The sequence below is a fragment of the Suncus etruscus genome, chromosome 12, assembly GCF_024139225.1.
Source record: "Suncus etruscus isolate mSunEtr1 chromosome 12, mSunEtr1.pri.cur, whole genome shotgun sequence".
Classification (NCBI taxonomy): Eukaryota; Metazoa; Chordata; class Mammalia; order Eulipotyphla; family Soricidae; genus Suncus; species Suncus etruscus.
Genome location: NC_064859.1, coordinates 7,840,544 through 7,911,559, shown reverse-complemented (window position 1 = coordinate 7,911,559; position 71,016 = coordinate 7,840,544). Strand labels below are relative to the sequence as shown.

The following is a 71,016-nucleotide window of genomic DNA, read 5'->3' as shown; positions in this document are numbered from 1 at the left end:
GTGCCATCATGGTGACCATGTCAGACAAGACCTGAGTGATGGCGTCCATCAGTCTTTCTCTGAGTGCTACCTCATCCCTTCCTTTCCGGTGTTCTGTATTGACACACGCCTGCGTCGTGTCCCCCTATGTCGGTGTACCTCACTTTTTCGTTTCCCCGACTGTCCGAGCAGGGGAGGACTGACATTGGCCCTGTACGCTGACTGCTCTGCTCTGGCTCAGGTGCTGTCATGGAACAGGAGGTGCTGACCTCCTGTTAGAAAGTTGGGTGCCCTAGAAGGGCCCTACCTCTCCTTTCTCAGCTCTGGAGACCCTCCTGTGAGGGGGTTGGAGTCCTGTCTCTCTATCAGCTCTGGAGTCCCAAAGGCATCTCTGGGGCTGCAGTGATACTGAACAGAATCAGATGCCTTGTTCATATCTCTGCTTTCCCAACCCAGAGGCAGTGCATGGAAGGAGCATGGACATTAAACACCCATGCTTCCTTGCCCAGAAAATCTGGGTTGGCAACATATTTTATATATGTTAACATGGTTTCATATCTGTGTCTACCTTGTCAGCCAGCAAGAATCAACTTATTTCCTCCTGCTGCATTTGGGACCAAGTTCTTTCCCCCCAGCTGATGACCAGAGACACTTTGTTCTCTTCCAGAAATGCTTATATAGGACAAAAAGAACTGTGATGCATGCAGAGTGGCAATGCATAGCAGAAGCATAGCTTGGAGTAGGTGAGGCACCAGGGAGAAGAAGATCGTGAACATCAGGGCTTAGAAATGTTCCAGAGACAATTATTTTTCTTTTAACCAGGGTTTTCTGTGAGGGAGAATGGATGGCCTGGAATCGAGCCCCATCAGTAACCACTGATCATGGGGAGATGTCAACCCTCTCTGTGCTGTCCTTCCCCATCTCTGGAGCAGTGTTTCGGAAGCTTTTGTCTCAAGGACAATCCCTAGAACAGTAGTTTTATGGGGTCCCCCAGAACAGTTGCTCTATAAGGTCCTGTTTACCAGGAGGTTCTGGAACAGTGTCATGGGGGATCCAACAATATCAATATATTTTAATATATTTTTTATTTAAGTAACATGATCATAGTTGGGTTACAGTCATAACCAAAACACCCCCCTTCACCAGTGTAACATTACCCCCTCCCCCCTTCCCATCCCCTGCCTGTATTCGAGACAGGCATTCTACTACAGTTATTTGTTTTTAAGTTCAGTAAGTTGTATTTTTTTTCCTTAAAGGATAAGAGTAAAAAAATATAATAAAGGTGTGATAGTGGCAATTGCCTTTGTTTGCATAGGTCCAGAAAAAATGGGGAAATGGAAAAAAAATCCTTGACCTGCTTACAAAACGGCCTCACCCCAGAAGTTTATTGGCATAAGAATGACTCTAGGTTCCAGGCATACCAGTCCATCCAACTCGAGTCATTCTCCGTGGTCCCGGTGAAACTTTTTCACACTTTAGCTATTGTTGGTATCAGATTTTTATATTTAAAGACTCTGGATTCTGTGCATTTCTATCATCGATGTCAGGCTGATATGGAACATCCTCTAGTTTCAGCATATCATTAAATGCAGAGCGATCTGCCCTGCATGCAGACTGTTGCTGAGTCATCTGGGTGTTGGGAGCACTCTTTGGAATAAGTCACTGCCAAAGTGGTGGTAGGTCTTCCCTGGTAGAGGCTTGGATCCTGGTAATGTTATAGACAATTGTGGTTGTTTCCATAGATGGTATCCATTGTTCAGGTGTGTGTGGGCGATGCCCATTCTTCTGAGGCCTGAGCCAAATCATTATGCCAATGTTCAGGGTAAAAGACCTAATTACATTACCAAATTTGTGTTTCCATCTCTATTAGATATGAACTTGTTTGCATATGTATTATTTTCCCATTTTAATGTGCCTATGCAAAAGAGAAGCAATGCCACAAGATATTGTTGGTGCATCTGGGGGCCGACAAAGAAAGTCCAACATTCCCCGTAACTTGGTACATACATGAAATTTATACAGAAATACTCTTCTACCAGTATTGCTTATAAAACAGATCTCAAAGGGGGAAAATCAAACAATCAAATAACAAGTCCAGTAGGCAAAATTGTCACTATATGAGGATATTTGAAAAGAGTTATAGATGTTAAGGGAATACATCGGAGATATACAAAGGATACACGTGACCCTTTTATGTTTTAAAAATAGTCAAGAGGGAGGGGGGTGTTTCCGAGACACCACTTTGGTCTGTGATTTAGACAAGTGAAGAGAGCATGGAGCCATGTCCACCCCTTGTTGCCTGCTGAAGCTTCTGACTCCTCGAGAGGCGTTTGCTTCCTAATTGCTGGAAGTTGAAAGTTCAGCAGTCCCTTCCCAGCCCCTTGCAGGAAGAAGGAAGCCTGGGGTCTCTTTTAAATTGCACCTCACTGGAACCCACTTGCTGGGACACTGAGCAGTTGTCCAAGAATAACCCTGGGGACAAGGAGGAAGGATAGAGAATGCTGTGGGGGGCAGCCGAGGCTGCATCTTCACCTTATTTTGGCCAAAAAGCCTACAGCATGGAACCTTGCCGTGACGCGTTGCCTGCTGAAGCTTCAGACTCCACCAAAAAAATTACTGTGAAAGATATGTAATCCACCTTGGCCAAAACAAAAATCCTTAGTACAGAAAAATGGTTAAATGTGGGGTAACAGGAGCTGGGAGTGACGGAGTAAAGGAATAAAATGAGCGCCTGGACGGCGTTCAGATAATGACAAGCAGATGAAAAACAATAATATCAATATATTTCTCATAAAGTTCCGCGCAGGGGCACTAGCCCCCGCGCGGTTTCACAATGAACAGGTTTAATAAGAAAAATACCGTGGTAAGTCCTAATGCCAGTCCCGCACCCCTTCCTAGGCCTGGTTACAGAGGCCTTCGGCATGGCGGAGGGCTGCCAAACGCCATGCTGGCAGGACCTCCCGGCTCGGCTCCCAGGAAGGAAAGAGATCCTTCCCGAGCCAGAAGGCCAGAAGGTCAAAGCCCCACCCCAGACCCTCCCTTTGGAGCCAGAGGGAAATGGGGAAAGCCTAGGAAAACCAATTAACTCCTCCAAGGGACCCACCTCACTGCCTTGCCCAGCCATGTGGCCAGGCAAAGCCCTGGAGTACCGGAGGAAGGAGGTAGAGAGGTGCTGGGGTGACCCATGTCCCACACCCATTCCTAGGTCTGGTTACAGAGGCCTTTGGCATGGCGGAGGGCTGCCAAAAGCCATGCTGGCAGGACCTTCCGGCTCGGCTCCCAGGAAGGAAAGAGATCCTTCCGGAGACAGAAGGTCAGAGCCCCCACCCCAGACCCTCCCTCAATATCAATATTTTTAAATTTTATTCTCTTTTTGGTTAAGTTCAATTTATTGGTCATTTATCTCATAACTTTTGGTAACCTATCTAGGAATTTTAAAAAAAATCTCTATTTAAGCACCATGGTTGTAAACATGTTTGTAGTTGGGTTTTAGTCATAAAATATATGCCTCTTCACCAGTGCAACCTTCCCGCCAATGATGCCCCCAACTGCCTACTCCCCAATCCACACCTGTCTTCGAGACAGGTATTCTATTTCTCTCACTCACTATCATTGTCATGATAGTTGTTGGTGTAGTTACTTCTCTAATTGCACTCACCAATCTTTATGGTAAGCTTCATATCATGAGCCGGTCTTTCCAATCCTCATCTCTACTATCTCTGTGTATTGTTACAATACTGTCCTTTATTTGTCTTAAATCCCACAGATAAATGAAACTATTCTATCTCTCTCCCTCTGACTCATTTCACTCAGCATAACAGTTTCCATGTCCATCTATGTATAGAAAATTTTCAACATCAATATTTTTCAATCCAGTATTAAACACATTTGTCTTTGAAGTGGACCACTTCATGTTTATTGCTATTTCAATATATCAAACTTTGGACCTTATTTCTTTCTATTTACCTTATTTCTTATCTGTTACTATTTTCATGTGTCTTTTATTCATGTAAGCATTTGTGTGTGTGTGTGTGTGTGTGTATGTGTGTGTGTGTGTGTGTGTGTTTGGGCCACACCCGGTGATGCTCAGGGGTTACTCCTGGCTCTGTGCTCAGAAATTGCCCCTTGCTTGGGGGACCATATGGGACTCCAGGGGATAGAACCACAGTCCATCCTAGGTTAGCTCGTGCAAGGCAAATGCCTTACCGCCTGTGCCACTGCTCCGGCACCGCATGTAAGCATTTCTTCATGCAAATAACCAATGAGAAGAGAAAGAGACAAATATCAACCTGCTTTAAAGTGGTATCTCAGAGTACTTCAACAATAGGAGAGTGGGCAATACACCTGCCTTATATGCGGCCTACCCAGGTTTGGCCCCAAGCATCCCCTATGGTTTTCTGTGCCTGCCAGGAGTGACCCTTGACTGAAGTGTCAGGAGGAACCCCTGGACACTGCCAGGTGTAGCCCCAAACAACAATAATTAATTTCATTAGTACTCTCAAACTTCAAATATCCAGAAATGAAATTAACAAAGGGTGTTCAAAATTTAGACATCAAAAACTATAAGTCACTGATGCAAGAATAGAAGAGGACATCAAGAAACAGAAAAAACTCCATGTTCATGGACAGGAAAAATCAACGTGACCCAAATGAGCATCCTACCCAAAGTAGGCATCAGGTCCACTGTGAGTCCCATCAAAATTCCTATGATACTCTTCACAGCTTAGAAAAACTTGGTCTGATTTTTTAAAAGACATGCACACATTTTATTATGTTGATGGCTGCCTGTAAATATATCTGCTAATATATACCATCCAGTAAATTTTGCAGAGTCCAAAAACAAAAGCCCCTAGAAGACTTATATCATCTCTCTTCCAACTAACACGTTAAATTTAATGTATTAGCCATGTCTTGTTTTAAATCTATAAACCTTATTTATGTAATTTGCTTAAATTCATTCACATGTTTATCCTTTTCTTCTTTACTGTTATCATTTTATGTGTATCTCTCCCCCTTTACCTGAGTGGATTGCTTTAAAATATTTACACAGTTAATGGAAAAAACTCCCTTTTATTTATCCATAAATGCCTTGACATACGTAGAGCCTCGACCACATCTTAGAGGACATACGATCGTGTGTCAGTAGTTTCTTATTTCTAGTATGCCAAGTCTATTATCATTCTAGCTTATGGAGCATTCTGTTGCCACTGAGACATCTCTTTCTTAGAATAAAGATTTTTCTCTCTGAGGTATTTGACTTAAATTTTTCTGATGATGAATGGTGTTGATTGATGTTAATTTTAATGTCTGTTTTGCTCACTTTTAATTAGTCATCTTTAGTTTTTAAGTTACAACTTCTTCATATATCCTGAATCCAGTACCTTGTCTTATGTATTTTATTTTATTGTAAATATTTACTAATATTGAACTAATAATCTAAAACATTTTCTTTCATTTTAAGGCTGCTTTAATGGTCTTGACAGTGCTTTGCAAAGACAAACATGTTTTTACTTTAATGAAGCCCAATTTATCTATAGCTTGTTTGGCCACTTATAGTTTTAGTGTTATAGCTAAAAAAAATTGTTTAATCCAAACTTATGAAGGCCAGTTTTTCTGTGTTCCAGGAGATTTTAAGTTTCAACACTTAATTAGCCTTTGACCAATTCAGTCATTTTTGGTGCATGACGTGAGGTTAGTGCTAATTTTCCTGTTCCACACATTTTACATCTTTACATCCCAGCACATTTGTTAAAAAGATGATTATTTCCAACTGAATTTTCTTGGCATATAAGCCCAGGATCAGTTGACAGTAATATGAAGGTTAACCTCAAAGTTCCAATATTTTTCCCATCCATATAGACTCATGACAGGACTGGGGTTCATTTTGAAATGGAAAATATGACCCAACAATTTTGCCATTTTATTTGCAAGATTGTTTTGTCTATTTGAGATCTCCTGCATTGCTATCTGAGTTTTAGGATCATCTTTTTAATTTATAAGGAGAACAGATTAATAGCTGAAATATTGTTGAATTTGCCGATCAGTTTGGGGGACTAATTATATGAGTAATAAATGTCCTTGCAATGATTTAAAATTTCTCTAACAATTGTTTTCAACAATGTCCTTTGATCCCACTACCAGTGTCAACTGCCCTCCACCAGTGTCCCCAGGCTCCCTCCCACCCTAGATGCCATCTTAACAGGCACTTTTTCCAATCTGGTTGTTAAAGTTTGGATCTCATTATTTCAGTGCTGTTGACTCTTGGTTTGGATATTCAGCTCTGTCCTCCCTTGACATCACCAATGTAGAGTTGAGGCCCAGGCCCCCCTGCTTGCTGAGTGAGGATGGATTCAGCTCATTAGGGTCAAACAGGACATTATACCTAATTTGGAAGCATTTATGCTGTTGGCCTTGGCACCGGCTGATCGTAGAAGAAAAGGGAGATTATTCAACTGATGGATGTAGCTACTTCATATGAGGCAAATCACCATTTATGGATGACCATGCACAACCACAATTCACTCAGAACACAGAGCTCTTTTGACTTGGAAGTTTGGAAACCTTTAAAAACAGTGGTGACATGCCATAATAGAGCTCTAATTTGTGCTTATGATTTCATGACAACCTGTGTCTCAGCAGACATTGTTAAAAAAAAAAAAAGTCTATGGTGGACCAGTCAGCCCAGAGGTCAGAGGGTGGAAGGAGAGAAAGGCCAGGCATCCTGAATTTGGCAGGGGATGGTTATATCAAAGCTTAATAAACTGATGAGCTTAATGTATTTAAAGTATTTTGCAAATAAAATTGTCAAGGGAATACTTAAGCTGGAGAACTTGTGCATGGAAAGAAGGTTAATTTCATGGATCCACAATTATGCTCACAAATTATCTTTAATTTTGTTAAAGCTTCAGCCATGTCAGTAAGAATGTCTTGAATAATTTATTTCAAGCATTAGCTCCTCCGGGTGGGCACTGTAAGGACACGCTGCAGCTCTGCTGTTATCCAGACTCCCAAGCATCCCCAATATGACTGTGCCCCACCTCTATGGGAGTCTAGTGGAATGCCCTGGGATGAATTGAGATGGTTATGGAGTGAAGTACTTGGTCCCCTCCTGCTCTGACCCCCCCCTAGGAGGTGCTCTGTCTATGAGAGCCCCATTCCTGCTTGCCCCTACCCACTTTTTTCTGAGTCTATAAGTTTCTTCCTCCTCACCTACCTTCTCTGTCCTTCAGGATTTTGTTTCTCCTTGCTCCTTCCCACACGGTTCTGGGCCTATGAGGGGCTTTCCTCCTCACCCCTACCCACTCTGTCCTCTGGGCATATGACAGGCCCGTTCCCTCTCCCTACCTGCTCTGCTTTTCTGGATCTTTCCCTTTGGATGTTGAGTGAAGCTGAGGGTGGTCAGACTGTGATGCAGTGGGCAGAGGCATGGCCTCAGAGGCCTGCCAGCCTCCTAAACTCCCACATGGGGGTTTCTGGGAGGTAGGTGTTGTTGACCCCACAGCTGCCTGGAGAGCCTTGTCCCTGCTTGCTCCCTTGTAGGTAATGACAGTCACAGGTGGGTGACAGTGACCTTGGAACATGTTAGGCCTCAAGGAGAATGTGGAGGCCCTGACCACCACATGGCCATGGGTCACCTGAGCGAATCACACCAACTGGTGTAAACACAATGCTCAGTGGGTGATGAGGGTCCCCATGTGACTTTCAGAGGGTTCGCAGATGGGTTAGGCCAAAAGTACCTGCGGGCCTGTGAGGAAAGGAACAAAGAGCAACAGTTATGCTGCCTGTCATGGCTCAGCCCTGCCCCCCACGTCTCTAAGTCCACCAGGCCCTGCACAGACCTGCATTGAGACCCTCACGCACATGTGCTGTACCTGGAGTTGGCTGTGTAGGCAAATGTCTGCTGTGGAGCAGCTGTGAAGACCTAATGTGAATCCATTGCTGCTGGCTTGCCTGTTCATACTCCCTCTTGTTCCCTCTCTTGCCCCTTCCCCATAGCCCCCCCCCTCCCATTCTCTGTATCCCAGCTTCACCTTCGGCCTGTGGCAACTCTCTGACCTCTGCTTGTCTCTCTGCTCCCAGCCCCGTCGCGATTTCTGAGGCTTCCTAGATTTTAGGGTTTAACATGTCAGTCATATACTCCACAAAGTTGTCTGGATGGGTTCAAGTGTCTTTATTTCTTGTGTGGCAAAAGATTGATGGTAATGAACCAAGTGCAGCCATTTTCTATACCTGACTGTAATGGGCACTTTTCTCATTTCTGGAGGAGGTTGAAGGCTCTGGTACAGGAGCCTTGCAGATCATCCCAGCATTCCACGGACCTGCTCAGCCACTGCTGACAGTTTCCAGGCCAGAAAGTACAGGACTTAATGAAAATCAGATCAGGTACAACAAAAAAAGAGAAACCACACGACTGATTGGGTTTAATGAGGAACGACAATAACAACAATAACAAAAGGGGCCCAATTTTGTGCTTTGAACAGTGAAAGTCTCAGAACTGCCCGGGCTTTTCTGCCTCTGACGATATTGTCTTGGGCAGGAAACAGATGCAAATCACGGCTGGTCCACACCATGCAATTCTGAGGCTTGGAATGAATGAACCCAGAACGTCGATTTTTTTCTGAGATCCCATTTTAAACCAGTGCTCAAATGGAAAGTGGGGACAAAGCCGTCCTTAGTATTGACTTGTTTATGGAAACTGTTCATCAAGCTGACTTACACAGGACGAGTGACCTGTTTTTGGAAGTTTTCCTCGGGTCAAAATAACTAACCTTTGTGACACTTGTCAGTCAGAGCCAGGACACCACAAGAGGCCCATGCCTGCTCAGATAATTCATTGTCCACTGTTCACTGTTGAGAGGCTGCCCAGCCTGAGGCCACCTCTGCAGGTTCTGACTTTGATGCCAGGACATGTCCTCATTCTTTTTTTTTTTTAATTACTTTTATTTAAGAAAGAGGACAGGGTAAAGTTAAAGTGGAAGCCCAATCACCCATAAGCAGAATTCTCGGTAGACCCATCGATGATATCCCAGCCTTGATCTTTCAACAAAAGAAAATTAAGAAAAACAAAACTGAACCCATGTACAATACAATTACTTTGTCCCTCAAATCCCCAGTTGTATTACATACTATTTCTTAGCAGCACACAATATAATCCAAAGAGATTAGACTTATGTAACTCCTTAAACATTGAGGGCAAAGTACATTTATCTAGTTCCATGCACATGCTTACTAGTTTAAATTAACCTCAAAAGTTTTAGTGGGTTGTTTTTCTTAAGGATTGGAGTCAAGGGAAAATAGTAAAAAATGGTGTTAGAGTGGCATTTGTTTGCATAGGCCCACCAAAATATAAGGGACATGGAAAGAAAAATTATGGTCTAAATACAAGGAGACCCTACCCCTGAAGTTTCCTGGCACAGGACTGACTCTAGGCTCCAGGCAAACTAGTTTGTCCAATTCAAGTCATCGTCTGTAGTGGCAATACACCTCCATTCCTCACATAGTCTCTGTTGTTGGTATCATGCTTCTGTATTAAAGGTCCTGGAGTCTGCATATCCCATATTGCAGTCAGGATGGTGCAGAGCATCCTCTTGTTTCACCTCACACTTAAGGGGCACTAGAGAGAACCATGTCCTGTAGAGCAGGTCATTGTTGTTGTCAAGTCTTCTCAGTGTAAACGGAAGTCTCTTTTTAGGAGGTCGATGTCAGACCCTTGGTAGTGTCTTTCCTGGTAGAGGACTGCTTCCAGCTGTTGCTATAAAAGACCTTGGATGTTTCGTAGATAGCTTGCCTGGTTCTGGCGTGAATGGAGGATGCCCATTCTTTTGAGGCCTGTGCCAGGTCATTATATCAATGTTCAGGGTGTAAGGTACATTGTACTGAGATTTATTAGATAAGAACTTATCTGTAGGTATAGTGTTTTCCTATTTTAATGTGTCTATGCAAAGAAGGATCAATGCCATGAAGCGTTATTGGTGCATCTGGAGGCAATAGGAACAAGACCAGCAATTTCCATGACATAGTACAATCATAGGCATTAAACTGAGGGACAGTTCCACCAACAATCCTTATTGAACAGCTTACAAAGAAAAGACAAGATGAAAAGTGGATAGAAACATCATGGTAGAAGAATATAGAGAGAGTTACAGCCATTAAAGAAAATATACATAAAATATTCAAAAGATATATGTGTTCAATTTATGTCCTTCTAAATAGTACTGGGATTGTTAGATCCACTGTATGTCTTTGGTCTGAGATTAGAACTGTGTATTATTGAAGTTAAGAAGGGTAAATCGGGGGTACTGATGGTTGGGATGAGTATACGTTCGCGCGGGGGGCCCCCACGCGGTTTGCATCATGTAGACAGTGACAGCCTGAGTATAACTGACCAGCTATCTGCCACCCCACAGATCAAACACCACCCCCCAAGCCAATCTCAGGAGCTCAAGCTCCACCCTAGGCCAATCTCCGCAGCTGGCCTGGGAGTGGGGAAAACCCAGGGTGCCCCATCAGGTCCTCCCAGAAACCCACCTGGAGATCCAGAGGAAAGGGGGAGAGGGGAGTCGGGTGACCCAGGTCCGGGCCCCCCCTACCCTAGGCCGGGCCAAATGGCCCCTGGCACATATGGAGGTCTGCCAGGAGCCAGCCCGTGCCGGCTGAAAATCTTGCCCCAGGAAGGGAGGAAGGCCCTCCCAGGCCCAAAGGACCAGAGCTCAAGACCCACCCTCATGTCCTCATTCTTTATCCTCCCTCACCCAGGGCAGCTTTGCTGCTGGCCACTTCCTGACTGTCGCCTGCTGCCGTGGGGACTTGGAAGGGCCCATCTCCCCTTCACAGAGCAATATCCTCCTGACTGGCTCTGCCTTTAGAGTGAGCAGTGTTTGATGACCCACTTAAAATATTGCTTCATGCACAGAGACCGTTGGCACCTGGAAACTGGAAGGAGAGAACCAGGCTCCACCCTAGATGCTGTGAAAGTACAGTGGGACCCTCTTACCTGACAACAGCACTGAGAGCCCTGAAGAGCACTGATTCTGCAGGGGTGGGGCTCCCCTCTCATTTCCCCCACCCCACCCCAGAGTCCTAGCTGTGAGGGAAACCCAGGCCACTCCTGGATCCAGTGAAAGGTTTGGGGATTAACACCTCCAATGGGGTTCTTTCTACTCACTTTGGGATTCTGCTTTGTTTTGATTTGTTTCGGGGTTTTATTATTTCCCTACATGGAAACCTGTACTTTGCATTTCATTTTGCTGGTTTAATAGTGATTCATGTGCAAAGCACAAAGCATACCTCAAAACCAACAGTAAATTAACAATAAGAAATCAGAACGAGCAAAGGCGCTGCATGCGTTGCAGCAGAAATACCAGGGAAAATAAGCTTAATGGCAACAAGATGGCCCTTTGGGGACGAAACCTACTGCAGGTCTCTCATTTTGCTTATTTTTCTTGTGAAAAAAATCATTTGACTTGCTCCTTTGTGCATGAATAAAATATTAGGTGAACAGACGGCCGTGCTACAGATTTTAAACAAGGAAAATAGGTTGATGATTCTCCTTGGTGTTTCTTCTCTTTCTTGTAGGGTCCCTCCCTGGGGAACTTTGTTTTGCCTCCTTGCTGAGCTCTCCGCTCCGCACACATTAATGGAGTCCATCTGTCAGGTGGCTGTCACAGCAGTGAGAAACTTGACAGCGAAAGAATACTTTTGAGTACAGCCCTGAGAGGGGTGCCAGAGCTGGGCCCCGGATCCTCCCTTGTCCCAGGGCAGTGCACCCTCTCAGGGACCTGCTGAGGGCCAGCGTGGCTGCCTGGATGTTCCAGGTCACCTAATTCCCATTTTCATCCTTGTTCCCAACAGGGTTGGCTGTTGCTCCTCCTTGGTCCCAGACTGACTTCAACTTTGAGTCTTGCTTTCTACTGATGCTTTTCACTCTGACCCTCAGAGGGTGTGAGGGACCTTCAGGGACTGTGAGTGGGACCTTCAGTGACTGAAGGATCCTCAGTGACTGGGTGTGGGACCCCTCAGTGTCTATGAGGGACTTTGGGCTATTGCTGAGTTCTCTGTCATGTGCCATAGCCCTCCAGGAGCATATCCCCAGCTCAGCCTGAATTGGTGTCAGAACAGCAGATGCTGCCTCAGGGAGCAGGGAGGCTCTAGGCTGGCCTCATGTCCAGCAGTTCGTCTGTGTTTTTCTAGAAATAGCTACAGCTGGTCATTATTTACATCCTTAAGTCTGTTTGATTCCTAAACCACAGTCCAAATGTTTTCTTTGAAAATCTCTAAGTATGGAGATATTTCCACAGAAAGCGCCCTGTGCTCCTGGCAGCGCTGAGCTGAGAAGAGCCGGCCCGTGTCAGACTTACAGTGTTGCACCCCGACATAGCTGAGGGGCAGAGCACTGCCTGCAGAAGCAGCCCTTTGGACTGTTCTGTGGGCAAATGTGGCCTTGGCTCCCAGAGTGTGCCTCTGTGTTGGTCCAGGTCTATTGGCTGAGGATGAGGAATTGCCTTCTCAGTGCCTTTTGGAGCTGGGCTGCGGTTCCTGCCAGGGCAATATATTGGGCCCGTAACAGAATGCAGGTGTTGGAACACAGGGGCTGTGGCTGACACTGTGGAGACACAGGAGCATCTGTGGGGACACTGTTTCCGGTCTGCAGGCCTGTCCTAGCTGTTCCTGGTTGGAGCCCAGTGTGCCCAGAGATGTGTCCACATGGCACAGCCCCACAAATGCCTGAGTCCCTGCCAGGGGGACAAGATTCTCTGTGGAAACAGGATGGATGAGCTGGGGGCTCTGGTGCCTGAGTTCAACCTTGCTGGCTACCGGCTCCCCCTCCTGGTGCACAACAACTGTGTGTCCCTCATGACAGCTCCTTCTAATGACCATCACACCAGGGGCCAGAGACTTTCTGGTACTTTCCTCATAGCAATGAGCCCACAGTTTCCCTGTTCCACTGTCTGAGGCTTCTCCACACCTGGTGGTGCCTGGGCCAGACCCAAGGGACTAACAGAGCGTCTACAACCTCTCCTGGGGTGAGGGCAGCAATTGCTTTTCCTGGGGTGAGCATTGATTTTTAATGCCTGTGTCAAGGAAAACAAAGAGTGACCATAAAAGCCTCGCTGAAGAAGCACTTCATTCCATTGTCACCTGTTTGGTGTGGAACCCCAATACCTCAGATGCCCCCACACCCTCAGATTCCACAGACACCCACTATGCCCCAGAGTTGGCTGCACCTTCCTCAGACTGAGGCTGGACTGATCTCCGGCCCCATGACTGCTGAGGGAGAGACCCTGTCGAGCTATCAGTTGGTTCCAGCTGGGGGCTGGCCTGAGAGTGTGGGGATTGTGTGTCTGAATCTCTGAGGACAGTGTACCCTGAGTCTGTAGAGACTGTGTGTCTTGAGTCTGTGGAGATTTTTTTTCTGGGCCTGTGAAGACATAGCATCCCAATCTATGAAGATGTCATGTCTCAAATATGTGAGGACACTGTCACCCCACCCCCATCTTCCGCATAACCTTACCTGATAGTAAGGAGAGGTTTTGAGGAGGTATCAAGAGGATCACCTCAGGGGCAGGATGAGAATTTGGAGGGGGAGATTGAGAGATGGAGAAGGAAGAGAAAGAAGCAGAAGAGGTTGGCAACATGTTGGGTGGCTGAAGAGAGCATGCTTCAATAGGTTTAAGATAGAAGCCACACCTGTTGGCCAGGGCCAGTCTCCTGAAACTTGATTGCTGTAAGTCTTTTCCTTGTGGCTACCCTGAACCCTCAGACCTGCCGCCTGGAGGGACTGGCAGGCGCATGGCCCAGGCTGGAAGAGAATCTCACCATCATCCAGTCCCTTCCAGGACTGTTTTACAACATAATGGCGCTCAAATGTTGATTTGAACCCTGGACCAAGACAGCACGGTGAGATTTCTGTTCTTGTGTTTGATTTTGGCTCCTCTCAGCTGGACTGAGCCCAAAACTCTGGGCCACCATGTGGAGCCATTTTTAAAGATGGTGGAGTGCCCTTGGGAGGAAGGGAAGATGGGCCAGTGAAAGATGGATCACTCTCATCTGAGGCCCAGGACTGCGATTTTTTCTGCAAAAAGTCCTTTTTCCAAGGGCCTCTGCCTCCTCAGAAATTGATGGAGAGCCCTGATTGGAAAAGGACAAGAAAAAAGACTTTATTGAGAGCTGACTGATTTCTGATTATGACCTTCAGCCTGGACATGGATTTCGAATTTGAAACTTCAAACTTTGGATGACTTTGGATGACTTTGGATGCTAGATGACCCTAGCATTGGTGGAGAGGCTGAGGCAGCGGGCGCTGGCGACCATTCACTCTCTCCATGAAAAACACCGGACTGCTCCATCCCTCCTGATGCCGGCCGCTTTGGATTCGGTCCTGCCACAGGGCAGGGCAGAGAAGTGGCTGAGTGCCCTGACAAGCTGCAACTGTGAAGAAGATCTGAACCAGGCAAGTGGAACAGCACTCATGGCTCCCTCCCTGGATTCCATGGAGCTAAAGCCACTTGATGAGCATCCTGGGAGACTCCACAGACTTTTCACGTTTGGACAATTGGTTTTAGGTAATGGGAAAAATGGGAAGTCCACAGACTTTTCACGTTTGGACAAATGGTGTTAGGTGATGGGATAAAATAAAAAAATATATGTATATAAAAATATTTTTAAAAATGGGAGAAAACAGGGGCCAGCATGTGGCTCTAGAGGTAAGGTTGTCTGCCTGCCAGTGCTAGCCTAGGACGGACCGCGGTTCGATCCCCCAGCGTCCCATATGGTCCCCCAAGCCAGGAGCAACTTCTGAGCATTACCAGGTGTGCCCCCCCCCAAAAAAAAAAACAAAAACAAATACAAAAAAATGGGAGAAAACAGCGAAGCTCAACTGAAAATTTTTATTTAAAACCACCTGCATCTAACTTTGTTTCGGGTGTATCCCTTGATCTAAGGTCATTTTCTTGCTGATTTAAATGTGCTTTATATTTTTCATAATTAATGGTTCCAATTATAGTGTTTTATTATGTATTTAAATGTAGTAGCCTGTTTTCAAAATTTGTATAAATGTTCTTGTACTTGTGTTTAGGGAAAAGTTAATAGGAACAAGAAAGTTCCAGGAAAACAATGCTTGGTTAAATAGCATTAAGGAGAATAGGAAAAAGGAAGTTTCAGGATAGTACTTGGTAAATAAGCATTAAGAAATTTTAAGTTACAGGTATATTTTGCAGAAAAGTTATGTTTATGGAAAAAGCTGATATTTTTGGGGCGGAAATTTTTTTAATTTCCCCCAATTATGTTTTTTGGGGGGTTATGGACACAGAAGGGGGAACCAGCAGGTGGGAGAATGAGGAGCCTGGTCTGGGTTGCACCTAAGTTTGATGGGGGGGGTGGCCTTGCTTTAGGGGGGTCAGATCTTCAAGATCTCCCCCCCTCCTCTTCCTCTTCTCTCCTCCTCCTCCTTCTCCTCTTCTGCCATCTCTGACAGTACTCAGGCCTTGCTCCTTCAGGCTGATATTTTAATTTTACACTTTAATTTTATTGCTATGGGAATATTAAGGGTTTCGCCTTTGGTTGGCAGGAATCAGGAATACAAAGCTTATTACCGTTCTTCATTATTTATTCAGGGAGATGTCACCACACCCCCATATTCTGCATAACCTTACCTGATAGTAAGACCTGCCCATTTCTGGGAGGGATCTTTGGGAGGTATGAAGATGATTACCTCAGGAGCAGGAGGAGTATTTGGAGAGAGAGTCAGGAAGAAAGAAGGAGAAGAAGAGCTGGCAAGATGGAGAGAAAAGAAGCATGTTGAATGCAGGACTGATTATGAATCCAGCATAAAAGGTTATGATAGAAGCCACACCTGTTGGCTAGGGCCTTGAATAAAGCTGATGTCTCCTGAAACCTGACTGCTGTGGATCATTTCCTCGCCGCTCTCCTGAACCCTCAGACCCACTGGCTGGAGATAGTTGCAGGTGTGTGGTTCGAGCTGAAGGAGAAAGGCCCCTCCATCCATCTCACCATCATCCAGCCCCATCCAGGGCTGTTATTCAATAGACACTGTGTCCTGATCTGTGGAGACAACTGTTCTAGATCTGTGCATGTTCTGAGCATGGAAGACAAGGAGAAGTGCAGGCAGCTGGACGCTGAGCACCACTCAGCATCCACAAGGACATCATGGAAAACTGATAGCGTGCTTTGAAATGGGACCGAGCCTGGCATTTACCAGAGCCACATATGGGCGCGTCCAGGGATCACTATGTGAGGGCTGTGAACCTTGCACAGGTTGATCCCCTCAGTGATGGTGAGGAAATTTCCCTCAGTGCCTGGCCATAGGAAATAGAAACCCACTAACAAATAAACCCACTGTGTATTTCCCACTGCCAAAGGGAAATAGAAACCCACAAAACTATTCTGGGAAAGCCCAAACAAGGCCCAGGCAAAAACCACCCCGGCAAACACTTAAGCATGTCAGAGATGAGCAGAGAAGAATGAGCTGAAGCTGAATGAAGAATGAAGCTGAAGGCAGAGCTCAACATGCCGCTGCCTTCCTGGGTGGGTGCAGCCCAAGGGGGAAGGTGAAAATCAGGATGTCCTGGAGCAGAGAGAGAGGGAAGTCTAGGTCTGGTGATCCTGGAGTTGAGAAAAAATATGGATTGGGATCTGGGAGATCCTGGAGCAGCAAGGATGGGGTTTCACTCTGGAAGATGGTGAGGCAGGGAGGGAGCTCAGGTCCAGCTCTAAGGCTTGTCTTCCAGGACCAACTCTCTCATGCTGGAGTCTTTCCTTGGGGGAATAAAGCTGTTGTCACAACCAGCTGCACTGAACCCTGTTTCTCAGCAGCTAGGAGGTGCATTTCCTGCTGTGTCACGTCGCCAGTAGCAGGAATGAGCCAGAGCTCACCAGGCCCTTATGATGAGCTGCTGTGAAGGGACAAACTCTAGGTTCCCTGGACATAGAGGACTCCTCTGAAGGGATGGACTCCCCACCCTGTGGTGGTTCCCACTTTTTTGAAAGTCACCTCACTGCCTGCCAGAGCTGTTCCAAAGTTGGCACTCCTTTCACGTGGAACCTTGTCAGCCATCACAAGGCAGCTTGTGAACACTACCCAAGACATGGGCCTGGGCCACAGCATGAACAAATTCCAGGGCTTCCACCACGCACCCAGCAACCCATCCCATCTCCTTTATCCCATCTCCTTCACACCAGTGGTCGCTGCTGCCTCCTCTCTCCCTCCTGAACATTTTCTACTCCCAAACAGGGGTGCTAGGCTGGGGACATCCATGCTCTCCATGTGCTGCTGGGCCACCTCCCCAGAGCCCAGCTGGACCTTGCAGTGAGAGATCATGGCCGGATTTATGGACCAGACAAGCAACATGAGTCCCCTGTGCCCACTCACGTGCTGGGCTAGGTGAGTGTGACATATGGAGAAGAAAGACAAAGATCAGATGCCATCCCTGCTCTGTATCACAGAGAAAAAGCAATGACCACTAGCACAAACCCTTCAGTTTCCAGGACAGGACCGAGGTCGTTGAGTGCAGGGCTTGGGCACAGGCTGCACTAGACATGAGAATGGCAGAGGTGAGGTGAGGCACAGGTGTGTGGTGGAGGGCCATGAGTTAGTTCCGCCTGGGGCAGAAACATTGATGCTGTCAAGTTATCTCAGGAGAGGACCAGCACAGAGTTTCTACTCCTGTGCCCATGAAAGGCTGGGCAGGGGGCATGGCGGTCCTGTTGAAAAACCAGCCCTGGAATGGCTGAATGGTGATGGGATGGATGGAGGGGCCTTTCTCTCCCCTCCAGCCCAGGCCTTGTGTCTCCAAACCCCTCCAGCCGGCAGGTCTGAGGGTTCAGGGTGTCCGGCGAGGAAGCAAACTCATAGGCAGTCAGGCTTCAGGAGACACCAGCTTTATTCAGGGCCACTAGCCAGCATATGTGGCTCTATCATAACCTTTCCAAGAATTAACCCTCTTTCACGCATCTCTCCTCCTGCTAGCTTCTCCCTTTGCTGCATCTCTCTCAAGCTCCCAATCAATTTATCTCTCAAACTCTCTTCCCCTGCCTCAGGTAATCCTCTTGATACTCCCAAAGACCCCTCCCAGAAATTGGGCAGGTCTTACTAGCAGGTAAGGTACACAGGAAGAATGGGGGATGGGCTAACATTCTGCCCTTTTCCTTAAAACGAATAAAGCAAAAGAGCCTTAGGTTATTCCTGGCTTCCGCCTTTAGCCAAAGGGGGATAATATTCCCATAGCAACAAAGTTTAAAGTGAATAATTAACCATATCAGCCTTTTCCATAAATATAAACTTTTCTGCAAAATACAACTGTAACTTAAAATTTTCTTAATGTTTATCTACCATGCACTATCCTGGAACTTCCTTGTTCCTATTCTTCTTATTGCTATTTAACCAAGCAGGGGTCTTCCTTGCTATGCAATCTTCTGCCTGACCCTGTTCTTTCTTATTTTTAACTTTTATTGATAGATAGATTGATTGAATTGATTGGTTTTTGGGCCACACCCAGCGGCACTCAGGGTTTACTCTGGGTTCCAGAAATCCCTGAAGTCTCTGAAATCACTCCTAGCAGGTTTGTGGGACCATATGGATGCCTGGGATGGAACCGAGTCCCTCCTGGGTTGGCTAAATGCAAAGGTAAACACCCTACCACTGTGCTATCTTTCCATCTCCAGACCCATTTCTTCTGTCAAAGTTGCCCACCACTTACCTGGAGTGTTGGGGGCTACTGTGTCCTGGATTACATGCCATCACTATCTAGACCAGTTGCCCTACTTATTAGTCTAATGCAGTTCTCACTGTCCACAAGTCACAAGGAACCAAGAAACATACCGCCCCGAAATAGAAATAAATATTTATTTGCGGTGCTAAAGATTTGAGTTTGACCCATGAATCTGAGTTTCTCTTTTTGAGTCACATCAAGTGTTTGTTGACTGGGAAGCCGGGGTTTATTTTCATCACACTCTGTTTTTCACTTGTGCCTCTGAAACAGTATTTGCTCATCTCCTTGCCTCCTTTTTAAAATATCTACTTTAGACCATTCCAAGTAGGCTGTGCCAAAGCCTGGTTTTCTTGGACTTAGTCTTATTTGTGGTTCCCTGCTTTAGTGAACTGTAGGTTTTCACTTGACTCAGTTCAAGGTGGTTGAAACCATTGCGAGTTTTATTGGGGGTTGGGTGGACCACACCCGAAGTGCTCCAAGGGTCACTCCGGATTCTGCACAGAAGTTATCCCTGAGGAACTTGGGGACCAAAGCAGGATCTCCCACATGCAAGGTAAACCCCTCCTCCTCCCACCCCGCTGCACTTTCTTTTGGTCCCTCAATGGGTGTTGTTAAAAGTGACCTTTCTCAGAACCTACCTGTTGTCCTGTTTCCAAGCCCTGTCAGATGTCCTTACTTAGCCCCAACTCCCAAATTTCTGTCCCCTTCCTCTATAGCCCCCCAGTTTAGGTCTTGTCTTGGGCATCGTAGAACTAAACTCTGGCTGCCTTTTTTTTTTTCCTATGTGGCACCTTCTCTCCTCAGAATGTTGCTGCCCACGTTCATAGAGCATTTTCTCAGTCAGGGGAGGCAAGATCTAGGGGCTCAGTATGAGAGCTGAGAGCTGGTGTCTCTGAGGGACTGTGTCCCCATGTGTGTCTGTGAGGGACTGTGTCCCCTGTGTATGTGTGTCTGTGTTTCTGTGAAGTACTGTGTGAGATACAGTGTGAAAAGGAGTGACTCGGTGTCTGTGAACACAGCCATGGCCCCTGAGCCGGCATCCAGGGGTGGGCCACCAGCCTGGCTGCTCATGGGGCTCCTGGATTCTACGCCCAGGACCTTTAATCTGGTGACCACAGGCTTGAGAGTGGCTCCCAGTGCCAGGGGGGCTGCAGGCAGGGGGCAGCAGGCAGGCTGGCCAGGCCCAGCTGCCACCGCAGCTCCATTTCAAAGGAGGCTATTTTGGAGCAGTGATTAGAGAGTGTCCTGTGTACAAAAAGATGCTTAGCCTGTAGGGAGGAAATGTGGAGCCTGGGCCAAGCCTGTGTTATGGGGTCACTACGTCCAACTGCGCCCAGATGGGAGAGGCCTCTGGCTCTCGATAGCATAAAGTTCTCCCACTGACATTTCTCACAGCAGAACAAATCCATGTCCTATGTCCTAACCCACCCCACCTTCTCCTGGACTGGGTCTCTAGAGTCCTAGTGTTGGTGACCCCCATGTTTCTGGGCAGGGCCCACTGAGGTGGGGACAGAGGGAGTTGAAAAGGAGGAGGAAGAAGAGGAGGGAGGAAGAGAAGGAGGAGGAAGAGGAGGATAGCAAGAGACTGATGCCCTTTCCGTCTCCAGCCCAGTTCTGGCCAAGCAGGCTGAACATGAAGCTGTGTGATTATGTGCCAAAGACAATGACTATCAGTATACCAGTCACGCAGAGGCCATGGCCCCCACTGCTCCCTTAACCCCAATTCTGTGAAGTCATCCTGGACTGTGCCACATGCACTCCCAACCTGAAGTACCTGTCTCTGAGCATATCCTTGGAGGGGATACTATGCTCATACAGGCCCCAAGGTGAGCCTGGGCTCTCGGCCCTGTCCTCACAGCTGCCTGTGAGCCACTGCACTGACACTGGGCCCCACAGCCTCCAGCCAAGGTTTCTGTCTGAAGACAGCCCTGTGCTGTGTCTGTGATTGTGGTGCAAGCAAAACCCTTGATTTGGTGCAAGCAAATTGAAAAGGGGCCAATTCTGGGTGGGAAGAGCATAAGTCAAGTAATCAGACAACACCCTGAGGCCCCACAAAGAAAAGGGTCCTGCCTCCACTGGTCCTCAGTTAGGCTGCCCAGATTGGTGGCTAAACCATTCATGTGATTATATGCTTCTCTGCTGTGAGTCCTGTGTGGGCTTGATATGGATCTTAATTTAATAAATATCCATTTAATTAAAAGCATGCAAGGCAGTCACTCTGGCCCATTACCAATCTGGGGCTTCAATTGGATCCTCAGAGCGAGACAGTGGGATAGATATCTGGATAAAAACAGATATGTAGATCATGGAGTTGTACTCATACCCGAAGATGCTCACACTCTAAACTCTGTGCTCAGGGATCCCTCTTGGCAAGACTCAGGGACCACATGGGGTGCCAGGAATGATTAAATTATATCAGCTGCATACAAGGCAAAAGCCTTCCTGACTGTACTATCTCTCCTGCCTCTAGTCCTACAGTACAGCACCAGCCAGCCATAAAAGGGGTCCGACCCTAATTGTGGTTGGCTGGCTGAGCCACCCCGGGAAGACTGGGGATGGAGAGTGGTTGGTAGTTAGAAGAACAGTTAAATGAGCAGTTTAATTAAAATGTTAACTCTGGCTAAGGCTTTTCTTCTGATTTGGATAGACCTTAGGCTACTTTCAGTCTTATCCTTTTACTTTATATTGTATTCCTGTTCCTTTTACCTGGCCCTCAATCTAACCTTAGCCTGGTCCCAAACCCAGCTCTCTCTCCCTCTTTATTTCTCTCTTGGCCCCTGGGCTTCTCTAATATAAAAGACTGAGATATTTGTCAGAGTCTTGTCTGAAAGGTCCCAGCAGTATGGGCCCATCTTTGGCACCTCAGCACAAACATCTGCCCATGTGTATGTTTTATGAAACAGTACCTAAAAATTGGAAAGAAAAATCAGATCCCTTGACTCAGGGTTCTCTGGAACTCAGAAAGCAGCATATGAAGGTTCCAGATGTGGGGTAGATGAAAATCTTGATTTTTCTCAGGTCACAGTGAAACAAAAGGCTTCTTCCACCTTTTAGACATTCCTATAACACAAAAGCATTAGAAATGGGATTCTCCTGCCAATGGTAAAATGATATTTCATAAGAGAAGAAAGTTGTGAGGTGTCCATGATGAGGGAAGGCCCTGGCATCTTCCCTGGGCTTGGGAGATGCACACAGAGAAATATACATGGCATTTGGTGAGTGCAGGTAGCAGTGGGGGCAGCTGGATGGGAGTTAGGGGACAGTGCTGAGGTCCCTCCAGTTGGGGATGGCCACGACCACTCACCAGCAGGTGTGAGGTACCCCTTCCCCTAATGCCCTAAGATTTCTACGTTAATCTCACCTGATGGTCAGACCCACCCGATCTGCTGTTTGAAATAAAGAATAAAAGGTGCTGGCTGGGGGTAGGAAGGAGAAGCAAGAAAGCTTAGAGAGCAGCTTAAATGGAGAGAGAGAGAGAGAGAGAGAGAGAGAGAGAGAGAGAGAGAGAGAGAGAGACAGAGAGACAGAGAGACAGAGAGACAGAGACAGAGACAGAGAGAGACAGCTCCTGAGAGAATGATGAGTTAGGCAGGCATGACACAGTGTCTGTACATGGCAGATAGGGCCATCCCAGCTGTCTCCAATGAAACTTTAACTGGCTGTTTGTTATTATTTTCTCCGCTATTATCTTCCATCTTCAGACCCCTCTGGCCAAAGTGGCTACAACTGCCGTGCTGAGAAAGGCATCACCCTACACATGGACATTATATTTTATATTTAAATCAACAAGCAGGGAACTCAGTCTGCTATACTGTGTATCCCACTGGGACCCTTCTCTCTCTTTGTCATTCTCACTCACTCACTCACTCATTCACACAACACACACACACACACACACACACACACACACACACACACACACACACACTACACACACCACACAGAGTATTTTCTATAACCTGAGAGCTGCCTGCTGTGCTGGTGTCATGGAGAAGCTGGATCTGAGGCCAAGATACCAGGAAAATGTTTGTGATGAAGAGAAATATGATTATTTCAAAAGCCAACAAACAATTGATGGGGAATGTTTTGAACCTGTGAATGTTGAACGAGTGTTTCACTGGATTCCCCTCACTCTGCACAACCACTACTCTCAGCCTAACCTTCATGCACACTGGTCATCCTCTGCTCTTGCTGCAATGTGTGGGTGAATGGATGGATGGGTGGATAGATAGGTGGATGGATGGGTGGATGAGTAGGTGGATAAATGGGTGGATGGGTGGGTAGATGGATGGGTGATGGGTACATGATGGTTGGCTGGATTTATTGATGGATGGGTCAATGGGTAAATGGGTAGATGATGGATTGATGGGATGGATGGATGGATAGATAGGTAGATGTATGGATAATGAGTAGATGTATTAATGGATGGGTGGCTGAATGGTTGGGTAGGTTAGTAAGTAGGTTCATGGATGGATGTATGGGTGGATTGATGGATGGGTGGATGATGAATGTATGGGTGGATGATTGTGGATAGATGGATGGATGGGTAGATGGGTGAAAAGCAGGAGGAAGAGTGCCCTGCTTCACAGACTGACCCAGGGGCCTTACAGGCAGGCTGAGTGAGGACACATTAGGGGCCTTAGGGCTGTGGTCTGTGAGAATAATGGGTATACCAGGCTGAGGCATAGTCGATCTGAACTTCAGGGCCAGTCAGCCTGGGGACAGTTGGCCCAGAGACAATCAGCCTGGGGTCAGTCAGCCTCAAGGAGATTCAGTCTTGGAGATAGTTGACCTGGGCACAGTCACCTGCGTGGAGTGTGGGCCTGGCAGGGGTAGGGTCTCCTTGTGCCCAAGGAGAACAGGGCCTGTTATATTAATTAATATCAATAATTATTAATTGTATTAATATTAATTGTATTAATTAATCAAAAAGAGTCCAAGATGGGGGCCAGAGAGATAGCGTGGAGGTAAGGTGTTTACCTTGCATGCAGAAGGTCGGTGGTTCTAATCCTGGCATTTCATATGGTCCCCTGAGCCTGCCAGGGTGATTTCTGAGCATAGAGCCAGGAGTAACCCCTGAGCACTGCCGGGTGTGATCCAAAAACCAAAAAAAAAAAAAAAAAAAGTCCAAGATGGTGGTGGATGGATGGTGAGACCTTTCTTGGCTCTGCACAGCGCCTGAAGCCCCTTTCAGCCTGCCCAGTAGGTTCTGTTGGTAGGTTCTGTAGGTTCAGGATAACAAGAAAATGCCTCACAGCCAGTCCGTAGAAGTCAGGAGACATGAAGCTTTATTTTAAGGCCCTAACAGCCATATCTCACATGGCTTCTGAGCTAAGCAGCCTCTGCATCCATGCTGTCTCTTCTCTCTCTGTCCTGCCTCTTCCTTGCTGAGCCTCTGTCTCCCTCCCCGTGAGGCAACCCCTTAGTTACCAACCACAGACCCCTCCCATCTAAGTAAGATATACCAGAAGTTGGGGGAGAGGTTCGGGCCTGTGCTGCACAGCCTTAGGTACCCTTAGGTACCCACAGGAATCCCACCAGGATCAGGAGCACAGTTGGCATGTCCTCAATTGGGGCACTGAGCAGCGAAGTCAAGCTCATAGCAGGGCCAAGGAGTGGGTTTCTGGGCCCTGGGTGGTCCCCATGGGGAGGGTGACCAGACCATGGGTGTCTCAATGGAGAGGGTATTAGGGCCCTGGGTTGCCATGGAGAGGATATCTAGGACCTGGGACACCTGAAGCCCCAACATCTGGTCTCCCAGTCCTTTAACACTCCTGAGACCCAGCAGAACTTGGCCTGGTCAGCTCCACAGAGCCTGGTGACTGCATCCAGGTGCCCTGATTTGCAGGGTACCTGCCTCTGAGCCAGGCCCACATGATGTGTGCCCCTTCCTGCTCCAGAGTCCTGCTCCAATCCTGCCTCCTGTCCCCTGGAACCTCTGGGCCCTGGTCTGAGCAGCAGGATGGCCCCACCAGCGTATTTCTCCCCAACCCTGGTGTGGCCTCTTGCCAGGAAGGGCACTAGGACCATCCAGACCCATCAGGCCTATGTTGTGTGTGTGTGTGTGTGTGTGTGTGTGTGTGTGTGTGTGTGTGTGTGTGAGGGGGAGGGTCTGAGATGATCCTCCTCTCTGGACAGGCTCTCCAGGCCCCCTCCTCCCTGCCTCTCTCCTCCTGCACCTCCCCCTCCCTGCTCCTCCTGCTTCTTACACATCTTATCTTTGCATCCCTCCTCCCTTGTTCCTCACCCTTCCTACTCCCCCTCTCTCTGACCCTGTACCAACCCTTCTTCCTGCCCCTCCTCTCCTCCCCCTTCCTGCCAGTGTACCCTTCTCCCCTGCCCTTCTCATCTTGCCTGCCCAAGGGGACCCCTCACTTGTCCCTGGCAAACTGGGGAAAGATGGGTGGCACCCTATGGCAGCTTGTGCTCTCCAGGACTTATTCTTGGTGAAAAAAGGCAGTTCTGGGAAGGGGCCTCTCCAGAAGTTGTTCCCATGCCCATCCCTCCCCCACAGGCACTGTCAGTCAGTCGTCAGTCAGGGTGGTCCAGCTCGGGAGGGCAACCCAGGGTCTGTGCTCTGCGGTCCCTTTAATCAGGAGCAGGAATGTGCCGCCTGGCAAGGCCCCACAAGCCAGCGCAGCCTCCCCTGCCCACCTGTGCCTGGCCACCAGGTGTGTGAGCTGCCATGGATGATGGAAGCACCTGACTCTGGGGCACAGTTCCTGGGAACTCACAACTGCCCTGGAGGGTGATTCCACATTCTCACCGGGCGCAGGATCTGCCATGGGCAGGGACCTCTAGCCAGCATGGCCATTGTTTGCTCCATATACCCCACACTCTGTGCAGAACTGGCTGGGCCTGCCAGGGGCTCAAAGGCCCTTCTCGGGGTTCAACCCACACCTGTTCAGTCTCCCAGCCTTGCCCTGCAGCGGGCACCAATGCCCACCCCTTCACACGTAGAGCATTGTGGGACTAAGGGAATGTATGTGGTCTGTATGATGGTGCTGGATGGAGATGGATGGATGGAGAGACCTTTCTCTGCCATCCCAGGCCACGTGGCTCTGCAACCCCCTTCAGCTGGCGGGTCTGGAGGTTCATGAGAGCGGCAGGTAGAAATCTCACTCACAGTCAGGCTTCAGGAAGTATCAGCTTTATTCATACCCTATCCACCACATGTGTGGCCTATATCATAACCAATGGCATTCAGCCATTCTTTTTTGTTTGTTTTTTGTTTTGGTTTTTGGGCCACACCCGGCAGTGCTCAGGGGTTACTCCTGGCTGTCTGCTCAGAAATAGCTCCTGGCAGGCACAGGGGACCATATGGGACACCGGGATTCGAACCAACCACCTTTGGTCCTGGATCGGCCACTTGCAAGGCAAACGCTGCTGTGCTATCTCTCCAGGCCCACATTCAGCCATTCTTAGCTAGCCCTGCATCTTAACTCCTTTCAGCCATCTTCCCTTTGACCTCCATGCTGGCAAAAGACCAAAAAAAACCTAATCCCCTCAGTCAAAGGCCTTATCTTATCTTTCCAAGACCACTCCCAGGAAAAGGCGGGGTCTTGCAGGTAAAGATACACCCAATATCCGCTTCCCAAGAGCCCTCCCAGGAATGGGCAGGTCTCAGGTAGATAGACCTAAATCTAGGGTGTAGTTACATCTCCCCCTTCTCTGATATATAGAAGAAGCTTTTGTAATTCTGACTAGCCAAAGGCAGTTAATATTTCCATAGTAACAACGTAATAAAGTGAAAATTAACATACCAGCCCTTTTTAAAAAATATAACATTTCTGCAAAATATACTATACACCTGTAATAAAATTCTCTTAATGGTTTTTTTTACTAAGCACTATTCTGGAACTTTCATGTTCCTATACTTTTAAACTATATTGGGGAACTTTCTGTTCCTATTAACCTTCCTACACATAAGCATAAAAGCATAAACACAGAATATACATTTTAAAAAACAGGCTTAAAACATTAAAATACACCGTAAAACATTTTGCAATTGAAAATATTAACTATGAAAAACAATAAAACATATTTAAATCATAATGAAAATGACTTAAGACAAAGTTAGATGCAGGTGGTTAGCTTGATGGACAGGGGAGAGGGGTCCTTTTGCGAAAGCTGTTTGCAGGCTGCAAGAGGATTCTCTTGCTCTTTCTCTTTGCCCAATCTTTTACACCTATCCTTCTTGACTGTGTGGATTATTATTTGCTGTGGATAAATATTACCAAGGTCTCCCCCCAAAAGGGGACAAGGGGATGGGAAGTAATTTCTCATTCTGGGGACTGTTCTTGGATTCACAAATACCCAACAAAGGATTTAACAGCACAGATACATTACAGTGGTCTGGGGGTGGAGTTTGGAAAGCTGTGTGCAGGGCATGCACCTTCCTCCTACCACCCTTCATAGATCATAGTTCTCCACAAAGGCAGATTCAGTCCCACTGCTGGCCAGGGGTCTTCATGCTGGCTTCCTCTGGGGTCTGGAAAAGTCCTTGAGCATCAGATTTACTCTCAGGGACCCTCAGAGACCCGACTTTCCAGGGACCCTCAGAACCCCAGACTTCCCCCCCAGGGACCCTCTTATAATTAAATATAAAATTTGAGTATGAGTAAAATCAGTTTTTTTTTCCTTTGTTTAAAAGGCCATTAAGTACAATCAAAATTGATGTGCCATTTCAGACTATAAATTTTCTTTTTCTTTTTTTTTTTTTTTTTTTGGTTTTTGGGCCACACCTGGCGGTGCTCAGGGGTTACTCCTGACTGTCTGCTTAGAAATAGCTCCTGGCAGGCACGGGGGACCATATGGGGCACCGGGATTCAAACCAACCACCTTTGGTCCTGGATCGGCTGCTTGCAAGGCAAACGCCGCTGTGCTATCTCTCCAGGCCCCAAATTTTCTTAATTTATTCCGTCTAGAAGGTGTAAATGTTCTTTAGACAATTTCATAAAGGTTTGTATTTGTTTCTCTTGGGTTGGGGCCAGTCCCAACAATGCTCTGGCTCAATTCCTGGCTCTGTGTCAATGGTCAGTCCTGGTGGGCCTCAGGGGACCAGCCAACTGCGGTGCTGGAGCGTGAACTGGGGGTGACCATTTGTGTATAAGGAAACAGAGACTTTTATGGACCCTGGTGGCCAGCTGAATTCAAGCACTATCCCTTTAAGGGTGAAGACATCAGAAAACTAGATGCCAGCCCCTTGTAATTGTAGCTGGAGGGCAGTTGGCCAGGGTGTCTAGGCTGTGTAAAGCTGGGGTTGAACTAAGTGCTACATGCTGCTGTACCCCTGCTGGCTTACTCCTGTTGAATTGCTGGAGAAACTGTTTGCCACATTCCCTGCTCCTGCTGCCTTTTTTTCTGCCTCTCCCGACTGGACATTGTGAGGCAAGTGCCTTAACTCCTGAACTTTTCTTCCACCCTCCACAGAAATTGTGTCCTGTCCGTTTTATAGTCATATTTTTAAATAAACATGTCTGCTTCTAGGAAAAACTAAGCTCCATCTAAGACTGAAAAGCATTCTCAACTGTGTTCATGTGGGTAAATGGGAGGTGGTTTGTAGATATTTGTATAGTAAGCCTTTTGAATATTTGGAAGACAAAGCTTCCCAGAAATAAAAATTCTGAGAAATCTCTCTTTTTTAATTGGATAAAAGGTGAATATGGTGCCAGAGTGATAGTACAGAGGGTAGGGCACTTGCCTTGCATGCAACCAACCTGGTTTCAGTCTCCAATATTCCATATGGTTCTCTGAGCACCACCAGGGGTAATTCCTGAGTGCAGAGACAGGAGTAACCCCTGTATATTGTTAGGTATGGCCCAAACAGTCTCTCTCCCTCTCTCCTCCTCTCTCTCTTTCTCTCTCTCTCTCTCCCTCCCTCCCTCTCTCTCTCTCTCTCTCTCTCTCTCTCTCTCTCTCCCTCTCTCTCTCTCTCTCTCTCTGTCCCCCCACACACAAATATGGAAGGCTTATAAGAGTTCCCAAGACATCCTCAAATAACCACTTTTTCCCTCTATTTAATGTGTGTGTTTGTATCATGATTATTTGGTCTACTGGAACTTCAGAAAGCATTAGCATTGTCACATGAAGAAATATTCCATTTCTTAAGGCGTATGTAAACAGTAACAGGGCTACCCTAGCATCTGTGTGCTTTGGTTAACTCTGGGATTATAGGATGTTGCATGTTATAGTAACTTTCTTTACCTGCCAATATTGACATCTTTATTCACAATCATTCCAATGCCTTTTGCCATTTATATCATGGTCCTAATGCTTTGTGGTGTGTTCAGAAAGGTTTTAGTTTAAAAAAGAATATTAACAAGGGTCACAGAGTACAAATTTATTATGATAAAGATTTACTAGACAGGAAATCAAGTTTTTCAACATGGACCCAAGTAGACTAAGCATGTATCTTGCTGCTGCTCTTCACAATCTTGTTCTTCCTGCAATATCTTGCTGGCTTGTTGCTAGATCTCTTGGCTTTTTCCACCTTATGAAGCTCATGTTGTCTCTCAATACTTACTTCCTCTATTCCTCTCCCCAAAAATCCTTTTTTTTTTTTTTTTTTGGACCACACCTATCAGGCTAATTCCTGGCTCTGTGCTCAGGAATGACCCTGGGCAGTGCTCTGTGGACCATGTACAATAATGAAAATTGAACCTGGATTGGCTGCATGCAAGGAAAGCTTCCTACCTGCTATACTATCTCTTCAGTCCTTGTAATCTTTCTAAGTGAGCTTCATTCAATAAAAACTATCTTGCTTCACTAATAAATACATAAAATAAATATTACTGATAAAATAAGTTTCATCTCTGTAGTTTCTCACTTCTCCTGTCCTACAGAGGTAGGTGACCATCAGCCTGTCATGAGCAATCATAAAGCATCTATGCTTCTGTCTTCCCTGACTCCTTGAGTATATTTTTCAATACTTTATGGCACAGTCTTGTTTCCATAGTCACAAAAATACAGGACATGGGGCTGGAGCAATAGCAAGCAGTAGGGCATTTGCCTTCATGTGTCTGACCCAGGACAGACCTCTGTTCAATCCCCGGAGTCCCATATGGTCCCCCATGCAAGGAGAAATTTCTGAGTGCAGAGCCAGGAGGAACCCCTGAGTGTCACCGGGTGTGGCCAAAAACAAAACAAAACAAAAATAAAAACAAATACAGGACATGTGATAAACTTTACAAAGGACTCCTTTGCTCCTCTGCTAATAGTGAAGTAAGGGGTTTATTTGGATTTTTTTTTTCAGCACTTCCAGCAATGCTCAGTGGTTTGGCCTGGTTCTGCACCCAGGAATCATTTCTTTGTGTTTGGGGGACCATATGGGATGCCAGGGATCAAACCTGGGTCAGCCATGTGCAAGGCAAATGCCCTACTCACTGTGCTATTGCTCTGGCCCCTGAATATTTTTATTTAAAGCCAGTAATCCAGGCTTCAACCTGAGCACCTAAAATCCCAGCTTCATGCTCCTCCATGCTTTGAAAGAGTCCTTCCCAAGTCCAAGTGAGCTTGAAACAGACACAGTCCATTCTGGCTATTACATGGAAGGATCTTGGTGTTCAGAGCCTGCTAGTACACAGATACTGTTGTAGAGAGAAAGAGAAAATGGTGCTTCTCATCATTGGTTAATATGGGTCAGACAGAGAGAAAGAATAGAAGTTCTAAAAAGGTTAAAGACAAAATGCTGAAAGAGTGAAAAAGAAAAGTCTATAAAGCGTTATGGAGAGAGAAGGAAAAGTTAAGAATATATGAAAGAGAAAGTGATAGAATTAACAAAGGGAAAATTTGGGGCCTGAGGAGAGGCCTGTATCAAGGGTCTGAGGGGACATGGGGGTTGATGGCATCTGAAGGGAGACTTGACTCAGTAGGTCTGAGGACAGGCCTTTGTTGGGGGTCTGAGGGAAGGCAGCATCAGGCCTCTGAGGGGAGGACTGAGGGATCCCTGTAGTGGGGATATGAGGGGTGACATTCATTGAGGGATATGAAGACAGACTTGAATGGTCCGAAGGGAAGCTCAGGATGGCCTTATGAGGAGACCATGTTGTAGCTCTGAGGGAAGTCCTGCATTATGGGGCTGATGGGAGGCCAAGGGGAAGATAAGTGGGGGGGGGGGGTGAGTGCAGACTTATTTTAGGGATGAGGGGTTGTGCTGCTTGGGAGCTCTGAGGGCAGACTTGGGACAGGAGCTGTTAGGATAGTGTTCTTTGCCTGGGATCTAAAGGGGAGACCTGGATCAGGGGGGCGCTGGGAGGCCTTGCTGCAAATTAGGAAAAAACAGACATGGAGGTGTGAGGGAAACCTGGTTGCTACGGTCTGAGGGATGACCTGTGTCAGGGGGTCTGCATCACTCCTGCTGGCTTGCCCAGTGCTAACTCCCTCACACTCTGCACCCTGCCCTAGAACCTGGGGTGGGGGGCGGGGGGGACACACACTAGGCACTTCCCAGCCACCTTTCCCTCAGAGTCCTGACCACATAGGGTACATGCTCAGATGACATCCACAGGCCCACAGTGTTGTGAGTAGACAGGGTTGAAAGCGGGGAGGCCAGGAGACAGCCCGGGCCCCAGGTTCTGGTGAGGACAGGACAGCGACCTTCAGCTGGGGCTCCCTCGGGCAGTTGCAGGGCAGAAGCAGTTGAACAGAGGAAGCAAAGCTGTGGCCTCAGCACCCACACCTGACTCTTCCCACATCACCCTAGGCCCAGCACAGATAGACCGCCCAGTTTCAGGAAGCTTCCCCTGAGCGCTCACCCCACAACCAGGCAGGAAAAGGGTGGACAGGTCTCAACTCAGCCCCATGGAGTCCTGGAGTGTCCTGACGCTGCCACCACACGGCCGCAGAGAAATGCTGGGAAAGACTGAGTGTGGACTCGAGAGTATCTTTATTTCCGTGTGTATGACAAGAGGGTTAACTTCAGAGTCCAGGTCTCAATCACCAGGTTGGCTCAGCCTGGCTACTGCGGGACATTCTTGCTCTGGCTCCGATGCCAACAGACTGGACTGTCTTTGCACATTAGCTAAGAAAGCAGCTCAAGGCCAACCCTCAGTGCCCTCGCCCAGACTCCCTGATGAGCATGGCCAAGGGGCAGGAGACTCATGGGGACCCAAGAGCCTGACAGGGCTGAGCCTCCTGCTGGCTGAGCCCAAGTCACAGGGTCCTGTCCCAGCCCTGTGCCCGGCACTCTCAGCATGGGGGTGCTGTGACAGGTGGGCTCTGGACATGGTCACCACCAGGCACGCTCTGGGCTACAGGATCCACTTGGGGTCTCGAGGGACTGTAGGACAGAGAGAAGAGCAAATGTGGGCACCGTGGGAACCGGTCTGCTCCCAGAATCCTGGGCCAGTAAGGACGGACAGTTGGGGTGTCCTGACTCCGCAGGGCCTCTCCAAGCCCCCCAGCAAAGCTCCAAGGAGCTTAGGAAATCAAAGCAGACCACTCCAAGTGTCTCTTTTCCCAGGACCTTGAGAGGTACAGGACACCTGGGTGCTTCTCTGCTTCGGGAAAGAAAAGAAAAGGGCAGGAGGACCCGGAGCACTGCAAGTCTAAGCCTGCTGCCTGCTTGGGGACAGTGCAGGACAGGGACACACAGGCACCGAGGTCCCTTTGCAGGTGGGGAGCACTGAGTGGCCAGCAGCCCCAGAACGCATGGAGCCTCAGCCCAAGTCCCGGGTGCAGGCCAATGCAGCTTCGTCCAACACGCAACCCTCCGGCGAGGCCAGAGAGTGAGTCCAAGGACCTATTCCCTGCATGAGCTGGAGCTGGAGCCAGAGAAGCCCATCCCAGAGCCCAGCAGCTGCTTGGGGGGGGTTGCTCCTATGTGCGGGATTGCATGGGAAGCACAGAGTGCAGAACCGGTACGTGGGGGCTGGGTTTGAGCTCTCCGTGACGGTGCCCACACACGGGGCTACTCGGAGCTCAGCCGTGCTTCCGGGGCTATTAAGAGAAGAGACAGGTAGTTAGAGGGACATGGCTTGTACCTGCTTGATGGAGGAGACCCTTCCAGGTGTGTAAATGCCTCCCAACCCTGTCAGAGAGGAAAATTTATTTGTCCACAGAGGAAGGTAACAGGACCAGGGATGAGCCTGGCAGAGTTTCATCCCCTCTGTCCCTCTTAGCAGCTGGGAGACCCAGGAAAATAGCATCATTTCGGCCATGTGAACTCCCATCCACGCTGTGTCCCACCCTGCAACTTGGTGTGGTCTGGGCAGGCGTCGGACACCAAGTATCCTCTGGAGAAATCCGGATCCTCCTTGTCGGAGTGCACATTGGGACCCTAGCCCAGACCCGGGACAGAGACTGGCCCAGCCAGCCCCTGAAATGACACTTCCCACCAAGGGATCCTGGAATCTTCACACCCACTTTTCAGTTTTGCCCATGCCACATTGCAGCTGGGGCCAGATTTCCTCTCCCTGATCCCCACTGACTGATGGCCTCGCCTGGCTCAGCTGCCCAGGAGCCTTGCCTGCATGGTGGAGCCTACCTGGGGCATAGCAGGGGCCTCACTCTTGCTCCTTTATGGGGCGCTCTGCACTCTGCCAGACTCAGCTGAGAGCTGGAGTCTAGGTTGCCTTCCCTGCCCCCGCCAGGGATAGAGACAACCACCCAGAACAGCCCCTATCAGAGCAGCCCTAGTCACCAACCAGCTCCTCCAAACTGTCACCTCATCAGCTATTCAGATAGAAAGAATAGGTGAAGCAAAGGCTCTGACTGGCACCTCCCACCCAGCACACGGCACCCTCCCCCCATCATCTGCCACCTACCACCTACCACATGGACCCGCTGTGCCACCTGCACTTTCCTATTCCGACCCCACTTGCTGGGCTCACTTACTCACCTGTCGCTGGGAAGGACTGTCCATGCTGCCTCGGGAGGCTGCGGGGGACAAGGGGGACCCATGAGCATCAACAGCCCCTCTGAGAACAGCCACCAGCAGATTCCCACGACGCCGAGCATGGACACACCTACCACACCTACGTGCCCAGCTCCATTCAGGCAGAGCACTGAGGCTGCGAAGTGGGAGCCCCAGAGGAGGCGGGCGCTGGTCAGGGTGGACACCCCACACCCTACCTGTCCTCCCGAACTAGCAGCCCCACCAGGTTGGGAGTTTTCTGTGGGATATCAGTGTTCAGGGATGAGTGAGACACTGGGGGCACTAGAGGCAACAGAGGCCCAAAGGGACCAACGGGAACTCGGAGAAGCCTTTCTGCCCTCGGGGATGGAGGGAGGAGGGACTAAGGATGCTGTCCTCAGAAGTCTCCCGCCCTCCACATGGGGTCCCCAGTCTCCCCAGAGCTGCACAAGCCAAGCGCAGTCTCTCCCACCTCCAAGGTCAGCACCCACAGCTAAGGTGTCAGGACCCCTGGAGCTCTGTGCCCTGAGCCCTCTTTCGCACTCTGGGCCCTCAGCACCCCTCTGAGCACTCCCCCTCTCCTGGCACTCTATCGCCTAGCTGAGTGCTTCTCCCCCTTCTGATATCCCACACTTCATACGAATGCTCCCTCCCCTGGTGCTCAGACCCCATCTGAGCACTCCACACCCTCTGATCCTCCACTCCACCCTTCCTGGTGCTCCATCCAGGGATCCATCCCTTCCCCGGGTGCCACCTCTCCATCGTCCCTGGTGGAGCAGATGTCCTGTGAGGTGTCCCTGGGACCTAAAAGCCCCGGGTGGGGGGAGATGCTCTGGGCTCTGACAGCAGGGGTGGGAGCAGCCCTTCGACCTCTGTCCCCACTTACCCTGCGGCCTCCGGGCACTGGCCCTGCTGTCGTCTCGGCCCACGCCCAGGCAGCCCATGAACTCGGGCAGCGAGAGCCCTCGGTCGCCTCCGGCGTCGCAGTACTCCACGAACCTCCGCACACACTTCCTGGGCTTGGCCTTCTTGCGCAGGAAGCGCTTCAGCGCCTTCAGCTCCTTCTTGCCCACGTCCCCGCTGCTGTTCCTGTCCAGCACCCTGAAGTACCAGCGCACCACCCTCTCCTCCAGTGAGTGGCTGGGGTCCGGCTCCGGCAGCCTGCGGGATTCGCGAGTGAGCAGAGCCATTGCCCTGGCACCAGGCTGTAGAACCCGCCTCTCCCGGGGGAGCTGAAGCAGCTTCGTGCAGGGGCAGGCACCCTCCAGATGTCTGGAAGGGTTGCCAGGCCTTAAGGGGAGTGGGGGGACAGGACCCCTAGGAGGAGGAGAAGGGGTCCAGAAGAGGGGAAGGAGGAGCAAGGTCTCCACGGGGGAGGGAAGGGGCACAGGGCACCTTAGGGGAGGGAGGTGAGGGGATGGGATGGGAGGGGAGGGGAGGGGAGGGAGGATCCTTCAGGCCTCTGGGGACAGTCCAGCTCCAGGCAGGCTCCCACCAAGAGCAGTGACTGCCCCCCTCCGCATCCTCAGGCTATGTCGAAGAATGCTATATCCTTATAATATATATTAAACATATGTTCATAGATTATGTACTAACTAAATATAATATATTATGTGGGGCACCCCTGTGTGGGATGTGGTATGGGGAACCCACTCTCAGAGCCCTGTGATGAAATATAGAGGAACTGAGTTTTGGTGACACACGCCCCTCCCAGCTCCAGTTTCCCTCCCAGGGCAGGGCACTCACCTGCCTGGAGCAGCAGGGTCAGACACAGCGTGGACCATGTCTGTGGACAGTGCATCCAGGACACTGGTCAGGAATTCACTTTTCTTGGCGCCAGGACAGCCTGTGAGCAGAAGCGCCAGGTCTTGGTTCTGCATAGCCCTGATTGCAGCCTGCAGGGGTGCTTGCAGAGCCCACTGCACACTACATGGACACGCCCCTCACAGACCCATAGCTCCATATAGGCAGGTGGTCTAGGCACTGCTTAACCCCAGAGGAGCCACCAATGTTATCCCCAAGGGCCCATGTAGGTGTCTTCCTTTCCTGGTGCCAGGTCAGTGTTCAGGGATAAGGGCAGAGCCGAAGGAGCATGTTACAAGCTGCTCCAGGCTCTGAACAAATGATGTGTGTCTCAAGGGACCACCCAGGAGGGCTCACAAGGGAGCCAGGCCAGTGCCCAGAGTCCTCTGAGGCAGGTGGTGTGCACTAGAGAGCTAGGAGTGCTGGGACTTGGTCCAGCCCATGAGGACATGAGCAGGCCGGACCCTTTCTTGCGTATCCCACACTGACCTCTCCCAATTGGCCACACTGTGGGTCTGTCCCCTTAGTCCCTTTCCACCTAGAGGAAGAATCCTGGGCAGGGGCATGTGTTGGTTCCGGGTGTGGTGGGTGTATCAAGCGCCTTGAGAAAAACCTGCTTCCTACCAGGAGGCAGCCCACCAGTGGCAATGGTTAGAAAGATTCAACCATGTGGAGTTGAAGCTAGAGCATAGCTGGGAGGGCGTTTGCCTTCACACGTCAACCCAGGTTTGATCCTCCACATCCCATATGGTCTCTGAGCCTTCCAGGAGTGACCTCTGAACACCTCCGATGCAGTCCCCCCAAAAAACAAACAAAAAAGATTCAACCACAGAAAAGAGAGGCCCAAGGAAACAGACCTTTGTCCCTTTGTCTTCCTGGATGTAAGTGCTGACAAACCCGCCCTCTGAGGCTGAGGCTGCATGTTCAGTTCCTGCCAGTCTGTATTGATGCCCCCTGGCTCTGTCTGCTCTGTACTCTTGAGATCTCATGGGCAGGCCCAATGTTTGGGGCTGTCATTCTGCACATGCTGACAGAGAGTCTACAGGAGAAGAGCCTATATGGAGTCGCTGGTGTGTCCTTGCCAGAAACCCTTCCAGCACTGCACACAGATAAACTTCCAATGTCCATCTGTGCCTGCAGCCTTTCTGGAGGACCCCGAGCCGAGGCTCCATGCTTTCGCTGTGCACTGGAGCCTGGCTCTGCTGCCAGTTGGCCAGAAGCCACCTATGGGGCCACAAATGGGTCATGTCAGATTCAGCACCGCCAAGGGAGAGGCTGGCACCCAACACTCAGCTGTGTGGTTCACAGAGCTGCCAATGGTCACAGGAGCAGATCTGACCCCCGATCTCAGCTGAGCAGCCCCCACCCACCCCCAGAGAGATGAAACCATCTCCAACAAAGGAGAGACGACTAACTCTGCAGCACTTGAAACAGGAAGCAAAGATTATGTAGCTCACAGTGATTCAATACAAAAAATTACTTGGCTGCAGACGTCGGTCCACACCCTCTTTTTCTGCTCCCCCAGGGCAGCCCATGGAGCAGCCAATAGTGGCCACCCAGGAGCCCCAGCCCCTTGTGGCCCACAGAGAGGCCTGCAGGGAGGATTCTTCTCCAGGAAAGCCCAAGGGTCCACAGAATCAGTGACCCTGAGCACCCCAATCTTTCCAAAAGAGCAGAGTCCAGGCAGACTTATGGGCCGCTGCTGCCCAACAAGCCTGGCAATTGGGAAAGGAGGAGAGTAGGGAGCAGTGAGCCCAGCCACGTTGGAGGGACGTCCACACTGCAGGCACAGGGCGAGTCTCCACCTAGGAGAGACGGGCCTCGCAATCCCTCACTCCACTTGCTCTGCACCACGAACTGTTTATTATGGCCAGCGATTTTCCTGCCCAGACTCTTTAAACAAACCATCACCCGCTGTGGCTGACAGGGCTCCAGAAACCCGGCCTCCCTGGAACGCACGCCTGCACTCTACGCCTGTGTTTATTTGTATGGGCCAGGGGCGCCGTGCCCAATTGCCCTCTGCCAGCCACTACTTTCACTTGGGCGCCATCCCAGGACAGCAGGCAGCTGCCAGAAGAACACTGGATTCTACTTGTCAGGGACAGACACAGCTGAGAGGAGGGCAGGCAAGGTGACCCGAAGGGCTCGGACCAGCCTCAGGAGCCCGGGTTCAAATCAGTCTCTTCACTGGGAGTTTCTGCGCACCCCATTCTGCATGGAAACCTGCTGTGTACCCAATTGACTCAGTCAAGAACCTTGCACTCTGCCCATCTCCTAATAGGGAAGTGCTGTATACCTCATTTCCTGTGCTCCAGTCTGAATACTTCCTTCTGAGACCTGGGGGCATCCAGGTCCAGCCCCCTCTAGGGCAGGACCCGAGTGACCACCACAGAGCACGCCTGGAGAGGCACAGAGAGCCCTGCAATTCCGGAGAGCTGAGAAGCCTGAGAGACACAGCGGCTGGTGCAGGAGGTGGAGCCAGGCTGCTGGCCCCACACCCGTGCACATTTTCCTGCACAGATGCACCCTACATCCTCACGTCCCTGCACTACCTCACTTGTACAGCTGTACTCTGCACACTCACATACACCCCCTGCAACACCCCTGTCTAGTCATACTCCACATCCTTGGTTACTCATCACCTGCACACCCACAAACTCATCCGCACCCCGCATCCTGCATTTGCTCACTTACACACATCCCAGCACAGCTACACCTCTGCTGGGAGTTGAAGTGTGTTTGCAAGAAAGCCTCAGAGGAAATTGAAATCCAATAAATAAAAGAAGACCATCCAGCTCTGGAGCTGGGCTAGAAGCCCCCCAGCCCCACCCCGCACCCGCTGACCCCATCCACCCACTCTACAGGGCTCCAAGAGGCTATGCAGGGCCCAACTCACCTGGGAGTTGGCGGCCCCTGTACACGTCCCGGGTCTTGGTGGGATTTGCCCGAGCTGTGTGGTCACACTTGGGCTGCTCGTATCTGCAAGGACAGCACAGAATCGTCCCCTGCCCGTCTGCCCTCTTGGGCTGCTGGCAAAGCCCAGCACGTGCAGTGTCCACCATGCCTCGGGCTATGTGCCAGCAGCCTGCCCCATATGTGGCGTCCACCACAAGGTTTGAGCTTCATGAGGATGATAGCACGCCTCAGCACCTGCCTTCTCACACATTGACCCCCAGTCCCCTCCTTTCCCCAACACATGTCCAGGAAGCTGCTCCTGGGTTCCTGCCCCCCCCCTTTTTAGAGCAGATCCTGCACCCTGAATTTGGGGACTCTCTGCTGACTATGTGTGCCTGTTGGGTTTGTGTCTTACTGTTGGGTGTGTGTACACCTGCTGACTAGTTCACTAACGTGCACCTGTTGTGTGTATGCGCCTATTATATGTTGGTTATGCAAGCATCTGTGCACCTATTGGTTGCGTGTACATCTGAGGGTTAGGTTTGTGCCTGCTGGCTCTCTGTGCAACTGTTGGCTATCTGTATCCTCTGAACAAATGTCTGCAAATTGTTTGCCCCAGTTGACGTTGCCACTGTGTTGCCACTATTGAATGAGTTTTTTAGGGCACTACATGCTCCGCCCTTCCTGGATGTTTGGTTGCAGACAGTGTCTCTTCTTTCTTCACTGGACATATTTTAAGCTTGATGTCATCTGAGCTGCTCATTTTTGTTGCCCATGGGATCAAGTCTCCAAAAGATTTCTCAGAAGCTGAAGTCTCGGAGCATTTTCTTGATTGTGCGTGCGTGCGTGTGTGTGTGTGTGTGTGTGTGTGTGTGTGTGTGTGTCTGCATCCATTATCTGGGTATTTTATCTGCAGCTGTATGTGGAGTCCAAGACTCCTCCTGTCTGTGGGGATATCTCTTTCCCTTCTATGGGGATATCTGCAATTCCCCCCTTGGACCAGCCTCCCTTGTCCTATGCTAAAAGCTAACAGATGTGAGGTGTTATTTCTGTGCTCTAGATTCTGTCTTATTGATATATGTATCAGGCTTTAGTCCAATGAAATATTGTTTGCATTGTGTAACTTTAAAATATCACCTTAAGTAAAATTTATATTCCTTTCTCTTTTTCCTCAAGATTAGTTTAGCAATTTAATCTTCTGTAGTTCCATCAAGTTTTAGTATTTTTGTTCTATTTCCTTAAAATAACATTGACGTTTTGAGAGATTGTTTTGTCTCTGTCTAGTCCATTTGGTAAGATTGTGGTCATTTTGGTAACTGATATTGATGTGTTGGCACAATTAATGTATTAATTAACCCTATCCATAAATAGGGACTTCCTATTTTATCTGTGTCTTGTTCTTTCTCTTGTAACAAAGTCTTATTGCTTGCATTGCACAAATTTTTACTTCCTTTGTTCAATTTATTTCTAGGTATTTAACTTATTTTTGTTATAATTGAAAATGCAATTGTTTTCCTAAAGATTCTTCTTATTCTCAGTTTTCATGCAGATATAAAACAAACAAAAGAGAATTTTGAAAGTCTATGTGAATTTCCTAGCTGACATCATGATGAGCTCACTTATCAGGTTTTCTGTGAAGATTCTAAAACTCCTGCTGCCATGTGTCCAAATTGGATCGTCCCCTGGCATTGCCAACACAACTGCTTGGCCTGGCCACAGAGAGTAGCTTGAGCCAAGACTTCAGTTTTGACACCAAAAGGTGAGATATGCAGTTTCTCTGGAACAGGCTCAGGAATCCACTTCTGCTCCCACTTCTGCTCAAAAGAGGCTCAGACATCTACTGCTTCAGCTTCAAGACGTTCAATCATCCAGTGTTCCACCTCCTGCTCCAGACAGGCTCAGGTATCCACTGCTCCTGCTTCTGCTCCAGGACAGGCTCAAGTGTCCAATACTCCTGCTTCTGCTCCAAGATAGACTCAGGCACCCACTTCACCTCCTGCTTCACCTCCTGCTCCAGACCATGCTCAGGCACCCACTGCTCCCCTCCAGAGAAGATCATGAACCATCCTGGAGATCTAGCTCACAGTGATAACAGGTCCCACTCAGGCATCTGACTGCTGGCTTCAACTCTCCTTCCCCAAAGGAAAATTAGCAGGATGAAACTGGTGTATCCAGAGCACAGAGCCACAAGCACATTCCTGGACTGGCTCATTCTACCACCGTGCAGGCCACTGAGGAGTGAACATGCACCAGAGACCATGGTCTCGTCCATGGCCAGTTGCTGGACTGGCAACATGGCTTCAGCATCTCAGGACTTCCCCATGCAGCCTTTCCCCGGTCCCCAGGCCTGTGCCTCCCCAGACCTGTTCTTGCTGTCTCAGAGGATGTTTCTAGAAGGCTGTGAAGGATACTTCAAGAAGTGTGGAGATTCTTCTTGAAGGCTGTGGCTGTGGTGGGTGTTTCTAGATGCCTGTGGAGGATCCTTCTAGAAGGCTGTGGTAAATGTCTCTAGAAATTTCTGGAAGATACATCTAAAAGACTATGCGGATGCATCTAGAAGCACCAGCAGAGTAAGGCCCAGAAAAGATGGTGCTTCGAGGCACAACTTTGAACTGTTCGCAGTCAGCTCCACACTGAACCACACTCCAGGAACATGTGCTTTCTACTGACCTCAAGATCACAGTGGAGGCACAGAGCTGCAAGCAGGGCTCGGTGCCAACTCCTATCCCTATCTGACAGCCTCTTGGGCATCAGGCACCTCCTTCCCCAGAGTCAAACCATTCCTTCTTCATCAGAGACCACAGGCCAGGCTCATTGACCTCTGTGGTGCTCTTCTCCCAGCCACCTGGGCTGTTAGGGCCTTACCTGGTGGACGTGCCTGGGATAGGGCGTCCCGTGTCCACAAGTACACACCAGCAGTAGCCGGTGGAGGGGTGGCACTGTACAGGCTTGTAGAGGCCACCCTGTGCGCACTCGGGGATGACCACGTCATCATTTTTGGGCTGCCGGGCCTCCTCCAGGGCCGACTGCTGCTCCTGGTCACAGGATGATGCTGCAGGGGAGGCAGTTATGAGTACACAGCCCCATGTCCCCTGGCCCTGCCCACATGGACCCTGTGCTCCCACGCATGTGCTCCCCGATGCTCCCATACACATCCCAACATAAGGAAACAGAGAAACTTATGGTCCCGATCAGCCGCAAGAGTTTTACTGTCTCTTCGAGGGTGAGGATGTCAGTTACAGAAGCCCACCCCTTGTAACTGCTGCAGGATGACAGTGACCGTTGTATTAAGCCTGGTCTGAAGTACTCGGGGACCAGGAGATGCTGCTACTCCATCTGGATGGTTGTTGCCTGGTTGCTGGAGGAGAAACTGTTGCTGGACTCCTGGCTCCTGCCACCTTTTGCTGAATCTCTGCTACTATTCTGGGCCTAACAGTAACATCCCACAAACTACAGAGCACGTGGCCCTGTGTGGACAGACACAGCCCATCTCTCTCCACTCTCCCAGATCCCTTTACACATTGCCACCAAGCTGTCCTAGATACAGAATATCCCTACACAAAGAATAGTCCTATAGGGGCCGGAGCGATAGCACAGCCCTTATAGGAGCAGTCAGGTCTTTCCCTGCCTTGCATGAAGCCAACACAGGACGGATACCAGTTCGAATCCCAGCATGCCATATGGTCCCCCGAGCCTGCCAGGTACAAATTATGAGCGCAGAGCCAGGAGTAACCCCTGAGCTTCCTACAAAAAGAGTACTCCTATGTGGCATGAAATTGAGCAGGTGGGATGATAGGCAAAGAACAAATAGAATAAATACAAAATAAATACAATACATAAAATAGATGCAAAAATACTCTACACTCCTATACTACAAAGCAGTCCTACATCAGTGAGCAATACTGCAATACAATCCGAATAATCCTACATACATATTTAGAGTGCTCCTAGATAGAGTCAGAGCAGTAGTATCATAGAAACTACTCAAAAAACAGAATAGTACTATAATGTAGAGTACACTAATAGCATGGAGTACACACAGAGTACTTCAACCACACAGAGTATTTCTAGAATAATAGAATACTCCTGGCAGCAGGAAAGAGAGATCCGAAGGTCCTTCAGGTCTGAACGTGCTGGAGGGATGCACCCTGATTCCTGCACCATTACATTGTCTCTGCTTTGGGGGTCATGCAGGTGCCCAAACATCTCTCCCAGGGTCCTCAGGAGACTGGTGGTCCCGGGTTCAGGGGCTGGAAGTGGGAATCTCATCTGCAGCTCCTGACAGCATCATTCCTCTGCCACTGTGCAATGAATGGGCCCTTCAGAACAAAGAGCTCTGCCCTCACTCAAAGTGCTTCCTCCACGTCCTGATTCTAGCCCAGAGAACCATTTTCAGGAAGGACTCCAGGAACATTTGCTCAAAAGCAGAGCTGAGTGTGCAGGGCCATGACGGCATCCCACAAGAGTGCCGGGCAGTCTCTGGCCTGACCCCAGGCCACTGTTGGGCTGCTTGTTCCCAACAGGTTTGGGCAGCCTCAAACTACAGCTGCATCTGCACATCTGAGGCCTCTTAGGCCAGCAGCGAAGAAGTATGAGGGACATTCCCACCTGTGCTCTTGACACCACACAAAGCCTCACAGAAGCAAATGCCTTTTGGAAGCATGTTCAAAACATGATTAAGGGGCCGGGAAGGTGGCGCTAGAGGTAAGGTGTCTGCCTTGCAAGCGCTAGCGTAGGACGAACCGCGGTTCGATCCCCGGCGTCCCATATGGTCCCCCAAGCCAGGAGTGATTTCTGAGCACATAGCCAGGAGTAACCCCTGAGCATCAAATGGGTGTGGCCCAAAAACCAAAAAAAAAATTATTAAAAAAAAACTCCCCCTTAAAAACATTTCATGGTCAAGTTTGTGAACAAGAGACAACTTTTTCTTGCTTTTCTTCATTAAATTTGATTTATTTATTGATTCATTGATTGATTGATTAGTTTCTAGGCAACCAGTATGCTCAGGGGTTACTCCTGGCTCTGCACTCAGAAATTACTCTTGGCAGGCTTGGGGGACTATATGGGATTCTGGGATTAAAACCTGGGTCAGCAATGTGATCTTTTCCACCAGCAACTGAGGAGACAGTGGGACCCCTTATTTGAAAGGAAGGCTCCAGATGGACTGAGAGACAGCACTGGGTAAGACTTGCCTATCTACAGCCAACTCGGTTTCAGTCCCTGGCACATGTCCCATATGGTTCCCTGAGCAGAGAGCCAGGGCAATCCCTGAACACCACAGTCTGTGGTTCACCTCCCCCCCCCCCAATTAAAATAAAAAAGAACCGGAAAGCATCACTTAGCATTCGGGCCTCAGGCCTGACATTGGCAGGACCAGGGTTCAGCTCCAGTCTTGCATGGGACCCCCAAGCGCCAGACATAGACTGTGGCCTGGTACTGTCACTCTGCACCTTTGAGCACTGGCCTGATCTGGGCCCCGCACCACATGGCCTCACTGAATTGTTGGCCATGGTGCTAGCATAACTGCCTGGAATAACCAGGTGGCCTGGTGGATTCTGGTAGTGCCCATCCCAAGTGGCACCATAGCACCTGAAAACCTTGGCACAGAAGTACCAACCTGATAAGCAAGTGTCACTAGGGTGGACCCTGGGCCCCTGGGAAAGAAGAAAGAGAGGAAAGGAGGGAGGGAGGGAGGGAGAGGAAGAAGGGAAGAAAAGAGGAAGGAAAGGAGGAGGGAAGGAAGGAAGGGAGAAAGTAGGGAAGGAAGGAAGGAAGGAAGGAAAGAAGGAAGGAAGGAAGGAAGGAAGGAAGGAAGGAAGGAAGGAAGGAAGGAAGGAAGGAAGGAAGGAAGGAGGAAGGAAGGAAGGACGGGAAGGAGGAAGGTAGGAAAGAAGGAAGGAGGGAAGGAAGGAGAGAAGGAGGGAAGAAAGGAGGGAAGGAAGGAAGGGAGGGAGGGAGGAAGAAGGGAGGGAGGGAGGAAGAAGGGAGGGAGGGAGGAAGAAGGGAGGGAGGGAGGAGGAGGGAGGGAGGAGGGGAGGAAAGAAGGAAGGAGGGAGGGAGGGAAGGAAGGAAGGAGGGAAGGGAGGAAGGGAGGAAAGAAGGAAGAAGGGAAGGAGGAAGGGAGGGAAGGAAGGAAGGAGGAAGGGAGGGAAGGAAGGAGGGAGGGAGGGAGGGAGGAGAAAAGGAGAGATTTTATCAAATTCATCTCACAAAGTGCTCTCTCTTACCTGAATTCTTGTTGGTCTTATTTTGCCGACTTTTTACTTGTTCAGTCCAAAGTGTGGGGTAACGGGATGCTATATCTAATGAACCAAATGGAACCAATGTTTATAAGCACATCAGAAAATCACAACTTCCCAGTCCAGACTTCACCAGGCCACCAAAAATGAACAGATAAAGGAGTGTTTCAATCTTAAAGAAAGGAGGATCCAGGGAGACAATACCAAGGGCTTCTGTGACAGTCCCAAGAACCCCCCAATGGCACCTGGACTCAGCTTAACTGAAGGGATTGTTCCTGAAACCCATAGTAGTGCCAGACCCTGAGCACTGGACATCAAGCCCATACAGTGAAAACCAGACATTTCTGGTGGCTCCCATTCTCCTCATTGCTGGGGAATCCCTCCAAGAGGAAAAATAATTGAAATGAAATATGAGCAAAAAAGAAATTACAGCCTTTAAAACAAAGTTTTCGGGGCCAGTGAGATAGCATGGAGGTAAGGAGTTTGCCTTCCATGCAGAAGGACAGTGGTTCGAATCCCGGCATCCCATATGGTCCCCCGTGCCTGCCAGGGGCAATTTCCTAGTGAAGAGCCAGGAGTAACCCCTGAGCGCTGCTGGGTGTGACCAAAAAACAAACAAACAAAAAACAAAGTTTTCCTTTCATGAAAGCAGCATGGACATAGATAAGCAGAATTTCTCACAGCAGAAGCCATGTAAGTACTACATGTCGATGTGGCCACTGAGAGCTTACATGTCCCTGCATAGCCAGCATGAGAATTTCATGCCCAAGCATGGCTGGTGTGAGTCTTCCATGGGGCTGTGCCAGCCCAGATAAATACCCCATGCTTCTCTAAGAAAGAAGTAGGTACTAGTGAAAAGGCTGACACGGTGTCAGATAAGTGGTTTGTATGGCTCAGCCACTGTGCAGAAGAACCATGATTTCCATCATAGACACCAGGGCCCCTTCTTTTCCACCCACCAGCCATGCCCTGGGCAAGGCCAGGGTCCTATTGGTGAGATGGGCTCAAAGAGCACACACCTTGGAGTTCAAATTTCCTGTCACTCAGTAATGTTATTCCTATAGATTTGTTTTGTTTTGTTTTGTTTTGTTGGTTTTGGGGGCCACACCCGGTGGTGCTCAGGCTCCTGGCTCTGCACTCAGAAATCACTCCTTGGGGCCGGAGAGATAGCATGGAGGTAGAGTGTTTGCCTTTCATGCAGAAGGATGGTGGTTCGAATTCTGGAATCCCATATGGTCTCACGAGCCTGCCAGGAGCCATTTCTGAGCATAGAAACAGGAGTAACCCCTAAGCACTGCCTGGTGTGACCCAAAAACAAAAAGAAAAAAAAAGAAAAAAAAAAAGAAATCACTTCTGGCAGGGTTGGGAGGCCATAGGACATGCCGTGGAATTAAACCTGCATTCGTCCTGGGTCAGCCACATGCAAGGCAAACACCCTACTGCTGTGCTACCATTCTGACCCTGTTGTAGTTATTTGATTCTACCTTTCCACACCTTGATTCATGCAGCACTTGCATTCCGTAATCCTTTGTCTGCAAACCCTAGTTCTTTCTGACTAGAAAAATATTTATGCTGACAAAGGACCAGACAAAAGAATGGTTAAAAGATGACAAGAAGTGTCCAGTGCAAGCACATGTGGCTTTAAAAGCTCACCTGCCTCTGTGGCGGAAGTAGGGCCTCTGAATGGTAATTGCAGTTGATGCCTTGTCACAGCTCACCCCCAGGCCTCATGAAACCTGATCCTACCCCACCATGCTCACCTTCTTCATCTCCTTGAGGCTGCATCTCCAATGTGGGCACTGAGGCATCATCTGAATGCAGAACGGAAAAGATTTGCAAGGAGACTACAGTTGTGAGAGCAAGTTAAGGAAGCATCAGGATGGAGCTATCGACCCCAGGGCTTCCCACCCACACTCATCAGGCCCCTGCACCATGCAGGTGCCAAGACCTTGAGAGTTTAAGGGGCAGCTGCTGGCAGTGCTGGCCCAGACTCAAAATGGACTTGGGGGGCATGTGGGCACATTTCCCCAGGATGGATGAAGAGATGAGATGGGTGAGGAACTGGGAATGGGGAAGAAACAGGGACAGTCTTGAGGGGGGGTGAACTCCCAGGAAAGGCAGCAGCTTTGTGGTTCCTGATTGGCCCATTTCCTCTGGGAACAGGCAAGATCATCATAGCTTGATCACTGCCCTCATCCTGCTCTACACTGCATCATGGGGGCCATGCAAAGCCCAGGAGAAGACTGTGGAAGGTAGAGCAGAGGGAGGTAGAGGACAGCACCCACTCCTCTCATGGCCAGTGATCACTAGCATGGGCAGAATCTTGTACTCTGGGTCCCATCAAAGAATGAGGCCATCCAGGAGCATCTCCAAAGCCTGTGGTCATCCAGTCAGGGACATTTTCAGGTCCAGGTGGCTCAGGGCCACCCTAGGACTATCATTCAAGCTCCCATGAGATTTTGTTGAGGATCAGGTGTGCCTGAGACACGGCAGGTCCTGCTCTGAAGGAACACTCATTCCCTGCTGTCCCAGCTCCCACTTTGAGGGAATAGTCACTCCCCGATGTCCCTGACCCACTCTGAGGGGATGGCATGCCCTGCCTGTGCCCTGCCTGTCTCTCTCGCAGATCCAAAGGTAAGGCCAAGGGTACCTTCAGTTCTGACCCTCGCTGGGTGAGCCAGAACCCTGAGCCACAAGGTGCTGTTTATCATAGAGGCTGAGGACACTGTGGCCAGGGGCCCCTAGGGGATTCTACTGTGGGGTCTGAGAGGCTCCAAGTGTCAGGCAAGTGGGATCCTCTGCTGAGGGGGAATTGGAGGACCCAAGGGGCTGGGAAACCCCAAGAGATTTCTATGTGGCCTGACCTCGCTGAGATGGAAGCCATCCACATTGGCTCACACCAGGCTTGATGAGGCAACGTGGTTCACACCAAGCTAGATAAGACCCACATGACCCGTGTGGCTCACTCTGAGCTAGACGAGACCCAATGGCTCATGTAGAGCTGGACGAGACCTACGCGGACCACTTCGAGCCAGTGTCAGCCACACACTGGGCCCTGGCTGCCTTGAATCTATGTGTCCTGCAGACCAAAAGGGCAGCTGCCAGGCTTCGACCAAGGGCTCCTGGATCCCTGGGGCCCTCCAGCTTCACCTGGTCCAGCCCCTGCCCATCCCTACCCACCCCAGGATTCTCCCCAAGCACAGTTGAAGCCCCTGAGAAGCAGCCACTGAGCATGAGCCCACCGTCACGGGCCACAACCACCAGACGCCACTGAACAGGGTCACATCTGCTCTCCTCCACACACCTTGGTGTGGCGCTCTGGGAATGGAACCAAACACCCCGACTGAAAGCGCACAGAGCCCAATCGTCTTGTGTTTATGTGTGTGTGTTTGTTTGTTTGTTTTTGGGTCACACCTGGCTGCGGTGGTCAGGGGTTACTTCTGGCTCAGCACTCAGAAATTGCTCCTGGCAGATTCAGGGTGGGAGGGGAGGGGAGGGGACCATGTGGGGTGCTGGGATTCAAATCACCATACATCCTGGATCAGCTGCATACATCATGTGTGCATGTGTGTACATGTGCATAAGGTATGTGTGTACATATATTGTGTATGCATGTGTATAGATAGGGCATGTGTGTGTGGGTGTGGGTGTGGGTGTGGGTGTGTTTGCGAAGCAGGGGAGCTAAGTCACTGACAGGCTGGAGGACTGGGGTTGCGAGTCTGAATACATGAGATGGTTCAAGGTTGGACATGATGGGTGTGAGAAGCAGAAGGTGTGAGAAGCTCAGAGGCCAGCAGACTCTCCAGTCCTGCTTTCGGGGTCTCCTGCCTTGTAATGGTTAAACAGAAAACAGTTTGACAGAACTCTTACCTGCTCTCCCCACGCCTTCCCGCTGGGGCAGCCTCTCACCGCCAGAGCCTGGGTGAGAAGAGCAAGAATGGCGTTAGTTCAGGGCTGGCCAGCGCCATCCACTGCCAGACAAACATGTCTTCATCTCTGCCACCACGACACAGATCGAATCCTCACACTCTCATGGGCCTGCATACTGTCAGGCATCGCCAGCCCTCCACGGGGACAGCTAACTGCTGGCCATGGGAGAGGCTCTTCAGTGCTCTGGGGTCACTGTCGTATCTCCATAGGAGAAGCTGGAACACCCCCTGGCAGACGCTGTGGTGAGGGTGAGTCAGACCATTGCATGGAGAAACCCACAACTACAGTCATGGAAAATCCCACAGGAGCCCAGTGTCAACCCAGGTGTCTCGGTCCATTCCAGACAGTCCAGGGCGAAATGAAGGGCAGGAGCCTTGTAGGGCCCCAGCAGCCCCGCCTCAGTCAAAACCTGGGAGAAAGGGTATGGCAGCGGCTACCTTCCCTCGCCACACAAGGACCTGGGAACAGGGTAGAGCCTGAGGCCACCTGTGCTCGAACCACAGGGAAGGAAGCTATCTCTGTGGATCTCATCACAGCGGTGTTGCGTTACGAGTTCAGTGCTGGGCCTCCGGGTCAATGCTTTCCCCTCAGGGTATGGCCCTACTCTGGCTGGCAGAGGGCTGCAGCGGACCTGAGGGAAGTAAAGGGCTTTGGGGTCCTTGTCTGTCCTGGCGGCACTGAGAACCCGTTTCCCTCAGCTCAGCGTATACAGTGACAGCGACAGGAGAACAGGCTGGGCTCAACAGCAGAGGCAGCCATGAGAACAAGAGGCCCCTTCGTCATGGAGACTGACCAAGGGGCTGCTGAAGGGAAGCCCAAGTCCCTCCCACCAAGGAGCATGGGGCCACCCAGGGATTCTTGGTGGAACCAAGCAGTGTGGAGAGCCCCGTGCACTGCCCAGTCTGGAGCGTGCACACATGCAGAACTGGAGTCGCCTACACCCCCCTTGGCTCCACTTCGGCCCCTACTCCCGTGGCTGTCTTTGGCCATGCGAGGTGCCAGGTGGAGCCTGGCAGCCTGGGGCACACCACGGCAGCCATGAAGACCTACCTGGGCATCGTGGCATCTTATGCGCCACTGCGGTGCCACTGATGGGCCGGCCGTTGGCGGTGACGCACCAGCAGTAGCCGGTGTAACTGTGGCACTGCACCTGTGGGGGGGGGAGGGAGGAGCAGGGCTGAGCCAGCAGGTCCTCCCCTCAGCTTCCATCCCGTTGCACCTCTTCATAGGTAGCTGCAGCCAGTCCTGGACCTCAGAAAGCTGCCTGGCATGAGGGGCAGGGCCCACCACAAGAGCCACACCCACCGCCTGTACCTCCTCAGCCACCTGTAGCACCTCACCTGCTGTAGGATCCCCACCATGGGAGCCCCTACCTGGCTGTAGGAACCATCCTCACTGCACTCCGGAATAAAAACATGCTGTAGCTCCTTCCGTGCCTGCTCCTGCGTGTACTTCCTCTCGGCCACACAGCGGGACACATCTGCAGATACAGGGTCCCAGTGGGCCAGTCAAGTCATAGCGGGACCCAGTGGAGTTACAGCAGATCACAGCGGTCATGGTGGGTCAGAATTGGGTCACCACAAATAACAGCAGGGTCACACAGGGTCACAGTGTGTCTGTGCAGTCTCGATGGATCAGTGGGGTCACGGTGGGATCCACCGAGATCACAGTGGGGTCAGAGCCAATCACAAGGATGCATAGTCACCTGCTGAGCAGACCCATGGGGCTGGGTGGCATCAGCTCAGCCTGGGATTGGCCTGCCCAGGTGTCCACACATGAGACGACTCTGCACCATAGCCTAGCTGTGCTGCCCAGGATCAGCTCCCAGAGCACTGGTGCTGGTCACCTCCTCACTCCCCAGCACATGTCCTACATGTGAGACCACCCCCGACACCTCCAGAACCAGCCCCAGACAGCCTGTTTCACTGTGGAAATCCCTGAGCTCAGGCCAGAGAACCTGCAGCACCCTGGGCCCAGCCAGGGCAGCCACTCCACTGCAGCACTGTCATCTAGGTGCCCCTGACCAGACCTGACTAGATCTGACCTCTGACCCCTGGTGGGCCTTGACCCCTTGATTTTTGACCCCTTACCTCTAAGCAGAGCCCAGTATGAGATCCAGCACATGCTCTCAGCACCAGATCTTCCTCCACTCAAATGGAACACTTATCCTCCCCCACCAGCAGCTCCAGCTCCAGCTCCCAGCTGGCCCTATCCAGCCTTTTCTTTCAGTCCTGCCCCACCCTGCCCTGCCTGCCTCCCTCATCCCTGGCCCGGGCCATGTGGTGGCATGTGGCCAAGTGTAGCCATGTTTATGCGGAGAGCTGCTCCCCAGCACTCGGTCCCCCTGTGAGAGAGAGAGAGCCCGGCTCTGAGAGTTTCCAGGCACAGATGGAGTCAGACAGGGACAAGAATACTGACTTCCCAATTCTTCTATCACACACACACACACACACACACACACACACACACACACACACACATGCATGCACGCACGCACGCGCCTACACATGAGTGACGGATGGTTCATGCCAGGCATCTTCCAGTCTCAGCCACAGAGGGCTGTAAGGGCTATAGCGAGCACTGCTGGGTCAGCCTTGGGCGCCTCTACAGGAGAGTGGGCCAGTCACTCCAGTCAGACACTAGGACTGCCCCACAGGAGACCAGGGGCAGCTCCCTCCTTCTGCAGCTCAGACAGCCACCTCTGCATGAGCACCACCCAGGCCCAGGCATAGTAGCCACAAGGGCCCTCTAGAACCTTCTCGCCTATCAGTGACACTCCAGCATTCTTGGAACATACAAGCTAGATGTCCTCATACTATTTACAGAAACTAAAACAGACAGGCCAAGACAACACAGTGGGGAGGGCACTGGCCTTGCATGCAGTTGGCCCAGGCTCCCCTGCAAAGAAAAAGGAAGGAAGGAAGGAAGGAAGGAAGGAAGGAAGGAAGGAAGGAAGGAAGGAAGGAAGGAAGGAAGGAAGGAAGGAAGGAAGGAAGGAAGGAAGGAGGGAGGGAAGGGAGGGAGGGAGGGAGGGAGGGAGAGGGAGAGGGAGGGAGGGAGGGGAGGGAGGAAGGAAGGAAGGAAGGAGGAGGGAGGAGGGAGGAGGGAGGGAGGGAGGGAGGGAGGGAGGAGAGGGAGAGGAGGAGAGGGAGGGAGGAGGAAGGAAGGAAGGAAGGAAGGAAGTAAGTAAGGAAGGAAGGAAGGAAGGAAGGAAGGAAGGAAGGAAGGAAGGAAGGAAGGAAGGAAGGAAGGAAGGAAGAAAGAAAGAAAGAAAGAAAGAAAGAAAGAAAGAAAGAAAGAAAAAAAGAAAGAAAGAAAGAAAGAAAGAAAGAAAGAAAGAAAGAAAGAAAGAAAGAAAGAAAGAAAAGAAAGAAAGAAAGAAAAGAAAGAAAGAAAGAAAGAAAGAAAGAAAATTGAAACAGTGTGTGACAGTGAGAGAGAATCAAAGCAAAATAGCCAGCAGACTCAGAAACAAAGGAGGCAGCTCAGCGTGGGCACATCAGCTCTGAGGCCCAAGGAAACCCTCACTTGGCTCCTTCCTGTGATGTTCTGACTGAGATTGTTAGAGGAAAAGTTAGCACTTCTTTAACTCTTCACTGACCTGGTTGCAATTTTACTTTGGACATTGTTTGTGGAAATGAGAGGCCATCCCAGCAGTGTTCAGGACTTTCTCCTGGCTCTGCACTCAGGGATCACTCCTAACAGAGCGTGGGGGACCTTCTGGGGCATGAGGGATCAGCGTCAAGTCGGCCTTTTGTGCAAGCAAAGGCCCTCCCCACTGTACTATCAATTGCTCTGGTACCCGTTCTGCAGAGAAAATTAATGTTCAAAACTTGGACACCATAAAAATCTTTATTTTGCTGAGCTACTTAAAATATAAACCTAAATGTCCCCCGTCCACTCACTCAGCATCATTAAGAGGGCTGGTGACCCTCAGGTTGGGCAACCACCACTTTTATCCGAGCCCAGAGCATTGTAGGCCACCCTAGTGTCTGACCTTCCCCAGTCTGCTGATCTAGGATCAGTCTTGTGGTCTTGTGACCAGCTTCTTTCTGGGACTGCAGTTCTGAGGTAAAGCCTGTGACAGTCCCCTCCCTGCTATATGCAAGTGAAGGTGTGGCCAGGGGTGGGTGGGCATGGCCCACAGGGGGCATCCGAGTGTCAGGGAGCCGGAGCCCTGAACTGGCTGCTGGTCTCCAAACCACACCAAATCTGGCACTTGTCTGAGCACTGCCAGCCTGTTCCCCTGGTGGCTCAGCCTCCCACGCCTCTGGCAGGTGGTGTTCTGTCACCCAATCCCAGCAGACAGGAAGTGTGAGTCCATGCCAATGCCTCAACAGAGTCCAGCCCACCTCAGAGGAAGGGAGGCCAACCTCAGCTGAAAACAACATGCGCTTGAAATATTAACAGTTGAAAATAAGCTGCCAATCTTACCAACTCCATCTCTTTTTCTAGGCCAAAGAAAAAGTCTCTGGTACAAATTGGATCATTTTAGTAGGACCCGAATCCTCAGGGAGATGATATAAGTAACATTCCCTTACTGTGCCTGGCATGGTATCATCGAACAGTTTGGGCCTATTTTTCAATAGGTCGGTGGCTACTGACGATGCCTTTGTGGGCCATTAATTGAACTGGTGATTATTTCTTCCCTAGTCTCAACATAAAACAGACTCCTTTTCCAATGTGTCACAAAGTATGTCTGATAGTGAAGGTACCCCATCACGGGACCTCTCAAAATGTGATTCTTAAGAGACAATCAAAATAAACACATGCTCTCGTGGCCACTTCTCAGTGTTTCACTTCAACAGGAAGCAGATAATTTTCTCCTTTGCTGAAATCTTTGACAGGATTGAGCAATGAGCAACTTTGGCGAGAGTGCGGGCCATTTTGTGCAAATTCTGGTGAGCCACAGAGGACAGGAGCCCCGGGCCAGGGTGGAGACAAGAACAGAGATGGGGTGTGGAAGTGACTGAGCCCAACAGTGCTCCAGGTGCTGTTCTGCCTGGAGTTCCCCATCCAACCCTCAGGAGCAGACACAGGAAAGCCTTCAGCTGTCCTCGAAACTAGCAGATGCTGTTGCCAGCAAGAGCTGGAAACTTCCTCTTGCACCAGGACACCTGCCAGCGCTCAGCTCCTTCAGCTCATACCACCTGCAACTTCTCCACTCACAGATCCCCCTCTGGCCCTCCAGCTTCAGGGCTGAAGAGCTGGTGTGAGTGGTGGCAGTTTGCCAAGGCCAGCACAGCTCTGCATGGCAACTGATAAAGATGAAGGTGAGCCGCTCTAGGGAACGGCCATAGACACAACAACCACCACGGGAAGGGCCGCAGGTTTCAGACAGAAAAGGCCGGAGAAATCACAAATACACCAGCAAAGAGAAGCCACAAAATCTATGGCCACAAGGGAGGTGCCACGGAAACCACAGACACTGGGGCGAGGCCACGGAAACCGCAGGCACAACCTTGGGGTGAGGGGAGCGACGACGGAAACCACAGGGGAGATGCCACAGAAACCAGAGACATAGTGGGAGGTCGCAGAAACCACAGATACAGACACCATAGGAGAGACGTCTCTCCAGGCATTTCTAGTCCGGATGGAGCCTGCATGGGGCCACCCCCTACCCAGGAGAGGCCCTGGCACCTACTTCCACACACACTCACAGGTTCACTCCTCGCCTTAGAGCTGCCACTTGGAGGGCAGGTTGGGGATGAGGCCCAGAGATTGCTTCTTCCCTGCCAAGAGTGAGGATTCTGAATCCAACAGAGCTGCAAAAAGGGTCTTGAGGTGTCCCTACAGTCACAGTCCTGCCCAAGGGGCCTATCCCAGTTAGCATAGCTGGGCTCGGGACTGATGCAGGCAAGGAAGACACTGAGGTCTTGTGCTCTGGATTCATCCTGACGCCTCTGTCCCCAACAGGGGCTCAACAACAAGAGGATTGACAGAGGTGTCCCAGCATGAGGTGTGTGCCCAAGGAAGACATGACCACAGCCAGCCATCCGCCATCAGGAGTGAGAGGTCCTGGCACAGCCTACAAGGAGGCACCTGGCCCATCCCCATAGTGGACCCCTGGGAGCTCTGTGACTGTTCCTTCTGCCTGATCCTCTGACTGTTCCCATGAACCCCAAAGTAGACAGCCCAGCTGCTGGCATGGACTTTACTCCTCTGCTTTGTCATTCTCATGTTTCCCTCCAGGCCATACATACTATTGAAAGTTAGGCCAGTCTGGTAGTCTCTGATCAATAGAAGAAATATAATTGTAAAGACTATACTTTCGGGGATCATTTCTATAGTTCTTGACTAGAGAAGTTCCTCTAAACGCGTAGGGTACCAGAAACCACGATGATGAGACACATCACCCTCTCCTGAGCATGAAATCGGCTTTAAGTGATGCTTTTGCAATCATAATGTGTTTGAGTTGGTGTGAGCACAAGGGTGTAATCGAGTGGATAATAAAAAAATAAATAAAAATATAATTGTGTTTTCTGAGCTCTGAAAACACAAACTCCACCAGTTTCTAGAAAATATGAGAAAAATGCAGCCCTGGAAACCGCCGCCCTACTCATCTGGGCTCTGGGTTGGTGAAACATCTCACCCCACCTAAGGAAATGCAGATGAAAATACTCAACTCTTCACCCCAGGCTCTTCAGCTAGAATGCCCTCAGCAACCAGAACCCCGGGCAAAGCATCGGACACACAGCAGAGGGGGCAGTCCAGCCAAGCGCATCACCAGGAAGGTTCCAGAAGCAGCCAAGTTGTGCTGAGAGACTAGAGCGACCTTAAGGGCAGATAAGGGTTGTTCAGAGCTGGTCCCGTCTCAGCAGTGCAGTAGTCGATACAGGCTGAGGTCATCCCCATGGCCCTGGGATGGGAAGTGCCAATTCTCAGAGCAGCCCCATGAGAGATGCCAAGACAGCCTGAGAGGGCCTGAGATAAAGTGGAAAGAGGCTGCTCTGTCTTTAAGTTCAGCTTTATGGTATCCAGCAGGCCAGTGCCCACAGGGCAGCAGCGAGGGACACTGCAGAGCAGAGGGACAGGTCAGGGTATCCCAGACCATGGTATCCACAAACACACCCACAAAATGCTTCAGGGTCCCTGATAGAAGGGAGCTGATGGGCAGGCAGACACCTCTAGCTGCTGTGGGCACTGCCAGTTCTGAACTCCCACATGGCCCCTTGTCACAGTGCCCAGATGATGGGCAATGTGAGGACAGGGGCGGAACAAGTCCCCCCCAAAAGGAAGATTCCAGAAGGTTCCAGAAGGATTCAGATTAGGCAGAACCAAAGGCCAGGATGACCTGACAAAGTTAGAGTAGCAAAGGGAAGCACACACGACCATGTCCACCCCCACGGGATAATCAGCCAGCACCCGGGTCCCAGGGGACAGGTTGGTCAGTATCCAGGTCTCAAGGGCCAAGTTAACCAGCACCCAGGTCTTGCAGGCTACTTGGGCACTGAGGGAAGGAGAAGCAGGGTGTTAGTTTCTGTGTCCTCACCTTCACCCGACCCCACCACTGCTGAGGAGGTGGCCAACAAGAGATGCTACCGCCAGGCTGCTGTGGGATGAAGGATGCCTAAACTACCCATGCGGCTGCTAGGACTGAGGATGTGCTAACTATGTGTGTGGCAGCTAGAGCTAAGGATGTATAAACTTATAAAGAAGCCTAGGAGCTTGGTACCTACCTCACATACCTGCTAACTAGCGTGAGGATAGGTGTTGACCTGTGCAAGCCCACCAGGGCCCCAAGGAGAGACACGTAGGCTCAGGGCCCCTGCTAAGTTACGCCCACAGGAACACGAGCTTAAGATTCCCAGCAGTACACCAGCCCTGAGCCTGCTGGCCTGTCCCCTAGCTCTGCTGAGGGAAGAGCACAGAGCCAGGAGGGGACATGATCCCTCCACAGACACGCCCCAAACCCAGCACAGCGTCTCTACAGTCCACACCTTCCTGGGTCTCTGCTCCAAATGCAGGCAAGGGTGGGGTGGGGTCTGTATCCAACCAGAGTGCAGGGTCCCATGGAGGACCCCTGCAGAGGGCCAGGCAGGTGTCCCATGAGACAGGCCCCATATGGAGCCCCCAGGACCATCCTGCTGGGGTAGGGACAAGGGACAAGTGTTTTCCTGGGAAACCAGCCTGAGTGAACCCCACAGCAGGGCTGGGATGGAGACGTGGCCTCTGGTCAGCATGTGCGGAAACCCTGTGAGGGGAGCGGAGGTGGATGGTGGGTCTGTCGCCAGGTTAGGGGCAGAGACAAAGCCCCGTTCACAGGAGGGGCATGGCAGTGCCCTCCTGATGGGGCAGCTTTGAGTGTGGAGATACAGGGACACAGCAGCCAGGAACACAGGCCAGGGGCTGAAGGTGAGCTTAGAAGGAAGTGCTCTGAGTCAGAGCACAGCTGCTCCTGGGCTCTGAACCCCAGCACTGACACACATCTGGGCCTGAACCCCAGCCCTGCACCCACTGCAATCCCAAGAAGGCCCCTCCCTCACCTCTGCAGCTGCCTCGGTGTGCCACCTCCAGCTGCGGGTCCTTGCACTTGGCCCTCTGGAATTCGCAGCGGGACAGAAAGGTCCTCCCATCTGAGGCGCACAGCGGCTTCTGCGGGGAGCCTCCACACTCCAGGCTGCAGTCCTTGTCCCTGTCCTGGTCTACACGCAGGAACTGAGGGGAAGAAAAGGCAGTGAGGGGGTGCCCAGCCGGCACCTGACAGAGGTACGCCACCTCCAAGGTAGACACCCCATAGACACACATGACATCCCATAGACATAGGAGATGCTCCACAGATGCATGGCACCCCCATAGGTGCATGGGACACCCCATAGATATATGTGACACCCCACAGACACGTATGACACCCTCATAGATGTATGTGACACCCCCTTAGACATATGTGACTCCCCAGACACATATGACACTCTCAGAGATGCATGTGACACCCTATAGACATACATGGCCCCCAGAAATGCACATGACACTCCATAGACACGTGGCATCACTCCTCACACACACAGGTGACCTGCCACGTAAGCTGCCCTATGGGACAGCCCTGACCCCTGTAGCCCCAGCATGCGTGTGACTTGGGAGCTGCAGGAGGAAGTGAGGCCCAGGGCTGCTTCTCAGGGGGCCACACATGGCCACCCCACAAAGCTCCTGGGTCCCTCCTTGTCCCCTGACATGCAGCCAGAAAAGTGCCTGTCCTGTCTGACCCTCTTCCAGGCCTCAGGCATGGCCAGAAGGGTCTTCCCGGCATGTGACTCCTTGGGCAGGGCCAGGGATGGGGCTGTGGGGGGCGGGGAGGGCATGGGGGGTTAGTGTTGGGCCTGTGGGGTGGGGATGAGGCTGGGGATGAAGTGGGCCCATGGGGGCGGGGCCAGGGTGAGTTGGCATGCAGGCTTTCCCCAGGAGCATCAGAAGCCTGGAGTGTGGGGTCCCCCCTCCCCCAGGCTGTGTGTTAGTATAGGTGCTGCATACCTGCCAGGCCTGCCCAAAGGGCAGAACTGAGTATGGACAGCGAGGCTCTGCCCTCTGCTTCATAGAGAGGGGCTGATTGTGGGGGGATGGGGAGCCAGAGACACCTGGCTGGGAAACAGCCCCCAGACAGCAGGGGCTCGGGCGGGCACCCCAATTCCTAGCAGGGAAAATGTGAGTGGCAGCTTGGGGGCTAGAGGACTTCTCACATTCCCCCTTCACTTCTCATGCTGTAGGGTCCTTGGGGTGGGCACCCAGGCCCCCACCACCTGACCCCAGGCTCCCACTGAGCCTTGGGATCACAGTGAGCACCCATAGGCTGAGGAATCGAGGTGCTAACGGGGAGCTGCTCCCTAAGGAGGATGCTCAGGATGGGGGGCAGCAGCCATGCAGAGGCAGAACTCAACCTAGGGACAATTTGGACGTCAACACCGTACATTCCTGCACCCCCTGACAGTCCTCACCCACACTGGCGAGGGGCTGAGGGGCCGAGGAACTCTGGACAGAGGCCCGGGAGGGGCATCGCAGGTCTCAGGGCCCCCTTCTGTGCCGGACGCTCAGATGCCCCCACAGCCTGGCTAGGACATGGCACATGCAGCTGTGTCTTCAGATGCCGGGAGTCCCCACAGGGCTGCCCCAGGGGACAGGTATGGAGAGACTGTCTGGGAGGGTAGGAGCCCAGCCTGTGTAGAGACGAGCCACTCAGGGACCCTGAGCACTGACCTCCCTGCCCCAGGGGAGACAGGAACAACAGAACCAACTATGTGCTGAGGGGTGGTCCCGGGGGCCTGCACCTCCTGAGCCCAGCTCCAGGCAGCAGATTCTAGCACTCGTGACTGGGCTGTGTCTTTGCACAACTCCACTCCACACCTCTTCTGACATGACAGGCTCCTGGTGGCCCCAAGTCATGGAGGGGGAGGAAAGTGGAACAAAAGGGAGGTGGGAGGAGGTGGAAGGAGAGGAGGAAAGAGGCGGCCTGGAGTGCTGCCCCAGGCTGCCCCCTGCTGCAGGAGGTGTGTGTGTTTGTGTGTGTCTGTCTGTCTGAGTGTCTGTATGTGTCTATGTGTCTATTTGTGGTGCACTGTGTGACTCAGCCCTGTGCCGAAGACCAGACAGCACTGATCAACGCAGTGGCACCCAGGGTCCGACAGAACTGCTTCCTGAGACCTCCCCCTGAATTCACAGTGGCTAGGGAGCCCTGCGAGTCTCTTCAGGGAAGGGGCCCACAACGGCGTCCTTCCCCATCAAGACAGCCCCACATCCTGCTGCTCCGTGCCCTGACACCCTCTCAGAGAAACCACCTGTGACCCACGGCCTCTATGTCTGAGCTCATACCCACCCAGACTCAGAGTTCAAGCAGGCCTGGCTGAACACATTCATCCCTGTGACCACCAGCCTGCTCCACTGAATGTGAGCCAGGCTCAGACTGTGTGGAGGAGCCTCCAGCAGTCAGGCAGACCTCCTAGATCACTCAATTGTGTGAGCCGGACTCAGGGCCCGAGCAAGGACCAGAAGCAGTCAGACCTCTCGGCTGTGAGCCAGGCCCAGGCCCTGCCAGGGGCTCTTGGGCAGAGAGGAGCCCACCTGACCTCAAATCTAGGGGGAGGCACCCAAAGGGATCTGTGAGTCCCCAAGGCTTCTCGGGTTTGTCTGAGGCATAAGACCGAAGCAAGGAAACATATCTGGCCCTTGGACCGTCACCAGAAGCAACAGAGGTGAAAGAACGACCGGTGATACCTAAAACCTTTCATGTCATCAAACACAGGTGTGCACACATGCACCATACATGCATGAACGTGTACACATAATACATTCACATACCTGCATGTGCACACACATTTAAACATGAACATGTGAACTTACATGCACATGCACTAGAGTGCATTGTGTGCCTTTTCTGAGGCGGTGTGTGCTGGCATGCACTGTGCATACAAGTGCAAGCCTGGACATGCATGCACAGACATGCATGCATAAACATATATGAACACACATGTGCACCTTTCAGGCACTATGCCACATGCAGGCCAGTCCGAGCAAGGCAACCCTACGAGTGGGCGCAGCAAGCCCTTCCCACCTCCCTGGCCTCTGGAGCACATGTGGCTTTTGCTAACCGGCCTTTGCTCGTGGATACAGATTCCTGGCATTTTTGGCGTCTTGTTTACCTTGTGAGATAGCTGCTGGCCCAGCTCTGGGGAGGAAGAGCTGCCCTGGGCTCTGGCTCCCAAGAAGGGCTGCAGCCCACGACCGTGGGAACTGGACTCTGCCAGCAGCCCAAATGGGGGCCTCTGTGCTCCATCACACACACCTCCTGTGGGGTCGGCTCCCCTCCAGCCCAGCGGAATTGCCTGGGGTCTGCAGTGCTTCCCCCTGGCTAGGCATTGGGGAGGTGAAGCAAGAGAAGGTGTTTCTGCTCTCATCTGCAGCTTCGGACGCTCCTGACTCAGCAGCTAAGTCAGAGCCCACATGGTCCCCTGCAGCTGTGTGGCGACTCAGCAGAACCCACCTCATGTGAGGGTCTCTCAAATCTTGGGTTCATGAGGTTCAGGCCGGTGTCACAACAGAGACCCTGAGCCCTGGCCAGGACCTTCTGGACAAAAATGCGAAGTGTTGAGGAGAGGAGAGACTCATTTCTGGAAATGTGTGTCTTGAAATTTCCACCTTTAGTGACAGAAAGCCAAGAAAGCCGTAATAGCGGGAGATGCGGGGTGGCTTTATGGGGATAAGGAGGAATCCGAGGCCCCTGAGTGACGTTGGCCATGGGCTGCAGGGCAGAGGGAGGCTGGCACAGCTGGGCAGAGCCCACCTCACTGCCCGTCCCAGGTTCTCTGCATCACACCCACAACCGCCTCCTGACTCTGTGCTCAGGAATCGCTCCTGGTGGTGGTCAGGGATGTATGGGATGCTGGGGATCGAATGCAGGTCAGCTGCATGCAAGGCCAGCACCCTTCCGACTATCTGATCTGTCTCTCCGGACCCTGGTGATGATTTGGAGCTGGTGGTGTGGCCTGGATAATCCCATTACTCACAGCCACTCTAAGCACACACAACCCTGACTTGCTGAGCACAAATAACTCACAATGGGCCTCAGATCCACCTGTCTGTTGATGGACTTAAGGGAATTTATTAATCAAGGTACCTTTAAAGGGTGATGACAGCCCCCCCATTGGCAGTGGGACCTGGACATGCCCCTTAGACATGCCCCCTAGCAATGGATATTTACCCCTGAAGTATAAAAAGAGACGGTCTCCTGGGGCCAGGAAGGTGGCGCTAGAGGTAAGGTGTCTGCCTTGCAAGCGCTAGCCAAGGAAAGGACCGTGGTTCAATCCCCCAGCGTCCCATATGGTTCCGCCAAGCCAGGGGCGATTTCTGAGCACATAGCCAGGAGTAACCCCTGAGCGTCAAACGGGTGGGTAGGATAGAGACTGGAGCAGTGCCTGCAGGCCCATGAGAGTCAAGCATCACCAAGATGCTGCCTACTCTACATCTATCCCTCATGCTCTATTCTCTCTTGAACCCAGATCTGCAGGCCTCTCTTGGTTTTTCTGGCTAGAGAATTTCTACGTATCTCTCGCAAAATAAAACACCCCAACCCCGGGCAGCAGCAGACTTCAGACTTCAGGCAGAAATAAAAGGGTGTGCAGATTCTCCCTCTTCCTCCAGCCTGTCTGTCTGTCTTTCTCTGTCTCTCTGTCTCTCTATATCTCTGTCTTTGTCTGTCTATCTCTGTCTCTCTGTCTCTGTCACTCTCTCTCCCCTCCCCACCAGGGTGGGTGCCCAAGTCAGCTATACACATCATCCCTCTGAGATCTGCCTGATGGTCCTCACCACAGCCACTGTGTCCTCCCCTGGAAAGTGTGGGCAAAGTATATGCAAACCTTTATACCAGGGGTGGCGAACAAGTTCGACACAAAGAGACACAGAGAGCCACACCAGGCAGTGACCTGCCAAAACAAACACTCACACAAAAGCATATAATGTTAACAATAATCTATTAAACACATATTGCATTTTGCACTGAGTGAGGGTAAAAATCCTGTTTGCCACCCCTGCTCTATACTAAGTCAGTCAGGTGAGCGGAGAGACTAGGTATGTCTCTTTGGTGGTGTCAGCCCTAAAGCAAGAAACACAGGAGGGGGCCTGAACACACAGTGGTAGGGTGTTTGTCTTGCACGGGCTGACCACGACAGACCCAGGTTGGATTCCCGGCAACCCATATGGTCCCCCGAGCCTGCCAGGAGTGATTTCTGAGCTCAGAGCCAGGAGTAGCCCCTGAATGCCACTAGGTGTGACCCAAAGCCAAAAAAAAAAAAAATAATAACACAGGAGGAAAGGAGGGCATCACTGCTTCTGGGCTCAGTGCAAGACAGATGTAAGTGTGACCTGTGGGCATTTTTGAATGAGGTCATGTGTGAGCACGTGTGCACCTATGAGTGGATTCATGTATATGCACAAATGTATTTGTGAGTGTGTTCATGTGTAACCATGCATGTACCTGTGAATGTGTTCATGTATGTAGCTGTGAGTGTTTGTGTGTGCGTGTATGCATCTGTGTGTTCATGTGTAAACACATGTGCATTTCTGAGTGGGTTTGTGTATAGGCATGTGTGTACCTGTGAGTGTGTTCATGTGTAAGCATGTGTGCATTTGTTAATGTGTTCGTGTGTTCACATGTGCAACTCTGCATTCGTGTGTGAGCACATGTATGTCTGCGTGGATGCGTGTGCAAGCACTGTGCATGTGCTCATGTCTGAGAACATATGCATGAGTGTGTTCGTGTGCGGGCACACCTCTGCGTGTTCATTGTGACTCTCCGGATGACCCTCAGGGCAGTGTGGTTCCAGGAACTGAGCCCGGGTTGCTGCAGGCAATGCAAGGTCCTAAATTCCTTGGGACTTGGGCATCCTCTGGGCGGGCCTGGCTCTGAATCCTGTGTGCGATCCTGGGTCTGGCCTGACTCCCCTCACGCTCTCCACAACCCCCTCACACTTGCTTACACCTGCCACAGCTACTCTCACCCCCAGCACCCACTCACATCCACTCACAGCTGCCTATGACCTCACACTGTCACGCCTACCACTGCCCCCCACACCCTGTCCATGGCCTCCCAAGACCCGATCATACCAGCCACATTCATACACACCGGCTCACACCCACTGCACCACCCAGATCCATACACACCTGCCTGCTGCCCACTCAGGACTGTCTCTTCAACCCACAGACACCACCTCCTTCACACAGCCTTTTCACACCTGGCCATAGCCACTCACACCAAACCCTCCCACTCCTACTACAACAACCCACAGTCCACTCCCAACCAGGTCTCACTCACACACACACACACACACACACACACACACACACATGCCCACATCACGGCAGGGTCAGGAGTGTCCAGGCTGACAGAGGAGGGAGAGCCTTGCCTGCCCAGCACTCAGAGGGCTGCCGAGATGGGGACACACTGCAGGACATGCTGGGGTCCAGGGGGTGAACAACTGCCCACACACCAGGGTGGGCAATGTACAGGAGAGACCAGAGCTCTGTCAAACGCGACCCTCCACACTCATAGTGGACTCCTCCAGGCCACACAGTTGCAGACCCACAGTTGCACCCTTTGTGGGCCATGTGAGGTGGGAACTGAAGGTTCCATAAGGAGAAAGCTGGCTCTGCACAGCTGTGGCCGCCCGCAGGCATGTGGCGGGCGGAGCTGGCAGGCGGGCACGTTAAGAAGCTGCTGGCGACACCACAGTGCCCTTGGCATGCTGAGGGCCAGGCTGAAGCCCCCGGCCACCATATGCTGGCAGTGCCCCCATTTACCTGGCAGGTGAAGGACAGGCGTGCCCATTCAGGCAGGAGCCAGTACACGTCCCAACGGGGCACCTAGCACACACTTGGTTCTGGGGATCCTGCCAGATTCTGGAGGCAGAATACAGACAGTCGCCAGGGTTGAAGACTCTCCGTGCCGACTGTCCTCAAATGGGGGTCCTCACATTGCCCTCACAGTGTTCTCACATATCCCCACATGTCCTCACCTGGGGACTCTCACCTCAAACTGCTTCTCACAGTAGCTCAAGCCCACCAGTGATGCCTGCGAACAGGGCCAGGCTGTTCACAAGGATACCCTGAGCGGGCAGAGGCTGCCCTAATGCATGCTGAGAATGGGCTACAGTGAAGGGCTCTGGGGACAATGAGTTTCAAGACTGTTGTACTCTCTACCCCTTTGGGAACAGCAGACACTGTCCTAGGGACATACTCCGTGGCCAAGGGGTGATGGCACCCTCAGAGACTCTGCTCCAAGCAGACAGTCCGGCCCTGTGAAGGCTTAGGGGCACTGTGGAGCACTGCAATGATGGGGTGTCCCCTCACCAGGAACCATGTGGATCTCATGATGACACCAGCTGGGCTGCCCGTCAACCACAAATCCTAATGCTGGGAAGACAGAGGCCAGGGAGGGGGTCCTACATCCTCACTCAGAAGGCAAGAACCCCACGGATCCCCAAGGGTCCCCATGGGACACCAAGACCATCTTCAACAGAACCTCCACCGCACAGCTCATATACCCCCCCCCACACACACACACAGCACATCCCACCAATCCAGTCTATGAACCGGATCACCCACAGCACAACCCAAGACCACTCATGGCCCAGACCACAGATCCCTTACAGCAGAGCCCATGGACTCCCCCATAGAAAAGCCCACAGGACACCCATACCTCTCCACAGCACTCCCTGTCCTCCCTTGAGCCTCATCATGAGCAACTGGGGAGCTCAGGATCTGGGTGTAGATTTGCTTCTGCAGCTCTGGGCAGTGCCGACAGATCCCCAAGACTGCTTGCTCCCCAAGCTCAGTGTGAGGAGACACCCCAAGGCCTCCTTCTTCACCCACAGGGCACCCTACTGCCCTGTTGAGGTGCTCTAGGGCACAGAGGGGGAGACAGCCCTCAGGAGCAGAAGGCCAGAAGTTGGACCAGTTTGGAGGCAGGGGCCTGGCAGCCACTTGCACAGGCCCACGCTGTCCTCATGCTGGGAGAGGCCACTGAGCTGGCCATAGGCTCTGCACATTTGTCTGGAGCTGGGATCGGGCTCAGTGAGGGGATGCAGGGCACAGGGGGAATGCTGGCCGCTGCTAGTCCCCATCCCAGGCAGAATATCCGGACCAGGCCCTGGGGTGGCAGCAGGGACGGGGTGACACTGCCATCCAGAGAAGCAAAGAGGAGCTAGCTCAGAGCTGCTCCTGCTACAGTGCACAGTGCTCGGGGACAGAGAAGATGAAGCCTCGGGGCTGAGGACAGGTAATGGGGTCCCAGGGTGCAGCCTCCCCTGCCCCCCACTCCCAGGGAGACTCAGGAACCCGCTCTCCCAAGACATTGTAAGTCCTGTGACACTGCAGCACCCTGAACTGCGTGTGGAGCCAAGGGCTGAGGTGTTACTTCCATGACAACCAACTTCCACACAAATGTCTTCAGGGTTCCTAGTTCCAGGACAACCAGCTTCCTCACATCCCATCAGGGCTTCCTTCGCTGGCTCCTCCAGCAGGTCCTAGTCAGCGGAGAAATCATGGCTGGTGTGTCCAGGAGACCCAAATCTCCAGCCACCGGCACTGGCCTTCCCCTCTTCTCCCTCCACCTTCACCCTCTCAGAGTCCTCCTAAGTTCCTTTTGGTCTCAGGTCCCAAGAGCAGGCCGTGGGGTCAGGGCCAGGAGAAACCCTCCCTCCACTGGCTCCAGCACCTAGAGGGCTGAACACCAGCCCACAGCGCCCCACTCCTGCCGTAGTCCCACAGGGTCTGGAAGCGATTGGGGCTTTATTTACAGTCTTGATTCCAAGCGGGAATCAAAGTGCAGCCTCCAGATGTTCTGGTTCTCAGCGGCGGAACCTTTGATTCCCTTTCCTCCCCTCTCCTGCTTGCGCAGTGGCTTCAGCCTGGCAGAGCAGAAGCAGGTACAACACACACTTGGGGAAGGGTCATTACAGGGAGGGGCCCCATGGGAAGGGGTCCAGGGAGGGACCACGCCACCAGGGAGGTGCCACAGGTGGCAGTCCCCTCACGGGTGCTAAGGAGAGAACCCAAATATGGGTTTCACTGCAGTCAGCGGCACAGGAGAACCAAAAGGACTTTCCCACTCACAAACTAGCAAGGCTGGGATCATGGCCTGACCTGGGGCTTTCCAGCTAACTCCTGTCCCTCCTGTCCCCAGACTCTCTGGCATGTAAAGAAAACTCTTTGGAAAGAGCCGCAGGACAGGACTCATATCCCTGAGGTACCGGGACCCACCAAGGGGAAGAGGCAGCCTCTCGTGGCCACTGACTTCAGCCTCTCTTAGCCTGGTGGGGTGGGGCCAGCCCCAATCATTTGAGGCTGCCCTTCTTCTCCAGGGAGCCCAGAAACAAGGGCTCCCCACTCCCTGGGCTGAACCCACAGCAGGCCACGAGCATCCTGGATGAAGAACATGGGAAGGCAGAGGAGGGTCAGTGGCTCCTGTCAGATCCATGGGTCTGAAGGAAAAAGAGAGCAGAGTGCTCAGAGACAGCAGTGAGTCCCCAATTGTGCTCTTTGAGCACCTGGGCAAGACGAAGGAAGGCTGGGATCTTGGGGTCCACCTGGTCTCCCGTGGGGCCTGTTCTCACACACGTGTCTCTCCATGTGTTTATGCAGATGTGCACTCACGGGTGTGCACACTGCATGTGCCGCCACTCCAAGGCACCCCAGGAGCGCCCAGAGCTGAGGCGTCTCATGTAATCTGCAAGTCATTTGTGAGACACAGGCAAGGCTCAGGCGCTACGGAAGAATCTGAGGTATGAACAATGGAGTCCCAGCTCCTTCCCCCTCGGCTGTCCACAGTGCCCCAACGCCACCCAGGGCTGCCTCCAAGGCGCTACAGAGCAGAGGGGCCCCAGCACCCTCCAGCCAGGGTCCAGATCCCAGACACTTTCTGTTGCCCCTGGAACTTCAAAAGCGACCCTCCACCGAGATGGACCCTCCACCTTGCTGTTTTCTCAAGCACTTGTTCAAAAACACATTTAAGTGGAATGTTTTTGTTTCTGCAGATTGCATTAATTATGGGTTTGCAAACACTCGAGCCCCCACCCGCCCGAGGTCAGAGCTGGGGGCTGCAAGCAAGTGAGCCAGGCCAGGGTAGTGGCTTGGCCCAGCCCCACGAGCAGCTCCCAGCCCAGCAGCTACTGGCCACAGGCTGCTGCCCCAGTGGATGCTGCGATCCGAAAACAGCAAAACCGCCCCGGGAGACTCCTGCGCTCTGCGCCACGCCGCGCCTTGCCGCTCAGGGGTGGGCACCACTTTCTCCTGGAGTTCCTGGAAGGAATCTGCGAGAACTTTCTGCTCCTTCCCAAATTCCTTTCCCCGGATCTGCAGCTGGAAGAGCCGGGAGCGGAGTGGGCTCCGAAGGGGGCCCAGTGGCACCGCCCAGGGGCTCACGCAAGCTCTCGAGGCTCCCTCTGCACCCTCTAGGCCGCTGTCCTGGCACTGTCCACCCCGCTGCCACCACCAGAGAACCCCGCGCGGGCATGAGGTCCTCCGCGTCTGCGGTGCGCCGGGGAGCGCCCAGACCCTCGAGGACACCGCGAGGGACGTTCCGCGGAGGGAGGCAGCGGAGCGGCGGCGCCCTCCGGGGTCACCTGCGCCGGCCGCCGGACTCACCGTGAGCGCCGAGAACCTCTGCGCGGGCGCGCGCGGGAGCAGCCCCGCGAGCAGCAGCCAGCACAGCTGCGGGGGCAGCATGGTGACGCGGCGGCGGCGGCGGGCGCGGGGCGACGGTGCGGGGCGCGCGCGGGCCGGGCTGTGCGGGGCCCCGTGCGGGCTGCTGCGCGCTCCTGGCCCCTGACGCCGCCGGGGCTCGGCCGCCTCTCGCTGGGCTGCGCCGCGGGCCTGGCGGCTGTCAAATACCCGCGGAGCTTCCCGGATCCTCCTCCCCAGCCCGCGGCCGCCCCTCTCCGCCCCCGGCCCCACCTCCGCCGGCCCAGCTGCGCTCGCGCTCGCTCGCCCCTGGGGCCGCCGCGCCGGGGTCTGCGGAGCTGAGGGAGACGCGGCGCCGCCTCGCAGGAAGGGACCGTGAGGAACGCGGTGGAGGCGAGGCTCGGGCACACCGGACGTGCACATGCCTCCGTGCACCGAGGCACACGCAGACACTCCCGGGACAGCTCGGAGCTCAGGCACCACTAGCTGCCGGCCCTGCTGTTTCCTCACGGAGCTGCAAGCCCAGCAGGGAAGTGGGCTCCCGGTAGCCGCTCTGCAACCAGGTCGGGGCAGGCAGTGGGGCTGATCTGGCTGCAAGCACCCTGGTCTGAGGCCCGGACGAAGGAGGCAGAGCAGGAGCAGCCAGGCCCACGTGGCCTCTGCAGACGGCATTGCTGGCATACTTGGGCCTTAGCTTGGAGCCAGGCAGAGAGAAGCTTGTTGCAGGACACCACAGAGCCAGCAGTGAGGGGATGGCAGGTGACCTCTGCGTGGCCCTTCTGAGTGGAGCCCCCAGTGATTGGAGGATGCGCTGGCTGGGGTGGGGCTGGCACCATCAGAATGTTCTAGAACCATCTGGAGAGGTAGGGCTGCGAGCTAGCAGGGGAGCATGGATGCGGGCAGGGCAGGGCAGAGCAGGCACACACATGGGGGGAGCCCGAGAGGCCAGCAGAGCTGAAGCTGTCTCCGGGCACTGGGCCTGCATAACATCACTGGAGTGGGTCCGATCTGTGACCACTCTGAGGTTCCCCAGCCCAGACCCAGACCTGCCTCAGCCCAGAGCCTGTACCCAGCACATCTGTCAGCCTGTACTGTCCAGGCAAGGGGCACACAAGTCAGAACCAGGCCAGATCCAAGCCAAAGCTCCACTAGCCTGGCCCCTCATAGAGATGGTCCAGGTGCGGGGAGGGGGAGCCTACGCCCAGCGATAGTCCCAGCCCTCCTCACCCCTGACACAACTCCTGCGTCAGGCAGGTGCCTGGGCCAAAAAGCCAGCAGAGACGGGCAATGTCATTCAGACATCCCTAACCCCTGGTTTTTTTCTTCTGAGTGACAGTGCAGCGGTGCAGGAGGAAAGCAGTGAAGGCCGGTTGAGCGTGTGTGTGTGTGTGTGTGTGTGTGTGTGTGTGTGTGTATCTGTGAGTGTCTGTCTGTGGGTCCATGTGCATCTGTGTGAGGATCTGTGTGGTCTCTGTGCGTGTATGTATCCATGTGTATGAGGGTACACATGCAGGTGTATGATGCACAAGTGTTTACACACATAAGTGTGCTGTGTGTGTTGGCTGGGTGTGGCTGCCACTTGGCTACGGTATAGTGTAGAAGTGCCCTCCTGCCCACAGCACCTCACTGTGGGCTGGAAAGGAGGCCCAGGTCAGAAATGGGGTGGGGTGGGACCCTCTATCTGTGCACCAGAGGCAATGCCGTCACACGTGCTTGTACCCAAGCACACAGGGAACACCGGGAGATGCCCATCCTGGGCAGACATGTTGTCCACACAGGTCACTCTGCAGTGACAGCAGGAGACATCTGAGCATGTGACGGTCACTCACCCAGGGCTCCGAGAAAACCCCAATGCCTGTCAAGCACTGAAACCAAGAACTTTCCAGAAATTGTCAGGGGAGAAAAAAGATGCCAACCCAACCACAGACAGAGACATCGGGGGCTATTCTAAGACATTGTTCCAGTGGCCGGGAGGGGGACCCAGGTCTCCATATCATTGTCAGGGCAGAGCTGTGATCAGGGAGGACCAGGGCCTCAGTGCCAGTGTCCTGCCCCTCCAGCAGGACCCCCCAGTGTCCCTCCTCCCCACACGTGGACATGTTTGTAGGTCTATGGGCTCACATGTCTGCCTTTCTACGTGTCCATGTGTCCGAGTGTCTGTGTATCTGTGTGTCAGTGAGTTGAGTGTTTGAGCCTGCATGTCTACATGCCTGAGTATCTTTGTATCTGTGTGTTCATATGCATATCTATTGTTTGTGTGTCTGCCTGAGTATCTGCATGCCTCAGTGTATATATCTGCATGACTGTGTGTGTGCATGTCTGAGTGTCCACATATCTAAGTGTGTCCATAAGCTTGTGTGCCTGTGTGCTTGCATGTCCATCATGTGCCCGTGCATCTGCTTGTATGTCTGATGAGTCTCTATGGTAGAAACCCACTCCCTTCTCTCGGGGCCTCCCTAGCTGGCTATCTGTCCTGGGGGGCCCTCTCCACACGTCCCTCCCCACCTCTGTCCTCCTCCTATCATCCACCTCTCTCCCCTACCTTCCCTCTCCCTTCTCTTCTGCTTTCCTTGCCTCTGGTCTGGCTCTGGGAAGGCCCAGCTGCTCTCGGCAACCCACCCCAATGCACTTTACAGAGCTGCTGAGAGCTAGGACTCTCCTTTGTAGCAACCAGAGAGTGGGAGCTAGGGACAGAGGCAACTGGTTGTCTCAAAGGCTCTGAGTGACCCCCTCCAACCGCCCCTGCGGGAGTGCCTGCAGCTGGGTCAGTCCTGGTCTGGAAGCTACCCAGGTCAGCAGCAGGAGACCAGGCCCATGTGGCCAATCCCTGTCCTAACATGAAAGGCAGGTCAGTCTCACTGCCCCCTTCCCACTGAGGGCCACTGCCGCTGCTTCACATAAGTACAGTACGGGTCAGCACTGAGGTGACGCTGGGAAACTGCAGCACAGTCACAAGGCGGGTCGAGAATGCAGGACAGCACTGCCAGCGGCGGTGAGACATTTCCCTTGAAGCCGGCGCATGATCCAGCGGAGGCAGCCAGGGACATGCGGCTGCAGCCTGCCTGGTATGGAAACAAAGGCAGAGTCAGAATGTTCTAACAGTTCTGCGGAGCTGGCCAGGTTCTGCGGCTCTGCATCTGAGCTGCGCTGTGTGGACACAGTAGACGCCTTGATCCGGCTCTCTCAGCCCAACAAAGCAAACGCACTCCAACACATGTCAGAAGTGCCACGCACCCCAGGTGGGCAAAGTCGGTGTCCAAGGAGCCAAGAAGGGCCGTTTGTTGACAGAAGGTGAAATCACGCACCTGGCCTGCCCGCGTCACCGTGCCAGAGCACAGCTCTGTTTTTCTCGGGCCGTTTGCTAAATGCATTTGCTATGCCGGGCCCGAACAGAAATGCTATTCACATCTGGCTGAAGAGCGTGGTTTTCACT

General features: G+C 51.8%; 1 protein-coding gene and 1 pseudogene across 1 annotated transcript; one reads left to right on the top strand and one right to left on the bottom strand.

The window, feature by feature from the left end:
• Positions 1-32,281: 32,281 nt before the first annotated feature.
• On the bottom strand, positions 32,282-67,629 carry SMOC2 (SPARC related modular calcium binding 2). Its single transcript, XM_049785187.1, has 13 exons — positions 67,548-67,629; positions 56,912-57,083; positions 49,799-49,905; positions 49,476-49,575; positions 48,366-48,413; positions 46,256-46,306; positions 44,484-44,558; positions 41,122-41,308; positions 38,258-38,340; positions 35,305-35,404; positions 34,445-34,719; positions 33,544-33,581; positions 32,282-32,642 (listed from the first exon to the last, which is right to left on the bottom strand). The coding sequence occupies exons 1-13, from the start codon at positions 67,626-67,628 to the stop codon at positions 32,625-32,627; spliced, it is 1,335 nt and encodes a 444-aa protein (XP_049641144.1). The 5' UTR covers position 67,629; the 3' UTR covers positions 32,282-32,624.
• On the top strand, positions 54,685-54,872 carry LOC126024987 (uncharacterized; annotated as a pseudogene).
• Positions 67,630-71,016: the final 3,387 nt, after the last annotated feature.

Coding starts and splice junctions, on each gene's coding strand:
- SMOC2 (XM_049785187.1), bottom strand. CDS start 67,628: ATGCTGCCCCCGCAGCTGTGCTGGCTGCTGCTCGCGGGGCTGCTCCCG. Junction 46,307..48,365: donor GGAAGGCGTGGGGAGAGCAG/GTAAGAGTTCTG, acceptor TTCTGCATTCAG/ATGATGCCTCAGTGCCCACA. Junction 35,405..38,257: donor CAGGGGCCGCCAACTCCCAG/GTGAGTTGGGCC, acceptor TTCTGCTCACAG/GCTGTCCTGGCGCCAAGAAA.